This window comes from Callithrix jacchus, chromosome 20 (genome assembly GCF_049354715.1).
Source record: "Callithrix jacchus isolate 240 chromosome 20, calJac240_pri, whole genome shotgun sequence".
Taxonomy (NCBI): Eukaryota; Metazoa; Chordata; class Mammalia; order Primates; family Cebidae; genus Callithrix; species Callithrix jacchus.
The window spans coordinates 20,158,347-20,230,435 of NC_133521.1; positions in this window are offsets into that span (position 1 = coordinate 20,158,347).

A 72,089-nucleotide genomic window follows, 5' to 3' on the forward strand; every position below is an offset into this window, starting at 1 on the left:
ACATTATACAGATCAAATCACCTTTCTGAGAATTCTAGAAACCAATTAAGGGATTAGAGCACCCCAGAAGAGTACACAGGCAAGAAAAAACTCATCAAATTGGGTTTTAAAAATTTGTTACACTTACTCACAATAGCGCCTTCCCTTAGCTACCTGCTTCTTCATTAAGAGGGAAATAGAAGAGGAGAACCTACATCCAACATTTTGCCTTTCCAGGAGGCTTCCCAAGGGACTGGTGTCTGTCCTGTTTGATGTGGATAACAGAAACTGGTAAAATATTGATGCTGGCAGGACTACTGAGAAGTGAGGGTAGCAGCTTGTTCCAGCAGCAGAGACTACATTACTCTACAAAGACACTAAAGGGAGAAAAAGATTATGAACAACTAAAAACAATGGGGAAAACTCTTTAGCTGGGAAATTACAGCCCAAGCCAAAAGAAAACACAATCTCAGGTAACTTTTGAGAGAACCCCATCATCTCTACCGGGTCTGATCTGCGAAAGTTTTCCCATATATAAAATGAATAACGAAAAACTGGGAGAGGTGGCTGTTTTCTTGAAAGGCACAGATTTTAACAAAGGATATCGGGCATACAAAGAAACAGCCAAACGTGAGCTGCTTTTAGGACAAAAATAGATCTCTAGAAGCCAACCCTAAAGAATTTCAGATCTGTAAGTTACTTGACAAAGAATTAAACATAACTGCTTTAAATATGTTCAATGAGCTAAAAGTAAACACAGAAAACTAAATAAAATAAAATACGTGCATAAAAAACTGAGAATATCAACAGAGATAGAAACTGTAAAAAAGAAGCAAGCAGAAACTTTTGAATTGAAGCATAGAGTTACTGAATAGGAAAATTTACTAGAGGGGTTTAATAGCGGTCTTGAACAAACGGAGGAATGATTTACCAAACTTGAAGACAGATAATTTGAAATTATTGAGGCAGAGAATGAAAAACAAAAACAAATATTAAAAAAGAACAACAAAAAGTAAAGAAAATGAAATGAAAAAAAAAAAAAAGAAAAAGATAATCTAATGGGACACCAGCAAATGGACCAGTATATGCTCTATGTCAGCTTAAGAAATAAGAGGTACGCCAGGTGTGGTGGCTCACCTTGCAGTCCTAGCACTTTGGGAAGCCAAGGCAGGCAGATTGCTTTAGCCCAGGGGTTAGATACCAACCTGGGCAACATGGTGAAATCCCAACTGTACAAAAATACAAAGCTAGCCAGGTGTGGTGGTGCATGCCTGTAGTCCCAGGTACTTCGTGGGCTGAGGAAGGAGAATCGCTTGAACCCAGTAGGTTGAGGCTGCAGTGAACAGAGATCCTGCCACTGCACTCCAGCCTTGGCAACAGAGGGAAACACTGTCAAAAAAAAAAAAAAGTGAAGGTAAAATGTATACCAAAACATATCATAATCAAGCTGTCAAAAGTTGGTGACAAAAACTTAATGTTGAAAGTATCAAGAGGAAAGAAAAAAATGATTCATTACATATACAGGAGCTTGCATACAATTATGAGTAGATTTCTCAACAGAAATATTGCAGGCCGGATTGAAGTAGAATGATATATTCAAAGTGCTGAAAGAAAAAACAAAACAAAAATTGCAAAGAGGAAATATATATTTTACTAAACTGTCCTTCAAAATGATCAAGAAATTGAGGGTTTTCTAAATGAATAAAAACTAAGGAAGTTGATCACCACCAGTCCTGCCCTACAGGAACTACTAAAGGGGGTCCTTCAAGTTTAAATCAAAATTCGTGAGAGAGCAACACAAAAGCATGAACAAATGCATGACTCCCTAGTGAAAGTAAATATACAAATAAGTATAGAATCTTGTAGCATTTCAACATTGGTGTATACATAATTTTTAATTCTGGTATTAAAGGCAAGCATAGAAATAATAAATTAATATTAATGGATACACAATATGAGAAGATATAATTTGTAATATTAGCAAAATAGGAGGTGTGTAGATATAAACAAGTACACTTATTGTATGTGATTGGAATTAAATTGTTACCAGTTTATAATAGACTGCTATACCTGTGAAAGATACACACAAAAAAAGTATGAAAAGAATCAGGTCATGCTCCTACAAAATCTCAGTGTAATTCAAACAAAGCAGCAAGACAAAGAAAGAGGAAAAAACAGATTTAAATAGACTTTTAAAACCAAAAATGATAATAGTAAGTTCTTCTCTACCAGTAATTATAATGCCTTAAATTTAAATACAAAAATAGTTGGAGACTTCAACACCACACTCTCAACATCAAACAGATCATCTAGACAAAAGATCAACAATAAGAAAAACAACATTGAATTAAAAGTGTACCATAGCCCAAATAGGCATAACTGACATTTATAGAATATTTTTTTCAATAGCTGCAGAAAACACATTTATTTTTATTATCACATAGAAGATTCTCCACTACTAACCATATGTTAGAACACAAAGCAAGCTTCAACATTTTTTTTTTAAATTAAAATTATATCAGGTATCTTCTCAGGTCCCAATAGAAGAAATCTAGAGATTAACTGCAACAGGAACACATGAAAACATACACATACATTGAAATTAAACAACATGCTCCAGAATGACCAATGTATGAAAAAGTAAATTAAGAATGAAATTTTTTTTTAAAAGGAATGAGTCAGGGCAGAATTGGCCAAGTCGTTCAGTATTAAATAAGTGAAAGTGAAAATGATTGTTGCTACTTCACTTTCTACTTGCTAATAATAATAATAACAAAATTTCCGCAGGTGGGATCTTAATGACTTAAGATGTTTCATAGATAAATAAAATTAAAGTGCTAATTCAGGATTACACACGCATATACTTTTAAGGACACTTAAAACTTTCTAAAATTGTTCCTAACTACAATCACCATTATTTCTAAAGCAGAAGGAATCTTGACACCAGAAAAGTAGGAAGAGTATAATCTCAGGAAAAAAATACTTTTAATTGACTCATTTTTATTAGATATTTGTATATCCTTTACTCATAGGTCCAATTTTGAAACACTGGAAACTACCTATTTTGACATGCTTCTTTGGAGTCAAAGATGGTCAAATAACAAGCCAAGAAATTATGACTTTTTTTTTTTTTTTTTGAGACTGAGTTTCGCTCTTGTTTCCCAGGCTGGAGTACAATGGCATGATCTTGGCTCACTGCGACCTCAACCTCCTGGGTTCAAGTGATTCTCCTGTCTCAGCCTCCTGAGTAGGTAGGATTACAGGCATGCACCACTACACCTAGCTAATGTTTTATTTTTAGTAGAGATAGGGTTTCTCCATGTTGGTCAGGCTGGTCTCCAACTCCCGATCTCAGGTGATCCACCCGCATAGGCCTCCAAAGTGCTGGGATTACGGGTGTGAGCCACTGCGCCCGGTTGGCATTTTTTAAATAAAGTAAAATAATTATGTGAAAGCTCAGACAGGAGAATTTAAATTCCAAAGGTGGTTTTATTTCGCTGAATCAAAGTTACCTATAAATATTATTAATACACATTTATTGCACATATTTATCAATATGAAAATATGCATAGAATTCATTCCTTTCTTTATTCATTAATTTATTTATTCAAAAACACACACCAAAAAATACAGCACAAGAATTCTGTTAGGCACTGGTAGAAAATAGTAGAAGAGACTCTTCTATTTCATGTCTTCATGAAATATCATCTTCTAGGGAAGACAGCCATTGAAAACATAGTCTAAAGTGCCCTGGATAAAGTTTTGATCTGTACAGAGAATTTCTAATTTACAAGGATAGAGAGTTTAAATATGTTCTATTTTCCTCTGCAACAAACATGTGCTTTGTTTTAAGATTTGTGTTTTTTGTTAGGGTGTTGTTAGAGTATTGCCCATAATTTACATAACAATTTATAGTTTGTAATCCCCTCATTCATTAAATATTTATAGAATAATAATTGTGTAAAAGGGCTCTAGTCAGACACAGTGGGGGAAAGGGGCATTATAAGTCATGAGCATTACTATTTAGAAATTCTAGATGAATTGCAGGAAGCTGTAGAGAGAAAGAATGAACATCATTGAAAAGAGAAAAGGTGCAAGAACCAAATGTCAGTCAGTGACAGGTCTCAAGGAAATCAGATGAAAAAAATAAAGGGCTTCTGGCTAGAGGAAACAAAGGAAGAATCCTTCCTTGGAGATATGAGTAATCCCCTCTTCCTGGACATCTCTACTTGTTTCTCAGTTTGTCAAAAACAAGGGCGAAAATCTTAAACTTCTTTAAATGAGAAAACACTCATTTTGCTTCTTTAATCAGAAAATGTTAACTATAGGAGGAATGGGATCCATGTTGGATTGCTTATGCACAGTTTTAATTTGGCTATTCATTACTTACTCTAAACTCTTGTAATGACCCTGGAAGACGAATTATCAGTGCTCAGGTCTCTAATGTGGTCATCACACTGACTCTCATAGGTAACTCTGAAGAGTCTCTGTGTGGCTCACTTTTCAGTTCCTGTGACAATGAAAGACATTACTGGGTAGGACTTTAAACACTGTCAGAATCCAGAGACCCCATTATTGGCTGCAGTTGCAACTTTAGACAGCATTAGATTCTGAGAAGAAGAAGGTCAGCAAGAAAGAAACTGTTCTTAATTGGATGTGAAATCTCATGGAGGAAGAAAAAGATGGGAGAGTCATCAGAGTAAAAGAAAACATGATCATGGGAAAAAAAAAACCTAGAAAAGTTTAGAAAGAATCCCAGTTTAAGTATAATACAATAGCCAATATACATTCCATTCAAGCTAGGAAAAAAACCTGCATAACATAAGCAGGAAAGGTAGTTTACTAGTTCATGCTGTCAGAGATGTTCAAACAAGAGTGACTCCATCTTGAACTGTGGCTGGGTAAAATGAGGTGCCACTTACTGGGCTGCACTCCCAGGAGATTAGGCATTCTTAGTCATGGGATATTTATGGTTAAGGGAACAAGTTAATAATGCTTACTGAACAGACCCAGGACTTAACAGGCCCAGGAAATAATAGACCCAGAAAATGTCCTGGGTTATTTTCCAATGTCTTAAGGACAAAGCATTTTCTTAGTTTAAGAATAAGTTTCACTTTAAAGATAATAATATAGATTCTTGAAGAAGACAGTAGTTACAAAACAACAAGCTGTTGTAGTAGAGCACATCTCCCCTATGATTTTATTTTGCTTGGTTATGTATAAAAAGGCACTGGACCTAAAGTGGACATGTTCCTCCTCTTGCTTTTGGAAATGCCCTGCTCTTTTTATGGAGTAGCGATTCATTCATTTTTTAATTTTGTTAATAAACATGCTTCATTTTACTCTGTGGACTTGTTGCAAATTCTTTGTTGTGAGAGATCCAAGAACCCTCTCTCTGATTCTGTATTGATACCCCTTTCTGATAACAATGTAACTGATGCATGCAAAGGCTAATCTGCCTTCAATCATGGTTAAGCCAAATGGTTCACATCAATTTATCAGGGCTTTCTCCCACTCTCTCTCTTTTCTTCACTCTCTCTCTCTTTCCTTCTCTGTCTCCCACTTCCACTCCTCCCTCATAGATCTATCTATCTATCTATCTATCTATCTATCTATCTATCTATCTATCATCTATCTATCTATCTATCATCGATGTCTATCTATCAGTCTAACACAGAACAAAGCAAAAACAAGCCAAAAAATAGAACAACGGCAAGAACCAAGGCTACCAAAACTCCCAAGGCTATATTTTACTGCTTTTACTTCTAGAGAAAAGACATCAGTTCTTTCTTAAATTTTTAGGTATTAAATTTCAGGGAAGGTTTTCTTGCCTATTTTTGATAACGTTAACACCAATAACTGTGTAGAGGTAAATCAATTACATTAATTAGTTTATGGAGTTTGATGGATTGGATTCCATCATTGAAAGGGAAAGCAGGAACATACTGATATCTCCACCAGAATCATTTTTAATAGGGAAGGATGCTTTTTTCAAAGAACGTTTGCTGGCCAGTAAAATCAGCATGCCATGCCTGGCCTCTTCTCTCTTTGGTGCTAGAAGCTAGTTATTTTTTACTTATTAGAGGGTCTATTTTCTTACTAGTGTTATAAAATAAGTGTGTATTTGTATTGAAGAAGTAGAGGCACATACAGTAAAAGGAGTCTCAGTCTACTACAGAGAAGAAGGATGGAAAAGAATGTGCATAAGCTGAGAATAATGTATCAAGCTTGTGATTTGTAGAGATTTGGCAAAGCTGTTCAAACCCCTACACATTTAACAGGTGTGAAAACTACTTTTACTTAGGTAACTCAGATATTTCTCTTTTTTCCTCTTGCATTCACTGACAAGGGCCTGAAACTTTCCTTTTTACCTTCTAATTGATTGTCTGCACTATATTTTCTGAAGACCTCCATGTCAACATTTAGGAAAGTGAAATGCCAGTGCTATTGCAAATTGGGGAATAAATGTGTAGCTTGGACATTTTTATAATATTCACATTAGACGAAAAACACATTCCAGGGTGTTTTTAATGGGTCTAATAGAGGCCCAGAGACTCAGGGGAGCATAAGGCTATAGGGCAAAAAATTTCAACCACCCGAGAAGAAAACTAATGGCCCATTAAAGCACACCCTGGAGTGCTTTGTCGTTGTCATTGGAATTAGAATATATGTCTTTGTTTAAAATAGAATGCTACTTTGATGACATTTTAACATGTTGCTTCCTTTTTCTCCATTGACAATCAGTACCTTAAAAAGTCAGGCAGAAATTAGACTACAACAGAAGCAAATTAAACCTTTGATTTCACAGAGAAACTAGAGGCATTATGACAATTAAATTAGTTTGCCAAGCTGTGAAGTTATTCTATAACCCAATTATTTTACCAAGGAATTGGGATAGTAGCTATTTGAATGGTGGGAGAAAAGAGAATGTTAATGCAACCCTAAGAAATATGATATCTGAAATAACTTCCTATCGATTGACCTCAGATTCTTAAATTATTATATATTCAGGTATCTCTGAAATCACTTTCTTTTCTTAGATGGGTTTTAGCATTTAAATTGATTCATAAAACTTGTGTGTAGTAACATGCATGTGGAGATTACAAAACTGCTAACATTTTTTAAAGAAAATTATGTTTAAGTTCATGAAACTTTTTTTTGCCTCCGTTATATAACTTGAAAAACAGTGTCTGTCCCTCTACATTTGGATAAGATACTACTAAATCAAATGAATTTTAGTAATACATTTGCATACGAGTATAGTAACACCTTTCATGAAAGCCTGCTGACAAGACCTAATCATCAACTTATATTTAATAAATGTTAATAGAAAACTCAGAGAACTCCCAGAACAGTAAAATTGGCTCCTGGAAAAGATACCTTAAAAACTAAGGTAGGCATAATGTTACTATCTGATCATCTTGCATGGTGAGTTCATATGTCATTACATCATTTTATGCTTAAATGTATGAAGAACATATTTTATAGTCTGTGATCAGTTAAATATATTGTCCGGAAGAGATGCCTCAAAATGCAGCAGGAAATAATAAATGTGATTAAGAATTAAATTCTAATACTATGTATATTTATTAGCCAATCTTAGTAGAAAGAACAGTGTGGTAAGGAGTTAGTGAGAGACTGCTTATGACACAGAATAATTTTCACATTTAAAAAATCAGTATGTACTGCTTCCACTCATTCTTAATGGGCAAGTTGTGTGTGTGTGTGTGTGCGTGTGTGTTTGTAGGTGTGTTTAAATAATTTAATTAAAAAGGGGGTAAAATTGTTACTTGTGGAAGCGATCCGAATTACCCCAAGTTACCATCAGCAAATCCATACAGGTCCACAGGAACTTCAGTCCTTGTCTCCTCAGAAAAAAGAATTCGTCCAAGGAGCATAAAGCAGAAAAGGAGACTGAGTAAAGTTGCCTTGCTGAGAAAATTAAGTTTATATTAGAGTGCTACTTCTTTGGGGCATCAAAAATTTACATATAACACTTACCCTTGGGAACTGAGCACACGCAGTGTGTTTAGGGAGTTATACACATGCCCATCAGAGACTTTCTTCTCTTTTCCAGTGAAGTGTGCCCCTGGAAGAACATACTTTGCCACTTTTGTCTCTTAACATGCATGCCCAGGAAGTTGCTTCTTTCTGGGCCTTTATTCAATTAACTTTTTTTTTTCCAGTCTGGTCTCAAACTCCTGACCTCAGGTGATCCACCGGCCTCAGCCTTCCAACATGCTAGGATTATAGGTGTGAGCCACCGTGCCCAGGCTCAATTAATATTTTTAATGTTAACGTATGTGGCCCATCAGGAGATTGCCTCTTTCTGGCTATTGAATTATCATTTTTAGAGAGGCAATGTGGTAATTGATGAACCATCACTAGACATTCCTAGTGGGTGATGGGGAGAGCCCTCTCCTGCCCTGCTTATTGCCTATCTACGCGTAACAAAATCACTGACTAATGAGAGGTCAGACTTACATATGTGTACATAGACCCAAGTTTCAATGATAGACTATTGAAATCTATTTGCTTTAGTCTAAACATACATAGTCCTGAGGAAAGTGGCCCTTTGAGCTATGTGTATTGAGCAGCTCAATAATCCATGTACTTATGCATGTATGTATGTAGCATAACCTTGTCCAAATGCATGTTCTCTTTAGTACAATACTCAACAAAGAGAGCTGCCCAGCAACCAATACATACACTAAAAAAAAATAAAATAAAGCAAAAAGATTATCCCCCTGCTTAGTGAAAATAGTTGAAATTTATTCTTGTTATATTATTTTCAAAGCGGCCTTCCCCAGGTTAGGATATGCTCCAAAGTTATAGATTTCCTGGAATATTTTGTTAAATCAAGTTCTTAATTTATTCATATACGGTGCTCTGGATGACGAAGAAAATTCAGTTTGTGCTGTAAATCCCAGATAGGGATAGGGTGGCTTACAAGGACATCAAAAGGTGAAAATGACAGAAGAAGAAATTAAAAAAAAATCCTGCAACTGTAGTTAATATAGAAACATCAGTGATTGACAGCTGCAAGTAGCCATTTCTGATCTTCGAACAGCACCAAATACTGCTAGAGCTGATCCTTTTAGGACAATTGCATTTTTTACTTCATATGTAATATATATGTTTAAAATATAAATATAATATGGTCTGAAACTCAAATAAAGATGAATGACCATTAAAAAAAAAGAATGTTGGAGAGTAGTACAGAAGAACGTTTTCAATTTGTGAACTTAATTACATTTAGATTTCTAATTAGACTTGCTAACTGCATTGGTAGCTAGCTTTTTAAATAAATTTGAATTTTACTTTACCTTAACATAGGAGAAGAAACTGAAATAAAGAACCATTTACTCATATTTGAGATGCCCGTGAGTCTTAATTTTTTTCTTAGACAATAATCTGCAGTTTACACAAATAAATTAGTTAGAAAGGAGAATTTGGTGAGCTTGTAACACAGATATATTACTAAAATAAATATAGCTCATGTAGCTCTAAGTTGACAATTAATCTTTTAGTAGTTACACGTAATGGAATTTCTTTGGTACAAAAGTGGAGACTAAACCCATTCATTATTTCTATTTATTTTAAGTGACTTACAAGAATGCAATTAAATGTAGGCTCTCAAATGCATTCTATTAATTGGTGATTTGACATTATTAACCATCCTTTAATGCAAAAGGAGAAATTCGTTGTTTTCTAATACACATTTTCTAAATTTTTTTAACATAAAGAACAGCATAATAAATTGTTTTCTTTGTTAATAAATGTTGTTAACGTCCTTCTACTCTTTATATTAGTGTCCATGTAGAAAATAGATGAAAGAATGATAGCAGCGTGATAGGAGGAATTGATACAGTCAAGTCTAAACCGATACTCCAGAATCTGTTTCCGTGTTCATCATGGTAACAGGTAGGGATTGGAAACAGGCTATAAATCAGTTGCTCTTAGGTGGCTGATGAGTGGAGCTAACTCATGAAACCAATTGGAGGAGTTATTCAGGCTTGATGAAATGGGAAAACCGTGATATTTGGAATCCAAAGATTCTGGTGCTGTTTTTGGGCCTATCATCTATAAACCATGAAGAGAAACAGAACATGCCACCCCAAAATATGTCATTTGAGCCTAAGGATTATTTTGAGCTGAAGGCAATGTGAAAAAATAATAATAATAAAAGAGAGACTTAAAGTACTCTCTATCCTTTCTTTATCTACCTAAAAGCAGGGCATAATTTTCTTTCTGAATGTGTTTTCCTGTCTCATGTCAGAAAAGGAAGAATAGCTTTTATCAGCAGCCATAGGAACAGTGCTGAGATGAGACTGTATAAACATCTTTACAGAGTAACTCTATCTTTTTATACTTTCCTCCATATAATTATTACAATCCAATAGTGTACCACCATGAGAGGCCAAAACTTTTTTCCCTTGGTCTTTTCTTACAACTTTTTGCCCTTTGCTAGAATGGTATATAAGCCCCCAGGTTTGAATGTTTCTTTGGGTCTTCGTTTCTTCTCCATAATCTCCTCTGTGCATGTTAAAAAAAAAACAACCCACTAATATTTATATGCCTTTTGATATAGTTTTAATATATGTCTCCTCAAGTCTCATGTGGAAATACAGTCCCCAGTGTTGTAGATGAGTCTTGGTGTGAGGTGACTGTGTCATGGAGGCAGATCTCTCATGGCTTGGTGGTATCTTCATGATAGTGAGTTCTAGAGAGATCTGCTTATTTAAAAGTGTGTGGTACCTCATCTTCTTTCCTTGCTCCTGCCCTTGCCATATGATACTCCAGCATCTGCTTCGCCCGCCCTCATGAGAAAAGCTCTGTGAGGCCTCCCTAGAAGCTGAGCGGATGCCAGCACCATGCTTGTACAGCCTGTGAAACCATGAGACAATTAAAATTTTTTTTATGTGTTATTCAGTGTCAGCTGCTACATTCTACCAACGCAATAACAGCCCAACACATCCTGTCTTCTACTGATTGGTCATTTGTCAGATTAGCTTGCATGTCCTATCACCTGACACTAAGAGGGTTAAAAAAAAAAGTGTTTGGTTTGTTTTTTTTTTTCTTCCATATACCACATTATCCAGGTCCCTGTGAAGAACACGATCTCGTTCTTTTCATGACTGCTGGTGACATGGGCAGTTTGGTTCTCTTTTGGCACTACTTTCAGAATGCAGCAAGTTGCTCTATAATATGTGAATTTGCATAGCTTCAGAAATTTGCCTTAAAATACACCAAATCTAGATCTCCAGGAAGATAGAAAATGCATCAATTTCTTAAAAAAAAAAAGACAATACCCATAACTAATTGCCCGTGATTCCATAGATCATTGGATTACATTAATCCATGTACTGTGTTTCAGTATGATTAGAAATCAGTCTTCACTTTTCTAAATTCTTTTTTTTTTTAATTATACTTTAAGTTCTGGGGTACATGAGTAGAACGTGTAGGTTTGTTACATAGGTTAAAAAAATTGTAAAACTGGCCAGTCGTGGTGCCTCGTGCCAGTAATCTCAGCAGTCTGGGAGGCCAGGGCGGGTGGATCAACTGAGGTCAGGAGTTTGAGACAAGCCTGACCAATATGGTGAAATCCTGTCTTTATCAAAAGTATAAAAGTTAGCCTGGGGTGATGTCGTGCGCCTCTAATCTCAGCTGCTCTGGAAGCTGAGACAGGAGAATTGCTTGAATCTGGGAGATGGAAGTTGCAGTGAGCCAATATGGTACTACTGCACGCCAGTCTGGTTGACAAAGTAAGACTTCCTCCCCCAAAAATTATAGAACTCCTTCACCTTGTTGAAAATCCTGAAACTTTGGACCTTTTGATCATACCTTGCTATTCTCTTCTCCCCATCTACTCAACCCTCAGCTTCTGGCAACAACCATTCTATTCTCTGTTTCTTTGCATTCAACTTTCTGAAATTCTACATATAAGTGAGATAATGTGATAGATATTTGTCTTTCTGTCTCTTGTTTATTTCACTGAACAAAACATCCTCCTAGTTCATCATGTCGTTAAAAAGGGCATTATTTTTTTCTTTTTAGAGGCTGAATAATATGCCATTGTACATACATGCCACATGATGTTTATTTATTCTTTAGTTGATGGAATTTAGATTGTTTTCATATCTAGCTATCGTGAATAATTGCAACATTATTCGCAATAGGGAGAATGCAAATATTTCTCCATTATAGCGATTTTATTTCTTTGTACATGTACCAAGTGGAAGTGTTGAATTGTATGATAGTCCAATTTTTAATTTTTTGGGTGAACCTCTGGACTGTTTTCCAAATGCTTGTATCAACTTACTTTCCCCCTAAAGTCTACATGGTTCCCTTTTCTTCACATTTTTGCCAACACTTATTATCTTGCATCTTTTTGACAATAGGCATGTAATCAGCTGTGAGGCAATATTTTATTGTGGTTTTGATTTGCAATTTCCTGATGATTAGTGATGTTGAGCATATTAATATACGTGTATTGGCCATTTGTATGCCTTCTTTTGAAAAATAGTTGTTCAAATTCTTTGCTTAATTTTAAAATTAAACTTAAAATTGAAAAGTAATAAAATTAATTAATCAACATTTCTAAAATACCAGTTCCCCTTTCCCCCCGAAAGAAAGGAAATAACAAAATCCCAGACTCCACCAAAGTCTATTTTCTTGCTATTAAGTTTTTTATATATTTTGGATATTAATGCCTTACCAGAAATATGGCTTACAAATATTTTCTCTCATTTTCTAGGTTGTCTCTTCACCCTGTTGCAGGATTCCTATGCTGTGCTAAAGCCTTTCATTTTGATGCAATCCCATTTGTCTATTTCTGCTTTTTGTTGCCTGTGCTATTGGGGTTACATCCAAAAGTCACTGCTCAGATTAATGTCCAGAATCTTTTTCTCTCTGTTTTCTCTTAGTAGTTTTACAGTCTCTTATCTTACATTTAAGTGGTTAGTCCATTTTGGGTTTATTTTGGTACATCATGTGAGATAAGAGTCTAATTCTATTCTTTTGCATTTGGATATTCAGTTTTCCATCATCATTTTTTGAAGAGACTGTTCTTTCTTCATTGTGTGTCTTTGTCTAAGATCGAGTAAGTGTGAAATGTATGGATTTATTTCTGAGTTATTTATGTTGTGTTACTGATAAACATGCTTTTTTAAAAATCCAATACTATGCTTTTTGATTACTATAGCTTTGTAGTACATTTTTAATTTAGGCAGTGTGATGTATCTAGCTTACGTTTTTTTGTTGAAGAGTCATTTGTCTATGGGGGGTTCTTTTATGATTCTATATACGTTTTAGAATTACTTTATTTCTGTGAAAAATATCATTGAAATTTGCTAGTAATCGTGTCAAATCTAGATTGCTTTGGCTATTATGGATACTTCAGCAATATAAATTCATCCAATTTATGCATGTGGTATATCTTTTGGTTTACTTTAGTTTTCTTTAATTTCTTCATCAATGTTTTGTAGTTCCCACTGTAAAAATATTTAACCTACTTGGATAAATTTATTTCTAAATATTTTTAATGCTATCATAACTGTGATTGTTTTTCTGATTTTTCTTGAATGGTTAGTACTGATTTGTTTATGTTCATTTTCTATCATGCAACTTTTCTAAATTTGTTTGTTCTTTACATTTTTTAAAATGGAGTCAAGGGTATTTTTTATTTTTTATTTTATAATTGATATTTTGCTAATCTTAATTAATTAACTTATTTACCTTATTACTTTTTAAACTTTTAAGTTCAAGGGTACATGTGCAGGTTTGTAATATAGGTAAACTTGTGTCTTGGGTGTTTGTTGTACAGATGATTTTATCACCCAGGTATTAAATCTAATACCTATTAGTTCTTTTTTTTTAATCTGCCTCCTCCTCCTCCTCTTCACCCTTTGACAGGCCCTAGTGTGTGTTGTTCTCCTCTATGTGTTTGTATGTTCTTTTAATTTATCAGTATTTTTTTTTTCATCTGTTCCTGTGTTAGTTCTCTAAGAATAATGACCTCCGGCTCTATCCATGTTCCTGCAAAGGACATGATCTGCCTCTCTCTCTCTTTTTTTTGAAGGCTGCATAGTATTTTATGGTGTACCACATTCTCTTTATCCAGTCTGTTGTTCATGGATGGACATTTAGGTTGATTCCATGTCTTTGCTGTTGTGAATAGTGCTGCAGTGAACATACATGTGTATGGCTGTGTCTTTATAATAATAATTTATACTCCTTTGAGTATATACCCAAAGAGAATATAAAGCCATGGGAATGCAGGGTTAAATGTTAGCTCTATTTTAAGTTATTTGAGAAATCTACTAACTGCTTTCCACGGTTGTGAAACTGATTTACATTTTTACCAAATGTTTATAAGAGTTCCCTTTTTCTCAAATGCCTCAACAGCCTTTTGTTGTTCATGACATTTTAAAATTAAAGTCATTCTGACTAATGTCAAATGGTATCTCATTTTGTTTCATTCTTTTAAAAAAATTATTTGTTTTTTAAAAACAAAGTCTCACTCTCTTGCCCAGGGTAAGTACAGTGGTGAGATGATGACTCACTACAGCCTTGACCTCCTGGACTCATTCAGTCCTCTTGCCTCAACCTTCCAAGTAGCTGGGACCACATGCATGTACCATCACACCTGATTTTTTTTTCCTTTGGAGGCAGAGTTGTGCTCTTGTCCCCCAGGCTGGAATACAATGGAGCAATCTTGGCTCACTGCAATCTCTGCCTCCCAGGTTTTAACATCACCTGTGTTGTTTCTAATTGTTTTATTTTGATCTTCTCTTATTTTTATTTATTAATTTATCCAGCAGTCTATGAATCTTGCTTATCCTTTCAAAAAACAAACTTTTACTTTCATTGATCCTTCATATGGATTTTTGAATTTTGATTTTATCAAGTTTTGTTATAATTATAGTCACTTATTTTATTCTGCTAGCTTTGGGGTTACTTTGTTCTTATTTTTCTAGTTTCCTGAGGTGCATTAGATTACTAATTTGAGATCTTTCTGAATTCTTGAGGTAGGCATTCAGCGCTATAAACTTTTCCTCTTAGTACTGTTATCTCTGTATCCTAAAGGTTTTGCTATGTTGTGCCTCTACTTGTATTGTTTCAAATAATTAGTTTCTTTCTTAATTCTATTGATTACTCAAAATCATTCCGGAGAAAGTTATTTAATTTCAATTTAATTGTGTTGTTTTGAGAAATCTTGGCCTTGATTTCTGTCTTTTTTTATTCCACCATAGTGAAAGAATATGGTTGATACAATTTCAGTTTTTTAAAAATTTGTTGAGACTTGCTTCATGGCTGAGAATTTCGTTGATCTTGGAGTATCTTCCATGTGCAGACTAGAAAAATGTGTATCTTTTGGTTGATGGATAAGGTATCCTGTAGTTATCTATTATATCTGGGAAATGAAGGAGTAGATAAACATCTTAAAAAGAAATCAAGAATTCTAGAATTGAAAATTTACTTAAGAAATTGCCAACTATATTTGAAAGCTTTATTAATAGATTTGAGCAAGCAGAAGAAATAATTTTAGATTCTGAAGACTGGTCTTTTGTATTAGGACAGACATAAATAAAGAAGAAATATTTTTTTCAAATAATAAACAATTTTTTTGGAAATATGAAATTACACAAGGCAACCAAACCTACAAATTATCATCATTTCTAAAAATGGAGTAAAAGTAAAGAACTTTAAATCATATTGGAAGAAAAAATATAAAAAAACATTTTTCTAATCTTGCTAGAGAGGTAGACGTCCAGATACAAGAAATCCAGAAGACACCTGTAAGATACAATATAAAATGAACATCACCAAAGCATATAGCCACCAGACTGTCAAAAGTAAATGCTAAAGAAAAGATCTTTTTTTTTTTGAAGATTAGAAAATTTTAATATATTCACTGTTAGTTCAGAACAGTATGGAGAGAAGAAAACCCCGAAACACTATGATTAATACTGAATCTGTTGAGACTTCAAGTCAGTGAAAGCATCTCAATTTAATGGAAATTTGCTGAAAGTATTTGATGTGATTAGTTGTATCAAACCACAGCCAAGTTACAATCATTATTACTATAAATAGTGACAATCAAGAAATCACATCAACATATTCCAAATAAAATAAGATGGTTATACCAATTTAAGAATAAATTGTTTCAACTTATATTCTTGGTAAACAATCCAAAAGGACCTGTATGTATTGATATATCACTTTGATTAAAGAATAAAATAAATATTTTAAAAATTTGATGCATATATTGAGATATAATAATTTATGTTACAGTAACAGTTGCAAAATATTTTAATATCATTATTTCTTCATAATTTCCGATGGTACATCTGGAAACTGAATGAGACAAGGAATGATGCAGCATTACGTGGAGATATTTTGCATATGTTTAAGACATTTGTATCCCTGGACCAAGTCTTCCAAGAGCTATTTGCATCCCTGGTCCAAGTTTTCCAATGCCCAGCAATCTTGACAACCCAAATCATACCCTACATTCCAGAATGCTCCCTGGGGTCCCTACAGTTTCTTTGTGAACCATTTGTGTGTTCAATATTTAAAAGCAGAGGTTTGGTTTCTAAAAGTCAGGCTTTGGATGTCTTAGCTTCAGGAGAGTTGGCCAAGGATTTATATTTTCTTGTAGGTCTACAAAGCCTCATCCTTCAAGGAATATACAGTTCTGCAATATTATTAATCCCCTCAATTTATAAATCCAAAGAGACAGTGACTTGCTTAAGATCACAAAGAAAGTAAGTAGACATACCAGGATTCAAATCTAGTCTAACTCCTGAATTCTTTACTATGGCCACATTCCTGTGGGAGGAATAATTCCATTGTTTCCAACTCCCAGAGGCATAGATACACAGAGTCGGTATAGGGTCGTGTTCATACTGAGGAAAAAAAGTCTTAAAGGAAGCTAAAGTAAAAAGATCAGATTGCATGCAAAGGAAATTTATTTGCCAATAGCAGACCTCTCAGCGGAAATTTTATTAGCCAGGAAGGATTGAGGGCTAATTTTCAACTTTCTTAAAGTAAAAATTCCAACCAAGAATTTAATATCTCACCATTCTAAGCTTTATAAGTGAAGGACGAATAAATTTTTTCCAGACAAGCAAGCTAAGGGAATTTGTTACCACTAGACCATACTTACAAGAGATCCCTAAGGGAGTTCTAAACATGGAAACACAAGAACAATATCTGCTACCACAAAAAATGCTAGTACATACTTCACAGACCCTACAATGCAGCCACACAGTAGAAACTACAAAGCAACCTTTGACAACTTCATGATAGAATCAAACCCTTCTTATCAACATTAATCTTTAATACAAGTGATCTAAATGTCCCACCTAAAAGGTACACAGTTTTAAGTTTTATATATGTGTAAAAGAAGAGCCATCCATTTGTTGTTTTCAATAGACTTATCTCACACATAATAACACTCATGGGCTCGAAGAGTTGGAGAAAGATTTGTCACACAAACGGAAACAAAAAATGCTCAGGTCACTATTCCTTTATCAGATAAAATAGATTTTAAACCAACAAAAGTAAAAAAAAAAGAATGACAAAGAATGGCGTTACATAATAATAAATTGTTTAATTCAATAGGAAAACGTAATTATGTAAATATATATGCACTCAACATTGGAGTACCCAGATTTATTAAAAAAACTACTTCTAGATCTAATGAAGTACTTAACCACATAGTAATAGCGGGGGACTTTAACACTGCACTGAGAGTGAAGCAGGAGGGCCACAAACAATCCTCTCAAACACCAAACAGGGAAGGAAGTGGTAATTTTATTTGGCTGGGAGCCTCAGAGGCATAGATGCCTCAATAACCAAGCTCCTCACCTAGAAAATCCTGTCCTCTTAAAGGTTCACAATCTTAGAGAGTACATGTGTGAGGGTCATGGTCGATGAGGAAAGCAAGAGGTACGTGACTTAGGTGGGGAGTCTAATCGTGATTAAGCAAGAACAGCACCTTCTGGGGAAAATTTCTCCATATCATATCCACGATCTATAGAGAGGATTGTGGTTAGCAGTAGGGAATTTAGTTTTATTTGTTTTGTGGCTCTTGTGAATGGAATTGCATTTTTGATTTGACCCTCAGCTTGGACATTCTTGGTATTTTACTAGGTATAGAGTTATACTGTCTGTGAAGAGAGATAGTTTTACTTTCTCTCTTCTTATTTGGTTGCTTTTTATTTCTTTCTCTTGCCTGATTGCTCTTGCTAGGACTTACAGTACTGTGTGGCATAGAAGGGTTGAGAGTGCAAATCCCTTTCTTGTTTTGGTTTTCAAAGGGAATGTTTCCAACTGTTGCTCCTTCGGTATGATGTTGGCTATGGGTTTGTCATAGATGTCTCTTATTATTTTGAGGTATGTACCTTTGATGCTTCATTTTTGAGGATTTTTAACATGAAACATTATTGAATTTTATCAAAAGCCTTTCTGCATCCACTGAGACAATCATGGATTTGATTTGTCATTATTTTATTGAGGATTTTTGCTTCTATGTTCATCAGGAAGATTGGCCTGAAGTTTTGTTTTGTTTTGTTTTTCTCAGCCACACAGGGTTCTATGTAGTCTCGGTCTAGTCACTAGGTAGAGATATTTTTTGCTGGATACTCTATAATATTCTTTGACATCATTCTCTTATGATTTTCCTGAAGTCTAAACATTTAAAAATAAAAATCTCCCTAAGCTAAATGAGTACACCCATATCAGGGGTTTTAGGATTTGGTTAGCTTAGGGAGATTTTTGTTTTTAAATTTTTAAAAACAAAAAGTCTCAAATGTTTTCATTTTGATTACTTCCCAGATACCTGCATTGGCTAAATTCTGCTTCACACATTCTGCTTAAAAACTCTGAGCACACTGCATTTTTTTGCTTCTGTATTCACTAATTCCTTTCCATTTTTGTCCTTTTCTCTTTATTTTCTACTTGGTATTTTTCAGGATTCAACTAAAATATCATCTCTTCTAGGAAAAATTTCATAATATTTTCCCCCTAAGCTGGTGAGGTTTATTCACCCTGGTTCTGAGTAAATTTTACTGCTATTTTTTAAAAAATTTTATTTGGTATTATTACAATGTTGTCTGTTCATGCAAGAGATCCACTAAAGAAAAAAATAAAACTCTGTTTTCCTTCATATCACTTTACTTCTGACATCAAAGTGTGGTAGGTTCCCACACTAACCAATTCTCCAAATTTCAATGAACACCAACTGGGTGTTCTACAATTTACCTAAATCCCGTCACTAAATGTTGAGTCAGTGCAGAACACACAGGTTAATGGCCGAGTCCCGTAAGACTGCTCCCCACTCGAAACTTCAGATGTCAGTCACGAGTCCCAGGTTGTCAACTATACTTTTGACAAATTGCTACCGATTGGCAATTCTCATAATTCCTCTTCCTCAGGTTCTGTAACTTGCTGTAATGGCTCATATATCTCAGTGAAACATTTTTCTGTCTTATAATAAAGGATATTACAAAGCATACAGAGACATAGCCAGTAAAGAGGCACATAAATTAAGGTACAGAAGAATCCCAAGCATAACAGTTTCTGTCCCTATGAAACTGGGTTGTACATTCTCCTCGTACATGGATGTGTTAACCAAGCTGGAAGATCTCTGGATCACATAGCAGTTTAGAATTTTTATGGAGGTTTCATCTAAGCACCATAAATTGTAACTCAATATCCAGCCTCCTTTCCTTTCTGAAAATGGCTGGGCGGGGGATGAAGCTGAAAGTTCCAATCTGAGCATGACTTGGATCTTCTGGTAACCAGCTCCCATCCTGGAGCTATCCAGGAACCCACCAAGAGTTGCCTTACTAGAACAAGACATCCTCCTTATTACCCAATAAATTCTAAGGAATATAAGACCTCTGTGTCAGGAACTGGGGCAGAGACCAAATATATATTTATTATTCCACATTCACCTAGCAATCTTAAAGCTCCATGAGAGCAGAGCCCATGTCTTAATTACTGAGCAGATGTTATAAAAGATATTAATGTTGTAAAAAATATATGTCTGTTGAAGAGTAGGATTCATAAACCAGTCATCCTTCCTCAATAATGCTACATTTTCATGCTACAAAGAGGCTAATAGCCTTTACTCAAAACTTTTCCCAATAAATAGTAATAGGATCACAGGTACTTCTGAAGAAGCAGATACATTCTGTAGCCATAAACTGCTTATCATATAGCAAATTTAATTATACATAAAATGCATAAGCAATAACTACTGCCTAATGAGGGAAAGCATTTCTAAATAGTGTCTTCATAAACTCCTACAAATTGATTGAATTCACTATTGATTATCCTTTGGAAATTCTGTCTTCAAGTTATGTAGGAGTCAGAGGTAATACATCCTGAGAATATAATTAGGATTAATGCAGAGAGAAAGACATGACTAACAGACCATCACCTCATAGTTGCAGCTGGAGGCCGTTATTCTGAGTGAATTAATGCAGGAACAGAAAACCAAATGCTGCATATTCTTTCTTATAAGTGGGAGCTAAACATTGAGTGCTGATACAGACATAAATATGAAAACAATGGACACTGGGGGCTGCTAGAAGAAGGAGAGGGAAGAGGCAAAGTTTGAAAAATTAACTATTGAGTAGTCAGGACCTGAGTGTTAGAATGAATTGTATGCAAACCTCAGCATCGTACAATATATCCACAAGCAAGCCTGCATATACACATTCTGAATCTAAAATTAAAATACAAATTATAAACACAGAAACACACATTTTAAAAATGTTTAATTGGGCATCAGACCATTAGGATTCAAGGTGACAGTAAAAACCTTAAAGAACTGAATACAGGCTGGTTGTGGGGGTTCACACCTGTAATCCCAGCACTTTCAGAGGCTAAGGTGGGTGGATCCTGAGGTCAGGAGATTGAGATCATCCTGGTCAACATGGTGAAATCTTGTCTCTACTAAAAATACAAAAATAGCCGGGCGTGGTGGGATGTACCTGTAATCCCAGCTACTCAGGAAGCTGAGGCAGGAGAATCACTTGAACCCAGGAAGCAGAGGTTGCAGTGAGTTGAGATTGCGCCATTGCATTCCAGCCTAGTGACAGAGCAAGACTACGTCTCAAAAAAAAAAAAAGGAACGGAATACATTTGTGCTTTATCTCCATAATTGCCTAGAATTCCAAATAAATGTTATCCCAAGAAAAAAAATAAATGAGTAACTTCTTAAATGGGGAAGTTTTACGTATTCCAAATGTAGCATGTAAAAATGAAACACATAGGCGTTTTGGGCTATGGGTTTTGATGAATAATACTGTTACAAATAAAAGCATGTGTAATACATTTAAGAAATTTAAAGCATTGCATGTAATTTGTACTGTGTTTTGACTAGCTAATTCAAAGAAAGTTATTGCTTTATAAAACTACACTGGGATGCTTTTAGAGTCCTAAACCGTTGCCTTGAAATACTGATTTTACTGTGCCTAACTTTTTTCATATACATGATTACATGACATTTGACTGCAAATATAGAAAACATGTTCTAAGCAGCTACATATATCTCTTTTAGAATAAATTTGATAAATATCTTTTCAAAAAAGCATCATTTATTGGTACCAAACATGAAAAATTTATCCTTGTCATATATTCAGTGTTATTTCTCTCTCCCTCTTTCTCTCTCTCTCTCTCTACACACACACACACACACACACACACACACACACACACACACGCATTCGCTCCTCATCAAAAATTCATGAAATAATTTTTTCTATCCTGTTTTTATGAAGAAAGGAAAAGAAACAAACTCAAATTGGTTAATACTGGAGAAAAAGGGATTCAGGTTCAGGACTTTCTCTCAGTCACTTTCTTCTTCACTTTAACTTATTATCTGATCTTGTAAGAATTGTAAACGGATAAGGTAGCATGCTCTCTTTACCTGACATTCTCTCCCTTTCCTTCTTACCATCAGTCCATGATATGTTGTTTCTGCATACATGACCTAGTTTTTTATTTGGAGAACATATCCCAATGTAAGGTGTTTTATCTTTTCTGTAACAATTTATGAAATATGTCTTAGTAATATGTTGCTGACTCTGGTCCTAATTCTCTGATACTTAAATTTTCACTATCTATCAATAATTAATAACCACCCAAAAAGGAAAATACCTGGCCCGTATGGTTGTGCTAATACTTATACATGTTACCAAACACTTGAGAAAGAAATAATGTCAGTTCTCTATCATTCTTCCAGAAAACAGAAGCAGAGGGGATACTTACTAACTCATTTCATGTAGCCAAAATTACCCTAATATCAAAACCAGATAAAGAAAATATAAGAAAGAAAAATTACAGACCAATATCTCTCATGAACATAAAACAAATCTCCTCATATTGACAAATCAAATCTACATATTTATAGAGTTATAATTATATACCACAATCAAATGGAATTTATTTCACATATGTAAGACTAGTTAGAATTGAAAAGTCAATCAATGTAATCCACCACATTTACAGGCTAAAGAAGAAAACCATATGTTTGTATTAATTGATACAGAAGACACATTTTGCAAAATATAACCTCCACCCATGATAAAACTTTCAGCAAACAAGGAATAGAAAAGAATTTATTCAACTGATGAGAACGTTGATGAAACTCTACGGTTAATATACTCAATGATGAGAAACTGGATATTTCTGCCTAAGATTGGAAAGTAAGAAAACACTACTAAATAGTCCAGTAAGAAAATAAAAGTTATGTAAACAAAATGAAGAAGTAAAACTCTCTCCTTGGGAAAATGTGTAGAACACACCGATGGGTCTAACACAACAACAACAAAATCCTGAAACTAATGAGTGAAGCTAGTAAGAGCACAAGATATAAGGTCAATATACAACAGACAATTCTTCTTTTGCATGGCATGAATTATAATTTCATTATACTTGGAAATTTAAATTAAAATAATAATATTATTTAAAATTACACCACAAAATTGAAATAAGTATAAATATAACAAAATGTAAACAATATCAACGATTTGGAAACTACAAACCTCTGAAGAAATAAATAAAACAAGAGCGAAATAGACAGATATTCTGTGTTCCAGGATCGGATGCCTAGATATTTTTAAGACATCATTTGATCCCAGCTCTGTTTATAGAATCCATGCAATCTTAAGTAAAATCCTGAAAAGTAAATTTGCAGATATTGAAAAAGGGACTCTAACATTTATATGAAAAGGCAAACAACCAATCGCCAACACAATACTGAAGGAGAACAAAATTAGCATACAAACCCAATTTCAAGAGGGATTATAAAATAATAGAAATCAAGGCACTATGGTAATAGGCAAAATAAGAGAAAAACAGATTAATGGAACAGAACAGAGAGCTGAGAAATAGACCCACACTTATATAGTCAACTTATCTTTGACAAAGCAGCAAAAGCAATATAGTAGAGAAAGGATAGCTGTGATGGTAATATTAGGTGTCAACTTGACTGGATTGAGGGATGCCTAGATTGCAGTGCAGATGGCGGGTAAAGTATTGTTTCTGGGTAATAGAGTCTGTTAGAGTATTTCCAGAGGACTTTAACATTTGAGTCAGTGTACTCGGGGAGGCTGACCCACCCAGTGTGGGTGGGCACCATCCAACTGGCTGCCATCACAGTTGGAACAAAGCAAGGATGAGAAAGCCTGTAAGTTTCCTTCCTGAGTCTTTCGTAGCTCTCACTCTTCCTATGTCTGAACCTTGCTTCTTCTTCTGCCCTTGGATATCAGACTTCAAGTTCTTCAGGCTTTGTACTCGGGGACTTGCACCAACAACCTCCCGGGAGCTCTCAGGCCTTTGGCCTCAGACTGAGGGCTGCACTGTCGGCTTCCCTGGTTTTGAGCCTTTCAACTTGGACTGAGCCACTACTAACTTCTCACTTTGACCAGCCTGCATTTGGCCTACTGTAGGAATTCAACTTGCAATACTGCGAGCCAGTTCTTCCTAATAAAATTCCTTTTATTTTTACATATAACCTAATGGTTCTGTCCCTCTGGAGAACTATGACTAATAAAAGACTTTTCAACAAATTGTGTTGGAAAAACTGCATGTCTAAATGCCAAAAATTATATCTAGACACAATTACACTTTTCAGTGAAATTAGCATAAAATGAATCATATACTTAAATAGATGAAGTAATGACACTTCTAGAAGACAGACATGACCACCGGTTTGCTGATGTTTTTGGATGCGATACCAAAAGTACAATTCGTGAAAGGAAAAAAAAAAAAGGGATAAGTTGCACTTTATTAAAATTAGAAACTTCTGTGTCATGAAAGACATTTTAAGACAATGAAAGACACTTTAAAGACGGTAACACTTGTATCAAAAATATAAAGAACTCTTAAAACTCAACAACAGGAAAACAACACATTTTTAAAATAAGCAAAGGATCTGAACAGATATTTCAGCAAAAAAGATATGCAAGTGGCAAACTAGTATGGGAAAAGATGTTCAACATAATTTGTCACCAGGGAATTTTAAGACAAACCAACAATGAAACAGAATTACATAACAATTCAGATGCCTAGAATTTAAAACATGACTTTATCAATTAATTGCTGGTGAGGGTGGGAGGCAAGAGGAACTCTCGTTTACTGTTGCTGGATACAGCCCCTTGGAAGGTAGCTGTGAGTTTCTTACAACATTACATAATCTAATAACAGTCTAGAAATCACACTCCTAGTTATTCATTCAACTAGTTAAAAAATTTTTGTTCCCACAAACATCTGCACACAAATGATTGGAATATCTTTATTCATTATTGCCAACACTTGGAGGTAGCTAAGATATTTTTCAATAGGTGAATGGTCAATAAGCAAACTTTGGAGCACTTTTATAATGGAATATTATTGAGTAATAAAGATGTAAGCTTTCAAGTCACAAAACGGCGTGGATTAATCTAAAATGCATATTGCCATGTGAAAAAAAAGACAGTAAGTAAAAGCTACATGCTAGATAATTTCTATTATATGACTTTCTGGAAGAGGAATAATTTAAGAAAGAGCCAAAAGATCACTGGGTTCTAATGGTTCATTGGGAGGAAGGAAAGGTTAAGAAGGTAAAGTACTGTGGATATTTTAGGATAGTGCAATTATTCTGTATTATACTTAATTTATGCATACATGACACAATGCATCTCTCATAACCCATTGAACTTTACAACACTAAGAGTGAAATTTAACATATGCATTTTTTTTAAAAAAATACAAGGAGTTGAAAACTAGAAAGCACAATGTGACAAAAGAATCTAACTGCATTTCAAATGTATAAAACAACCTCATTGAGGGCATTGGGAAAAAATGGTGCTTATCTGAATACTTTTGGAAATGAATGGAATCTCTAAAACTAAAGATAAAGTAAACTTAAACATTGTAACCTACTTTATAAAAATTATTTCCCTATAGGGATGTGGGCAACAATTCTGATATTGCTATGCTTAGGTACTAAAGCTAAATAATTAAACAAACAGATGGTAGATGGTAAGAACCATGTTTTTCACTGTTATAGTAGAAATTTACAGGAAAAGAAGGAAGGAAATAATTGAATGATCTATGTAGTATGAATTAAAGTTGGAGACATCAATAAAAACTCATTTTTAGCTGAATGTAGGAACACGCATATATTGAAAGATTTATAGATAATTGGATACATGAATTAATATGCACATATACATCTCATTTTTTCTCTCAGCAGGGAGGGGCTAAAATGAACTACACCCCAGTAACAATGAGCACATTTAGGGCCTAGATTCTACTAACTCTGGTCTCTCCAAGAAAAGGAGTCATAGCTCCTTGGAGAAATGACTGACTCTTGAATTGTGGCAGGGAATATGCAAGATAAAGCATCTTTTGTTGCCAGGAAATAAGGATGTGCTAAAAACCAACCAACCAACAACACTCAATGTTGGGAGTACACCACTTGGACACAGGCACCAATTGAAAGCAGTCACTATCTGGGCAACAAAATAATTTGGGTAACAAAATAAAGAAGTATTATAATAAAAAGCCTAAAATCAATATTCATGAGCCCATACTGATGTAAACAAATGACTGAATAAACAAATGCGGGAAAAGAGAAAAATATCCCCTGCAGAGAATTGCAATGCAGAGGAATAGTGCATGTAGTTACTCTACCCTCAAGGAAAGAAAGTATACTTCCTAGGTGTGAGCTGCGGAGAGTGCCTTTCTTTCAAAAAGTACAGCACAGAAAGGGGTAAGAGTGAATAACTTTACAATGAAAAACCCTGACAAACACTGTCTCAGCCAGATGATCGAGTTCAACATCAACAGTGATAAGTCACATTGCTAGTATGAACCCTTGATATGAAGGGATGAAAATAGCAATTTATCTCTGTGGTCTTTCCCCTGCAAAGGAAATCCATAACCCCAATCTAATGAGAAAAGCATCCAGCAAATCCCAATAGAGTGACGTTCCACAAAATACTTGGCCAGTGCTACGTCAAAAATATCAAGGTTATCACAAATAAGAAAAATCTAAGAAACTCTCACAGCCAGAGAAGCCTAAGGACACATGACAATTAATGGGTTGTTATATCCTAAATAGGATTTAGAAACAGCAAAAGGATATTAAGTAAAAACAAAGGAAATTTGAATAAGATATTAACTACAGTTAATACTAAAGAATCAATATTTGTTCATTAACTGTAATAAATACACCATAATATTCTAAGATTTTCATAATACAGAGAATGAGGTATGAGGTTGAGGGAAACTGTATCTGTACTTATCTGTGCAATTTTTCCGTAAATGTAAACTTCTACCAATTACATTTTGTTAAAAAAATTCTAGTATTCAACACTTGCTAGTGAAGTCAGAATGTCTCTATTTCAGATCACAAGAGAGTATCTGACTGAAACAGATATTGCAATATCATAGTGCAATCTGATTTCAATCAAAGTTATAGGTCTGTGGATACATAAGCATGTATATCATATAAATATGCAAATCCTGATTTGTAGGACCTGAGGCTCATGCACTTTAAGGGATTACCTTTAAAAGATGAATGTAAAGCTGTAAATACAAAATTAAAATTGTACATACATTAGGGTCCATTGAGTGCTAGTAAGGCCTATGCATCTGAGAGGTCCTGAAGCTTCATCTTTACTAGCATAATGGTAAATATGCCTCTATAAATGAAGCTACTCTGATAGGAATTTGTACAAAGGTCTGTGGGTGAGATGCACATTACATTTAGAGAAAATGATTGGTATTCATTTGTTTTTGATAGAGATCTCCCATTCAAAGATTCTTCCATTCACTGGAACATTTTTTTGGTATCTCTCTTCATACACTTTTTTGTATTCTTTTTATAAAATGGTTAGCGATCAGGTGTGACCACAAGGAAAGAGTCTCAGGAAAACAAAGTTTATGAAACTCACTGGTCCTAGAGAGGTGAGGCACTTCACACCAAGAAAGGTGATACAGTTTGGATGTTCATCCACTTCTACTCTGTTGTTGAAATGTGATCCACGATCTTGGAGGTAGGAACTGGTGGGAGGTTTTTGGGTCATTGGGGTCAATCCCTCCTGAATGGCTGTGTGCCCTTCTCTCACTCTATTACTTACCACAAGATCTGATTGTTTAAAGGAGTCTGGCATTTCTCTTGCTCCCTCTCTCTTGTCAGGTGATATGTCTACTCTTCCTTTGCCTTCTACCATGAGTGAAAGCTTCCTGAAGCCTCACCAGAAGCTAAGCAGATGCTGGTGTCAGGCTTGTATAGCCTGCAGATATGTGAGCCAAATAAACCTTTTTTCTTTGTAAATTATCTAGTCTCAGATATTGCTTTATAGTAATGCAAAACAGACTAACACAGAGGGCATCAAGGAAAAGATAACAGGATGATTCCAAGGCAGAAGACACCAGAGGGGAAGGTTCAAGTAACTGCCCTTATTTGGGTTTTTGTGGAAAAGGCAGTGAGGATAGAATGAACAGGATAGTATTGGCTAGTGTGAATAATTTTGGCAGATTTCAAGCTTTAAGGGTAATCTCTAGTTGTGGCCATGGGATAATTAAGACAGGAATATTGCCTCCTGGAGTATAGGAGACAAATAGATCAGTGCCCCTGCATTGGTTAATTTGCACATCAAAGATACACTCCCAGCTGGACCTGTCGCTATCCCTAAGAACTGATTAGGCACAGGAATGGAAGCTTCTCCTCATTCAGAAATGTATTTTAAGATGTTAAAAAATAATGTACAGAGAATTAAGAAAACTAATTACAGTACACAGACGCATGGTGCATACACCCAGACATAACCACACACACCTAGACTTGACTAATTTTTTTTTCATTACAAGTTTCTTTGGATTACTACTGAGTGCCCAGTTCCTGGTATTTAGCATATATTCAGTACCTTTCACCCAAGCTGGTACAAAGAGTTGTACCAGGTTGAATCCATGAAAATATAGAACTCAGAGCATGGTGGAGAGGTTGGCTTTTTATGAAATTTTTGATAGAGATCTTCCATTTAAAGAAACAGAAGGGAGGGCAACAAATTCCAGTACAGAGCCTGGTGGTTGTTTATGGGGTACAAGTAGGAGGACATTTCTCTTTGTTTCTATTTTATTAGTGGATTATGACTTAATTGGTTAGCTGAGAGTTAAGATAAGAAGATTGGTGTAGGAGTTTTCAGGAGGAGAGATGGAAATATGTGAAGCAGTTAAAGAGAGTGGGATGAGAAAAAATTATAAAAATGTATAGTTGGATTGCTGAGGGATATTGCATTTGTTTGGCGTTCATAATCACAAAATTAAAGAAAGACTCTCACACTTGTGCTTCTCTGCAAGGAGGATCACTGCTTAGTGCAGTCATGAGGTGTTTTGTAGGTAGGGATATTTACCAGACGAGCATCATAGAAAGAAAGCAAGACTAAGGGGTTAACATGTTTGTGAAGGAGTAGATATAACAGATCTTTTTTTTTTTTTTTTTAAATGTGTGCATTCAACTTACAGAGTTAAACTGATGTGTGTTTGCAGCAGTTTGTAAACCCTTTCTATAAAGAATCTAAAAACGGATATTTCCAGCCAAATCCCAGCATATAAGAAATAGCAGTAAGACTGCGTCTAAAACACAAATCAAACGTATCTTTCAAACTGCTCTGCTGTGTGTTCGTTCAACTAAGAGAGACAGATCTTACTGAACTACTAGGACTTCTACTCACTCTCCAGTTTTTCTGGACCTCTTAGTTTTGATATTGCTATTTATTTCTCCTTGCAATAATTACTTATTTGAAAAAGTCATGCTTAAATGCTCAGGTTAAACGTCACAATTTCTTTGTTTGCTTCCCTGTAGTCCGACAGGCATTCGTGTACCCTTCCTCATAACATTTACAATAACAATTCATGGTGATTATCACATTGTATATACATTATTTATATGACCTTTCTAATATTTCTTTTTTTCTTTTGAGATGAAGTTTTGCTCTTCTTGCCCAGGTTAGAGTGCAATGGCACGATCTCGGCTCACTGCAACCTCTGCCTCCTGGGTTCAAATGATTCTCCTGCCTTGGCCTCCCGAGTAGCTGGGATTACAGGCATGTACCACCATGCTTCGTTAATTTTGTATTTTTAGTAGCGATGGGGTTTCTCCTTGTTGGACAGGCTGGTCTCAAACTCCCAACCTCAGGTGATCTGCTGACCTCGGCCTCCCAAAGTGCTGGCATTATAAGTGTGAGCCATAGCACCTGGCGATATTTCTTACACATAGTCAATATTAATTACAATTATATCCTCACTATCAGTATTTCTGAATATTAGTTCCAACACGTCCTGAGAATACCAAAATCCATGAATGTTCAAGTCCCTTATATAACAAGGCATTGTGTTTGCATAAAACCCTTGTATACCTCTTGTAAACTGTAAATCATTTTTATATTACTTATAATACCTAAAACAATGTAAATATTTGTTACACTCTATGTTTAGAGAATATGATAAGAAAAAAGTGTATACACGTTCAGTACAGATGCAAACATTCATTATTTTAAAAAAATTTTGATTCACTATTGGTTGAATCTGTGGATATGGAAACCCACAGATACAGAGAGCCAACTATATATTGATATTGTTGTTATAATTATAAAACTATTGTCATTCACTATGAAGAAGACACTTTTTCTTTATATATTTCTTTTTCATTTATACCCTCTTTATTAGAATGAAATTCTGTTTGCACTAATACTTTTTGTCTTGTTCACCAAAATAATGCCTGCCTCCTCTAGTAGCAGTCACTCAATTCATTCTAAACTAAATGGTTAATATATGAGTGTGTGAATGAGTATCCGCAGGGAATGAATGCCTTTCCTACCATTTGTGAATTACTGAAGCTTAGCATAGTTTCTGTTATTTTGAAGGCTTATAATATATGCTTGCTTAATAAGAAAATAAACTTGTTAATCCTATACTGTACATAAAACTTGACATTGTTGATATGTATTGACTTGCTCAGTGAGTTTTCCTAAGTGCACCCACAGTGAATTTCTTTGCTGGTAATCCATTCAATGTAATAATATAGGTTTAACTCTCATGATGTTGTATATTGTTGTTTTTGAAAGAGTAGTAAGGAATTCTCAATAATTGTTCATTCTCAAGCACTATGCTTTGAGGTGTTTAGGGATTAAATATGAGGACCCACAATATCAAATGCAGTATTTCTTTTTAGAAAGACTCTTTCTAGGTTGGCTGAAAACACCTGGTGAGGGGAATTGTAACTTTTTCTCAAATCTTCTTTCAGAGTAATCTAAGTACAATTCAAATTTCAGTTGTCATTTTAGTCATTATCTTTAGGAGGTAGGCACACTTGAAAGGCTGTATGCAGAATAAGAATACACAAATAGGAAAGACTGCAGAGAGTGCAGCAGTACTCACAAACTAAATATCTCTAATGAATGAGCAACTTTTTTTATCTCTGTGAAGGCTGCATAAATGATACTTCAGATTTGATATATAATCTTTCCATTAGGTACCTTATCCGCACTTAGAGTGGATAGGGTACCTCACTGGGAAAACCTGCAATGGGAATGACCTTTATGTTACCTAGCATTGATCTCATGGATAATTGTCTTAATTATTATAGAAAGTGCATTTCTACTGTTGGCCATAACTACTCCTGTAGACATGAAAATGCCTTTATTGTTAATCTCCAACGTTGTGAGTACCTCACAAGCAGTGCAGAAAAGCTCTAAAAGCATGATAAGAATTCTTGACAGTGAGCATTTAATGGTGATGTGTACTTAATGAGGAAGTAAAACTCTCCTGCAAATTGGATTCTGGTGTCTTTAATCAATCAGTGGAGACCACAACACTTGTATCTTGAAATCCGGGAAGAAACATGTTTTCCAGACAGATGGATGTTTTCAGCAAAGAGAGATAAAGAATTGAAGTGATGAAGATTCTGTGAAGCTTATGGTCAACCAAATATTTAAGATTCTATTTTGTACAGAGATTTAGAGATTCGTTTGTATGTTTTCAAACATATATAATTTATAAATTATTTCTCTCCTTATTTATTTTTATTTTTTCTGCCCCCCCTTGTTTTTTTCTCTCTCTCATCTCTGTAGTTGAGAGACCTGAATTTGAACCACTCCATAAATTAACAAGTGTGTGACCTTGAGATAGTTATTTAATCTTAATAAAATTTAGTTTTCATACTTTCAACAGCAAGATTTTCAAATAAACAAGGTTATCAACTTTCCCAAGTTCTTAAAATTCAGAAAAAGAGAAACCTAATCTTGGTCAGGTACTGAACACAGCAGTGGGTGTACAAAAATGAAGAAGATGTGGTCTTTTCCCTAAGGGGAGAAGTGGATGTGCAGAATGTCAAATATTGTGGGATGTGAGTGATTTCATTGTGCACAGAATAATAGCATATTTGGTTTGAATTTTGTCAGTGTACAAGCTCTTAACTTTTGTAAGTTTCATTTGGCATGTGAGAAAAATAGTTATACTTCACAGGGCCTTTAGGAAAATTAAACTAGTAAACATATAGGGAAGCATAAATCATTATAAAAATGCAGTGGATTACTGTGATGGAAACATAAATACACATGCAATTCCATGAAAAAACAAATAAGTGTTGCAGATTTCTGTAGTTTTCCCAGGAGACAGCCTACAACATGGAGATTAGCACTCAGGATATTTACTAAAGGAGTGTTTTGAAGATTAACAACTGTGGAAAGGAAGTGAAATGCCAAATCAGGTCAAAGCTGAGAGCTGCAGTGCATCCCCAACATCGACCAAACTCATAGAGAAGTCTGGAGCTGGGATGTTCCTTTAGAGTTGGGGTGAGGAGGTGCTTTTTATACCCACATTTAGATTAGCTGTTGATATGGTGTCCCCCACCCAAAATCTCATCTTGATTTGTAATTCCCATAATCTCCATAATCCCCATTTAAGGTGAAAACCAAGAGGAGCGTAATTGAATTATGGAGGCAGTTTCCCCCATGCTTTTCTCTTAATAGTGAGAGAGTTCTCATGAGATCTGATAGTTTTATATTGGGCTCTTCCCTCTTCGCTCTGCAACTTTCCTTTCTGTCACCTAGTAAAGAAAGTGCCTTGCTTCCTCTTCACCTTCCACCATAATTGTAAGTTTCCTGAGGACTCTCCAGCCATGCTGAACTGTTGTCAATTGGATCTCTTTCCTTTATACATTACCCAGTCTCAGGCAGTTTTTTATAGCAGTATGAAATGGACACTTACATTCTTTTAATGCAGGCTGCCTTTGAAAGGAGGCATAAACTTGGGCAAGAATTTTTCTTAAACTCAGTTGATCCTTCAGCGAGTGCCGACGACTGACAGACATCTTCACTTAGCACTCCTAGAAGCTGGGAAAATAATTTTAAATTCCAGACAGCAGATCAAGGTGATCCAGCATACAAGGGAGTGTTTGTTCTAATTAGAAAAAAGACGTTGTAAAAGGTTACACAGAAAGAGGGAATTGTTTAATTTTTACCTTAAGTTTAGACATGATAAATTCTATAACTTCTATTTATCCACACTCAGGAACATATATAGAATCAACTCCATAAAAAGCAGACATTTTATGTTTCATCTTCTGTTTCTTAATAAGGCAAAAGAGAGAGTTTACAGAAGAAACATTGCATTTGAGTACTTTTTCCCTCCTGAAGAGGTAATTTCAACTGATAGGATGATAGATTTTTACGATATATCTGTATTGCTTCTCTGACATCATTTAGACTTGCAAGTGTGAAGTGTTTTCTGAAGGAAATTGCTATTAGCTCATCGACATACCCAGAGGTCATTGATAAATACTGAATATAGCAATTTTTGGAAGAGTTAGCACAACAGTTTATGTTTTTATCCATGGGCAACTGCAGAAATTTGCTTTGGTATTGACTTAACTGCTTCCTGGTGTCTCATTTTTTTTCTTTCAAATGACCCTCTAACAGAGAATCGAAAATTCCTATCCACCTATGGTTTGCAGAAGATATGCTTCCAACAGTATTTTCTTTTTTTTTTTCCCCACCAGTTGTTAAATGAACTTTATTGAAATATTTTCCTTTGTGCCTCTTAACTAGCTGGGCATTCTACAGCACCACTTTTGATGTCATCTATGATGTCATGAGGCTGGCAGCCATCAACATTACAACCCACAGACTGGGCAATCCCCAGGATCTTTTTAATGGTTCCAGAGAGTTCTCTGGCTAAAGATCAGTGCCGCATCTGCCGAGTAATGTTGACAATCTAATCAAAAGTGATATTCCTGCTGTGTTTAATGCTTTTCTGTTTCTTTCTGTCTCTTGGTGGTTCCTTGAGGACTTTGAAGATCAGGGCAGAGGTAGAAGGCACCATCTCAATCTGGGTCTATCTGTTCTGAATGGTCAGTTTCAATGTAATCCTCAGGCTCTTCCAGTCACCCAGTGCATTGGCAATGTCATTACCAAACTTTTTTGGAGACAGACCCGGGGGGCCAATCTTGGGGGCCAGTGCAGAAGTGGCACCGACTTCACCCCCCGGTGTACCTCAGGTATAGGACTTTGATCTCGTTGGGGTCGAACTTGGGCAGCATGGTGGGAGGCCAAGGTGCAACTTTCTTCAGTTGTCCTGAAACTGGGTTCATTTGACACCAGCCGCCAAGAGCATTTTCTAACACATGTTTCTATTGCAGACTTGTCTTTACAAGCTGTTAGGTCACGTGAGCACTATGACATTGTGCTTTACAGGAAACTTAATTCCAAGGAAGGAATTCATTCAACCTGTCTCATCAATGGCAATTTATAGGATTTCACAGTATTTCTGTTTTTCACCTATTTTATTAGCACATATGTAATAACGTGAGTACTACTTCATTAACTTCAGCTTAACCAACGACCATTTTACTTGGCAATTAATGTACAGGAAGAAACAATTTCACTTAATTAAAAATCCTACACTTAACTACTGTTAGACCACATGGTTTCTAACTGACACTGGGATATCTTGTTTGAGTCACTAGAAATGTTTGCTCACATTAGAGGACCCAGAACTCAGACCTGATTAAGCAGAACAACAAAAACAACAACAAGATATTGAAGACACACTATCTAGGAAAAACCCAATGGATTCAACTCTTATTTTAGCACAAATTGACAATTTATTTAAAGGTAGGTATTAGCTGATCTAAATTGGAGTAAATAATGACAACTTAATTATATTCACAGATTGGTATTCTGTGGCTCCCTCCATTCTTGGGGATCCTAGCCTTTCTCTAGTTTATCTCAAGGCTGTAAGACTTATTATTCTAATATTAATAATATAGCTACTGTCTTTAGAGCACTAGTTTATAAAGCACACAGCTCAGTGGCTCACATTTTATAATCCTCACTAGTGCCCTATGTATTTGAAGACACAAAGATGAGAATACTGAGAGAAAGTAGTTTGTTAAACTTTCTAAAATCTTTTAGCATGGCATGCATTTTACAGTGAGATACACAAAAATGTGAGTCTCAGCTTTATACTTTCCTGCTGTACAGAGACCATTCCGTTTGGCTAACCTGTTTCTCATTTATTTTCTAATTATTCACAATGACTTAAAAAATACTGTCAGTGCTAAACATAGAAGCTATATCTCCAATGCAATTTGAAGGCACCCCTGCAGCTGAGACCCATCAGTGTTGTCACAACTGCTAATGCCTGGGGTCGTGAACACTGATGTTAGTAAGAATGCCACCATTTCATCCCTGTTAAGAACGCACTGGCTCTGTCCAGCAGTGATTTTACTTTTATTGCTCAGAATGATTAAAAATATGCTATTAGGTTTTTTTGCATATGGAACTGAGGGTGAGTTCTACTAGAGTACTCTTCACCAAGACAATCTGGAATAAAGTTACATCTAGAAGTGGAGGAATCTCAGAGGAATCAAGGCATTCTTTATTTGTCCTATAAATACAGTCCTGGATGGTGTGCTCCAACAGTCAGCTTAACGTCAGGTGCATCTCCTTAGGTCTTTAATAGTGTAGTTTGTTACCGTGGCCAGATATGAAGATGATACACTCACTGGTATCCAGCAAACTGAATTAATTAGCTAATATCCTCTTATCTTAAAAACCAAGACATCAAATCAGGGCAAAGCTAAAGAATCTGTAAATTTACTGCTGAGGATCTAATATGGTAGAAAGTTGTCTCTAGATCTGAAAAATATAAAATAAAATAGTTAGATTGGCTATCCCTTGCCAGTCTAAGGCCCCATGTACCAACTATGTATTTATAACTAAATTTTTTACTCTTCTAATGCCACTGTCTCCATCTTGACTACAAAGAAAATGGTCCCTCTATGATTATTGATCTTTTAAGTAATGCACTGTAGTGTGTGTGTGTGTGTGTGTGTGTGTGTGTGTGTGTGTGTGTGTTGGAGGAGACAGGAAAGGAAGATAATCTTGAAAAACAAATATGGACACTGAAGTTAGACAGACTCGATTCTCCACAATGTGAACTTTATATGATATAGATATCAATACATAGACAAAACCCTAAAATCCTGAATTCTTTCTCAGATAACTATATAACCAGCTCTATGATTTTGGGGAAACTATATCACTTTTTCAAGTATCATTTGTAATACTGAAATAAACAATCATGCCTAAATGAGAAAGTTATTGTGAAATCAGAGGGTTAAGCGAGATAAATATTTACCAGTAAGCATTTAAACTCACTCAATAAATAGTTACTGGGGATGTCTGTACTGCTTTTTAAGGGACAACTGACTAGACCCTTTCCTGACTGTTTATCCTTGTCCCCCAGTACCTTTGTGAAGCCTTTCTTTATGTTTAGATGTGCTGAACCACTCTATTCACATTAGCCAGGATATGGAATAAACTAAGTATATATCAACAGATGAATAAAAATGATATATATGTATGCAAAATGGCTATTATTCAGCTGTAAAAGAATGAAATTCTGTCATTCTCACCAACATGAATGAGCCTAGAGGATATTATATTAAATGAGGTAAGTCAGGCAAAGAAATATAAATATCACATGTTTTCACTCATATGTGAGAGCTAAATAAAATGAGTTCATATAAGCAGAAAGTAGAATTGTGATTATGGGAGATTGGGGAAGGTTGGGGATTGAGGAGGGTTGAAAGAGATTGGTTAATGGATAAACCATTACAGTTAGATAAGAAGAAGTATTTCTAGTGTTTTGTAGCACTTTTGGGTGAATATGGTTAACAATAATTGAGTGCAAATTTTCAAAAAGGTTGTGAATATTTACAAAAAGTTATACATATTTGAGGTGATGGACATGCTGATCACCCTAATGTGATGATTACACACTGTATGCATGTCTCAAAATATCATTCTGTGTTTAATTATGTACAATCCTTACATGGTAACTAAAAATAAGAGGAAAAAAATGTGGTAAACCAATCTTTAGCATTTTTTTTGTCCCAAAACCAGTATTAGATTACCAAACCAGCCAAGTAAACATGCTTAGTACATCAAAAAAGCAGGTGAGAGATATATCCAGAAAGTTGACAGAGGCCTATTAACCCATCATATTTTATTCATGATACTGCTGATTAAACTGCATAGCAACATCATCCGGAAAGCTGAGAATCCCCAAGAGAAAGTATGGAGTTCCACTCCAGGTCAGGAAAGAGATATAATCAGATAGAAAACCACTATCAGGATTCCTCTTTCACATTTTCTTGCCTTGTCTTATTAGAGGTATCCTAGCTGTAGAAAACTGACTATCCTAGGTGTGGGAGGGTTAATTAGTCATTGAAATATTCTCTGTTGTACTCATAACCTACAGGGGAAAAAAAGGGCAGAGAAAGAAAAATTACTTATAGGGAGCACAGATAAAACCATAATGCATTGACTTCAAAAGAATTATACTACAATCAGAGGTAACAGATAATTATAGTTCCATTAAGCTAATGAGTTAATTATTACATTAATTGGTAGGTTAATGGAACTCCAATACTGAATTTTAAAGTCTGCACTTAAATTTCCAAGAAATAACATATTACATTAAGAATTTTCTCCAGATAATGTATCTGTACAAAAATACAATTTGTTTTCTCCATGGAGAATTTCTGATTGAATTTTGACTCCCCTTTGATCAGTACGTTGGAAACACTTAAATAGGACAGCATAATATATGAAAACAATATGTAATAATTACACATAATTTTTAAAAAGTAAACATGGGATTTGAGCTATAACATCACATTTTAAACTTGATTTTTGTTTATCAAAACATAATTTAAGTAAAGATGTTATTTGTCTCTTTTTGATATTTGTTGCTTTTTGCATTTCTTTTGAGGACAAATCACATTCAGTTTAGCATGGGACAAGTCATTCCAACATGGCTTACATTTTTTTCTCCTCCTTCCAGCTGGTTTACAGAGAATGCAACCTTGTGTAAATAATTTCTGGGCTAACAGTATTGGAAGTACGATTAGTTAGAAAAATTATAGGCTCTCTAGTATCAGAGCAAAAATTTAATATTTCAATTTCATTTGAAATATTTCAATTTCATAATTTCCAGGAAGATATTTTCAGAATTGAGTTAAGTTGTAGGACAACAGCTACTTTTGCAAAATTGATTAGTGTAGGGAAATAACCCCCATACATTTGATGTTCTATGCCTTTTGTTAATAGAGATATTTTATTGCCTAATGTTGCCAAAAGTTTATATGTTGCAACCCTAATTCTAATGCAACAGTATTTTGACATAGAGCCTTTGGGATATAATTAGGTCATGAGGGCAGGACCCTCACCAATGGGATTACCAGTTTCCTAAGGAGAGAAAAAGAGAGATAGCTAGCTTTCTTTCTGGCATGTGAGAATAGAAGGAGAAGTTGGCTGTCTGCAAACAAGGAAGTGGGCCCTCACCAGACACTAGTTCCACCAGCACCTTGATCTTGAAGTTCTTGGACTTCACAGTCTCCAGCACTGTGAGAAATAGATGTATGATGCGTAATTTACCCAGTCTGTGATACTTTGTTATAGCAGCCTAAACTGACTAAGACAGAAATTGCTACTGAGCAATGGGGTGTTACTGCAACAAATACCTAAAAATGTGGAAGTGGCTTTAAGACTTGGAATGGGTAGAGACTGAAAGAGTTTTAATATAAATGATAGAGGAAGCTGAGACTGACTGTCATGAAGGGAATTTTAAAAGCAATTCTGGAAAGTGCTCAGAAAGGAAAGAGAGACCTGTAGGAAAAGCTTTTGTATTTGTAGATAATACAGAAATAGTAGTGCACAGAATGCTGGTAGAAATGTGAACAGTAAAGGCCATTCTGATTACAGTCCAGAAAGAAATGAGGAACATGCTATTAGACAATAAAGTAAAGGTGATCTTTATTATAATGTGGCAAATAATTTATCTGAATTGCATTTGTCTTCTAGTGTTGTGGAAGATAGAATGTGCCAGCAGAAAAATTGCATATTTACCTTAAGAACTTTCTAAGCAATGTGTTTTAGGAGCAGCTTGCTTCCTCCTGACTGATTAGGGTAAAATGCAAGGAGAGAGAAATTATTTAGAGTTGGAATTGTTAAGCAAACAAAACCAGAACTTAACAATTTAGACATTTCTCGGTCTGTCTGTGTTGCTAAAAGTCAGAAAATGTGTTCAGAAGAGAACGCTAAGTCTGTGACCAAGCAACAGTTTAATTAGAATTTAGTGTGGATGTGAACTGTGGACTTAAATTATCCACTATCCCAGCAGGAAAACTGCTAGTTTTGACTAAAGGGGAAGAAGACTGGAAGAAATCTAGGAAGGTTGTTGAAGTTGTTGTACTTCCTGGATTTATAGAGCAGGACCATAGAGCTATTCAACTGTGGACATGTTCTATTATGCAGAACAATGGAAGAATGACTTTGAAGACAATTCAGAAATTATCTGGGCTGCCTTCTGGGTTTCAATAGTGGGGAGGGTGAAATTGCCTTGCTTTCAGCAGGATAGATAACCTTTGCCTAAAGCCAGAAGGGTGGTGTTAACCAAAACTGTGGCTCAAGCCCTGACTGACAGAACATGAGAAGCAGGACTCCTACTAACCCGAGCTGTGGGTCTGGGGCCACTTCTCCAGTGAGTATGGAAGGTGGGATCAGAACTACCTTCTCCAGTAGTCCTGGATAACTGAAAATGAAGCCAAAGGGGACTATTCTTAAGCCTTACCATCTTGTGGAGTTTGCCCTTCTAGATTTGGGACTTGCTTGGTACCCACTACATCTTTTTTCTTTCTTATTTTTCCCTTTGGAAATGGAAACGTCTACCCTATGCCTATCCCACCATTGTAAGGAAGCATGCAGTTGTTTGGTTTTACAGTTGATATTGTGAAATACACAGTTCATCTTCAAGACTCTTTCCTGGCATACAACTTCTAAAATTCTTAGAAACTACAAAGTGATGTCCTGGAGGGTCATGTGCCCTGGGAGGGGATGGAAGTTTCACACCTCTTCTCCTATGTCTTGCCCTATGCATCTCTTTATCTGTATCCTTTGAAATATTCTTTACCATAAACTAGTAAATGTGTTTCCTTGAGTTCTGTGAACTCCTCCAGCAAATTAATGAAACTCAAAGGGGGGACTGTGAGAACTACTTGAAGCTGATCAGTCAGAATTTCTGGAGGCCCTGGTTTTTGGTGGGGATATTTTGGGTTCTGAGCCCCAAACCTGTGGGCTCTTACACTATCTGCAGGTAGACAGTGGCAGAATTGAATTGAAGAACACTCAGTCAATGTTTGCTACAGAATTGATTGCTCCCTTGGTGGTGGGGAGAACACTTCAGTCCCTATATATCATCACAGAATTCTTCTGCTGTGTTGACTGATGAATTGACTGAAAGAATAGAGAAGACAGGATTCCCTACAACCTCACCCTGCCACCCCAAACATAATGCATGGAAAGGAATCATGCGTTAGGATAAGTTGTACTTCTAGTCTCAATCATACCTGACTTAGATATCTAGAGGAGATTTTGCTCTTAGACTTTAGAGTTCATAGTGAGATAACCTAAGACTTTGGGGGCTTTTGGAATATAATAGATTTTGCATGTGAGAAGAATATGAATTTTGGGAGGCCGGGAGCAGAAGACAATGAATGAATTTTTTTTTCCTGAAATTCATATGTTGAAACACTGATCCCAATATAATGGCATTTGGAGGTGGGGCCTTTCAGAAATAAGAGTGGTGTTCTAATGAGTGGGATTATAAAAAGAGCTTCAAGAGCTAGCAAGCTTGGATCTACTGGCACCTTGACTTTAAACTGCTGATAAAACAATAATTGCTGACACTTTTCTAAGTTCTCTGATTCATTTTAGTGAATAATTGTAATTGAATATGGATTGCAGAAACCCCTGAAGTTGTAGCTATCCTGAGTAAGAGAACTTCAGAAGAAGTAGATTAAACATAAATCCCTAAGCTATGACCAAATTGAATGGATGTGTTTTTTTTACAGTTGATTTCAATGTTGTTCATAATTTTATACATTTTTTTGGCTCACAACTCAACAATTGTCCTTTTAATAATCATTCTAATTCAAGATTAAATATAACAACTGACTCTCCGTTTAAAGCATCTTGAAATGTTTCGCTGTCCTCTTATAATTCTTTTTTCCCAAAGATACCACAGTGCTTTAGAAATACCAATGATTTCTCAAAGCATGTCATGACTGGTGACTTTATTCTATGTTTTACAAAAGTAAAAATAGAGAAAAATCTGTAGTCACTCTAATAATGACACGTAAAGTGTGAAACAGCTGCCAGAAGACTCAAGAAAGGGTGTGGTTGAGATAGCATAAGCTCGGCAAAACAGAGAACAAAAGAGAGCATTTTATAACCCAAATTTTATAAATTACCCTTTCCACAAAATAGCATCATTGAAAAGACAAAAGTATCTGTTTATCTATTTTGTTGTATCCCAAAGATGCTGCTACATGGTATCTGAAATGAGATTGGCAAAGAAGGTAAATATTATTCTTGAGCAAAGAGAAGTCACATATATGAGACCATAAATATCTGAAGTCACAAGAAGCTATAGGGAAGTTTTGCATTTTCCCTTTTCTCTCTGAAGTTTCAATAATGTTGGTCTATCATCAAGTGAACTGACAGTAGACAGATTAACCAGAGGGCAAACAGCAAACACAATGTATTATGTGCATGGACACAGAAGCCACACACAAAGTGTAAGACTCAAAGAAGGGCCAGATGACTGAAGTTTTTATACCAAACAGGAAAGAAATAGAGGACTGGGGCTTCCTTGAAGGTGGTAATAAATTATGGGAGGATGAGGGGAGGAGAGACTTGGTGAGCAAAAGCTGTCTTGTCATGCAGATATAAAGTCTCCCAGGTAACAGCCCTCAGAATGTATAGATGACCACCTGTGGTCATCTCTGTCTGGGAAAGTGTCAGACTTTTATTCATAACTGGGAAGGTAGATGGGCCTCAGAGAAAATACATCCTTTCACCTGCTTTTGCTTTTACCTCTTTAGCTTACATCTGCTTCCTACAAAAGTAGAGACATGTAAATTTCCTTTACAAAAGGACAGGTTTTCAGAGCTACATTTACTGTTTCTCTAAATAACCAACTCAAATATGTCAAATAATTCCTTTCTGGTTGGTATATTTTGGCCTCCCACAATGGATGCCATAGTATACCATACACCATTTTGTACCATGTGGTTATAAAATGTTCTTTTAATAGTTGTTCCTATTCTAAGGATAGCTGGACCACTAAGTATTCAGATGCAGTATCAATTTTGGTATGTTTTGTTTTTGATCTCTGCTGCCATACTGAATTTCTTTCCAGACCGTTCTTCCATTTCTCAGTTTTGTCCAGGGAGAAGAAAAAAGTAAACGCTTTAGAGGTTACTTGAGACAATGTTTTATGTCAACTGGGCAATGTGAATTTTATACTGCTTTCAAGATCACTGTCCCTCCACATTCTCTGATATCTTTCTGAGTAGGATCACCAATTTCCTCAGCATTTAGGACACTCTGTGACTTCTCACACTGAGTAAATTCCTAATAATGAGCACCAAGAGGTTTTACAATCATGTGGGAAGTCAGACTCAGAGAAATATATTGGAAGGCAATTCTCCTTAAGCTACTCTGCAAGCAGCAGCAGTCAAGACATTTTTACTCTCATTTTTCAGCACCTGCAAGAAATGTAAGAAAGAGAAGTGGCCCAGAGAACGCTCACTGCCATAGGCACCAAGAGAAAGACACAAAGATAATAGTTTCTGTCACAGAGCAGAACAGTCTGTGATGGCTTTTCTGCAGGAGTTACACAAGTGAGGCTAACACACCCTGCATGAGTTCTGTCACTTGCCTCTGCGGCAGAGATGCAGAGAAACTCATGAATAGTTAGTTTCCAGCAACTGCCAAAGCTACCAAGCTCCACAGAAAGCAGTTAGGTAAGATGTCCTTGCCCATGCTGGGCTCATATCTCCAGGTGACTCTTTCAAGCACACATGGTCAACATCAATGAGACCACATTCATTCATTTGCTCTGGGCTGCTGCTGTTGTTTCTATCATTGATTTTTTAGTTGATTTTAACTTTTTCTCCTTGGCTATATTGTATGACTGTTAATAAATTTAAATGCATTCTTGGAGCAAAGCAGTTTATTTCTAATTGATCTTCTAAAAGTAAGAATAAACTCCAGTAATGGGAGTCCTAGAGATTTACTTATCTGGCCCACTTTGCCTGCTCTCTGCTCTTTTCCCATCTGAGCTCTCTTGGGTTTACCAGACTTCTGATCTCATATTCACCTCCTTTTTCAGGGTTTTAAGATTTTCATCGTATTTGGCATGTAGTCTTAAATTTTAAATAAAATTAAAATATGAAGCTTCTTGACTCATCTCCTAGAATGCTATTATTTACTTAGGTCTGTTAAGATTCTGGTTATATCAATGAACCAACACCCTGTGGGATTTTTTAGAAAGGGAAATCCTATGGCTACATCCTATACCTACTGAATCACCTAAGAAACTGGGGGGATGGGTCACAACAATACGTCCTGTAGCGAGCCCTCCAGGTGATATGGGTGAGAACCATTTGGTTAGTTTTATGTTTTTAGTATCTCAGCATTAGTCTTCCTCAGAGGGGCATAAGGACCAGACAGAATGCAGGCAGATGCATCTGAGTTGAAACAGGTGACAATGATCATAAAACAGAAGAATAAACATATGCAATTATCTTGAACTAAAAACTATATACTATGGCAAGCAGAAATTATTGCCTAAATCCAGCAAACTGATATTCATCTTAAGAGAGCATTTGCAATTAAACTTATTGCAATTGCACAAAAGTACAAGAAGAAATTAACTGCTTAATATGATTAGGAGTGATCTGTCACTGGAACTATTCAAGGAACTGTTAAGAATACTCACATATGCATTAGGGTATATGTGGAAACAGGTGTTGCAGAGGTGTCTTGTTGCAATTTTCAAGTTGAACATCATTGTTCACTTTGAACATCATTGAACACAAAGCAATTCAGTGGTTAAGAAATATAGGAGGTTGTTGTCTCACTAGAAGTAGTTTTAATTAATGAATTTCTGAGACTCTCCATGAATGTTTCATGATTTCTTAATTGTAAAAGAGGAGTTAGAAAGGGTCTGACACAATAAATAAGTCCACATTTCTAAAATACTCATTTATATTTGTACCCAGAATATTTCAGCATAGTCAAAAGAACCCAAAACATGAAGAATCTAAAAGAAACATTGTTCCAGAGGAAGCTCAAGGTGGCAGAGGACCACCTCAAGAGAAATGAATGCATGAAGAGGAAAGAGACTATGGGGAGGAAAGTGAGAGGATGAGTGCATTTAGCATGAAATCTATAACATCTGACCTTTTGCCAAGATTATAGCCCATCTCAGAGCTCCATATTTAATTGGATCACTTAACATCAGTGTATGGTATCTTAGAATGGCCTTGTTTATTTCTCACATCCAAGTTGGGGAGTTGATATCCCAAAGAGATGACGTAATGGCAGAAATTAAAATTCCATGTGAATATTCTCGAATTATAACTAAATAATTAGGCTATGTACCGATCCCTTTTCATCTGCCTTTATCAGTGTTGCCTTAGAGAGAAAGCAATGAATGTCCTCTCCAAAGTTAGCTTGAGAACCTCCACCTTCTTAGAGGTCCTCTTGTGACAGGTAGAGGTGGACTTCCAGCTCTAGAGTGGAGTGATCAAAGTGCAAGCCTTCCCACTGAATAACCGAGTGACAGTCAGCAAGTTCCTTCACCATCTTAGCCATGACATATTCATCTACAAAATGTGGTCCTGCCTTCTGTAAGAGTACATGAGGAAAAGTGCATCTACTTATTATGCGGCTGAGTAGGAGCCTCCCAAAAGGGAGTTCAAGTATGGATTTTATTTCTTTCCAGAGCCTGACCTGCAGCCTTACTGACTCAGAAACATTATCCTTCCAGTGAATCAGCATGGATGGATTTAGTATTTCTAACTCAAAAGAATACTCAGAAGAGATGAATATGTGGTACTGAATATCTGTGCTTTTAAATATACTGTATATAATTGTCTAGAAAATTAAATACTGCCATCCATAGGCAAACTTATTTGAAGAAACAAAATTATGACCAGAAGGGGATTTTTATTAGAAATCAGGGACAGGAGGAGGATATTATGCTTTCCTGTTTTAATGTTTCATGACAGCTGGATAAGAAAACACAGTTCAGCTGTTTCTGCATAAAAACTGCCTTGAAACAGGACTAAAATATTTGCATTGCATTGTGCAAGGTCCTATCTTTGACTGTATGCTGTGTACCGTGTTATCCTTATTAATTATTTACTCCCTTCCTAAGCAACTATCCTGATTGTTTCTATTTAATAAAGGATGTTATGTTAATTTAAAAAGTGAAATTTGAGATAAAGCAGATGTATTACAACTTGGCTCTGCTATCTGTAAGTTTATCACATTGAAAAAAAATAACAATTGGTATCTGAGTTTCATATTTGTAAAGTGTTTTTAATAAACATGCTTAACTCACTGATTATTTGTTTGGAATAAGAGAAATTGTGGTGTTTTCCGTTATGGTACTATTGTTGTTCCCACTTCATAGATTAGTAAACTCAGGTTTATAGAAGTTAAATGACAAATGACATAGCTGATACTACGACACTGCTAGGTACATGATTCAGGAATCAAACACAAATGTAGTGACCTAACAACTCACCTGCCTAACCACAATTCTATACGGCAAGCTAGCAGGCTACTGTATTCAGCCTGTTAAAGTGGAGAATGAGCTTGATGGCATAAACTCTCCTGAAATCCTCTCACCATTCATAGGAAGGGCTATAGTGAAGAAAATGTCCCCTATTTGGCATCTTCCTCAGTGCTAGACACCCACTTGTTTTTGTTGGTTCCTTGGGTTTTCGTGCTAAACTCCCTTGTTTTAACTACTTTTGTTCTGCCAGCAGATTGTGGCCATTATTAGGAAAAGCTCTTTCCTATTTTTAACAAGAGGAAACCATGTAATTGTTATGTTTATGTTAGATGTAAATTAACTCCATTTTGCTTAGATTAATGGTAGCATGAGTGTCTTCAACTTTCCCCCATAGCCCTCCCACTTTTCTTTACCTGAAACTCTCCCTGATCATCTCTACTCTCTAGCCACCCCACCCCCAGTGTGTTCCTTAAGTGGTCCCAATGCTATGCGTAAAAAGTGTGTGTATGACAAACAGCAACTGCAAAAATTCTGTGTGTGCAATTGCAATTCACATAAACCAATCCATCTGCAATCTGATCCAACTTATCTGGCTTTCTTCCTAGCTCTAGGTGTAATTTTGTTTCTGTGTTTGGCTTATTATTAGTCGGTTTTGTTTTGCTGGAAAGGATTACCTAAAACTGGGTAATTTGTGAGGAAAGATATTTATTTAACTCAGGGATCTGCAGGTTGTGCAAGAAGCGTAGCACTGGCATCTGCTTCTGGTGAGGGTGTCAGGGAGCTTCCAGTCACGGTTGAAAGGAGTTGACATCACAAGGCCAGAGGAAGGAACCAAGAGAGAGGAAGCAAAAGGGACGAAAAGTGCCCTGCTGTTTTTAACAAATCAGATCTCATGGGAACTAGTAACTTGAGAAGTCACTCGTTACCATGACAGCACCAAGATGTTCATCAGAGATCTGCCCCCATGACCCAAACACTTCCCATCAGGCCCCACCTCCAACACTGGGAATCAAATTTCTACAAGAGATCTGGAGAAAATTGATGTCCAGACTTTATGAACTTGCTTTCTTTTTTGCCTTTGACCCCACTTGTGGAGAAGCCTCTTCAATTCCGATAATTTTCTGCTGGGTACTAATAAAGGTTTGTGAATTAAATGCAGTGTCTGCCATGTCATCAGTTCACTGATCAAATACATTTCTGGTAACATCACTATCAAATCTCTTGGTCCATTATGAATATTGTTTAATTGCTATCTTCAAAAAGGCTTTATGAAGACAACAAACCTAAAATAAGTTCAAGCATACGGGTATCACCTCAAAAACTATCTAAAATTCAACACCTCATTGACTACTTCCTTCCCCAGAAATCCCTCTTTTTCTCATATTTTTGTTGAAGCTGCAAATCTGTTTCCTATTATCAAACATACATTTATTCATGTATTCATCAATTTCTGATCACCAATTATCCATTGATGCCAGATGACACAAAAATTAGAATATTGGTAACTTTAGTTACCTTTGCTTCCTTTTCCTTTACAACTCTGAAATCTAATTAGATGGAAGCATCAAGTGTACATGCTTTGTCTTGATTTTTGTTTGCTTCTTTTTTTTCATTTTAACTTGAATTATTGCCCAAGTTCGGGACTCTAATTTTTTACTTTATGGATATTTCAGTAGCTTCCACTTATTTTCCATAAACTTCTGGCACAGACAGAAAGACAGAGACAGAAAGAATATCTTATATAAACTCATTTCTTCTGTCCTTGAAAACACCCCGTAGTTATCATCAAGTATAGAATAAAATTCTACTATTAGTAATAGTAGAATACATTACTAGTAGTAATGTAATACTGTTAATTCCAAAGAACCCACCCGTCTAACTTTATGTTTTTCTACTTTGTAAATTACTAGCTTTTAAGTCTTTTCATTCTTAGGTTTTCTTGAGCCAAGAATACCTTTTCTTAAATCCACATTAAAACCCCATTTTTAATTTTTTTCTAATATTTGATTTTCAAAAGTTTTATACTTACTCTCCAACCTGACCAACATGACGAAACCTTGTCTGTACTAAAGATACAAATTAGCTGGGCACAGTGGGGCACACCTGTAATTCCCGCTACTTGGAAGGCTGAGGCAGGAGAATCGCTTGAACCTGGGAGGCAGAGGTTGCAGTGAGCCGAGATCACGCCATTGTACTCCAGCATACCTGGGCAACAAGAGTGAAACTCCATCTCAAAAAAAGAATGGTTGAAAAGACTTTACTAGAGAAGCTTTAATTCTCTGTCCCCCTCAAAACACATACACACCCACTTACATGTACAAACATACTCTAGATACAATAGATTTATTTATGTCATAAAAGTAGGGAATTATATCATGTTACTTCAAAACGAGGTAGACAGTTGTCTACGTAGTTTTCTTTTCAGCTGCTGCAATGGTTGATAGCTCTTATTTACACTGAAAGCTTACTGTATTTTATGTACCTTGCCATATATATTAACATTTCTCCCCCACCAGAACTTACCTTAGCAAATGCACTTGGAAATGTAGATAAAATAACACCCATAGGAAGCTACTTTCAGTGGATAAATATCCCAGTCCCTGATCTTTTAGTTAATGTTTCGGGTGCACATTTTATACAGAGAATTTCAGATAATTCCTAGAGAAAAAGATACCCAGATATCTACATTAAACAGTTCCACTAAAGCTCCACCATTTGTAGGAGGAATCTGCTTCCCTGTCTCACTCTCTGTGCTCCAATTCTTCTTTCTGGAATCACCTTCAACATAAATTACGTATGTACAAGCTGTTTGTCTCCAGCTCTCACTTTAGGAGAATCAAATCTAATACTATAACAAACAAATCTAATATTGATTCAGTACTATTATTAATATTCCCTTTATAGTCAGATTCATTTAATTGTCCGAGAATGTTTTTCTCCCCAATCCAGAATTCAATTAAAAATCACACATTCTATTTGGTTGTATTTTAAGTTAAAACACCTCTCCTCCATCTTTTTTTCTTTTTGTGATGTCATTAACAATTTGAAATAGTCTAAGCCAGTTTTCTCATAGAATGCCTCATAATCCACATTTGTCTGATTTTTTTCCCTGTGATTACTTTCAGGTTAAATGTTTTGTCAGGTGATGTATAATTCCCATTGAGTTGGGTCAGAAAACACCTTTCTGGTTTGTGAAGACTCAGTTCTGTCTGACCTCTGTATTAGAAAGCACTTTTTTCCTGGCTCATTCTACAGAGTTGCCATACTCTTTGTGAACTGTGAAATTTTATAGCATATGTTCTGTTTCACACAAACAGCTTTCCATGTATACTTGAGCACTTCACCAAAATTGATAAGCTTGGAGAAGTTCATGATTACATCTTGGTCACCTTTACTGTCTCTCATATGACTTTCAAAATGATCATTGTTTTCAACTGAGTTAATGAAAATATAAATAACTCAATATTAGTTTTAGAAGAAAACTTGAGTTGTTAAAACTAAAGTTTAGTTGTTAAAAAATTTCAGCTCCTCTTCCCAGAATATTGTCATGGTGATTTTTTTTGCTTAATAATCTCTAAGAATAAATAGATTAGCTTCAGCATAGGTAGAGTCATCTAATCACAAGAAAATTAATAAAATCTGCTTATTCACACCCTCATACACAAATGCATGTATGCCCACAGATGCATATTTGTATATGTATTTATTTTTTCTTTTTCTTTTTTCTTTTTTTTTTTTTTGAGACGGAGTTTCGTTCTTGTTACCCAGGCTGGGGTGCAATGGTGCAATCTCGGCTCACTGCAATCTCTGCCTCCTGGGTTCAGGCAATTCTCCTGCCTCAGCCTCCTGAGTAGCTGGGATTACAGGCATGCGCCACCATGCCCAGCTAATTTTTTGTATTTTTAGTAGAGATGGGGTTTCACCATGTTGACCAGGATGGTCTCGATCTCTTGACCTCATGAACAACCTGCCTCGGCCTCCCAAAGTGCTGGGATTACAGGCGTGAGCCACCGCGCCAGGCCCTGTATTTCCTTTTTATATATACTTTAAGTTCTGTTATACATGTGCAGAATGTGCAGGTTTGTTACATAGGTATACACTTGCCATGGTGGTTTGCTGTGCCCATCAACCCATCATCTACATCAGGTATTTCTCCTAATGTTATCCCTCTCCTAGCCCCCCGCCCCCTGACAAGCCATGGTGTGTGATGTTCTCTCCTCCCTGTGTCCATATGTTCTCGCTGTCCGACTATTTATGTGTAAGAACATGCAGCCTTTGGTTTTCTGTTTCTGTGTCAGTTTGCTGAGAATGATCATTTCTAGCTTCATCCATTTCACTGCAAAGCACATGAACTCATTTTTTAATGGTGCATAGTATTCCATGATGTGTATATATATATATACTATATTTTCTTTATCCAGTCTATCATTGATGGGTATTTGGTTTGATTCCAAGTCTTTGCTGTATATGTATTTCCAGGAACTTTTGATGCTTCCTGGGAAAAAAGTAGTCTTTTCTTTAAAATTATGAAAAATGGTCTGTTATTTCAGTAATTGAACACTAAAATTTTTGGACATTTTCATCTTTAGAAATATAGTCTATTCATAATCAGTCATTTGTTAAATTTGGAAACTGTTCATTTTCTTGGTAAGTTTTTCACCTTCAGAATGCACAAACAATGCAAGCTATTACACCATGAATTTTAAAACACATCCTGCGAGAATTGAACTTGAAATCCATCTGGTGAAGAAAATAAACTTACTCTTTCTCCCAGTTTTTGCAATGATAGGGTATCTGATGGGTCTCCCACTCTTTGCTCACCTGCACAGCCATTATGTGCTAACCAAATACTACCTGAATTGGGTATAGGGTTTTTTCTTTTTCTTTTTTTATCTTTTCCAGGTCTACAACAGCACCACAAAACCTGCCACTCAAAATGTTTCTACAAGGAGTTATCTATTTCAAGTTGTAAAAGAGATTGAATAGAGGGGGAAAAAAGAAACTTCTCTTAACAGAAGTATTACTTTCTATTATAATACTGTCCTGTCAAACATTTTGTCCCGTGGAGACTTGAACTTTGAAAGGAATGCCATGCTTCCATTTTTTTCAAAACTCTAATCACTCTAATAATCCAGCAAAACAAATTTTCATGTTTGTTGGTAATTTATGACATTAGCCATGTTGATGTCATATTTTTTCAGTCCAGCCCAATAGAATTAGGGAAATACCAGACCTACCAGCCCTTGCAGATTAGCTATAACCAATATCTAAACTCTGTATCACTCCTTAATTGTATTTTCCTGTTTCTATTTCAGCTAGCTGTCATCCGATTTCTGTCTTTTTCTTCCATATGCCATTTACAGTATGGGCTTTTGACATCTTAATTTATTATCTGCATCTTATCCCCTCATGTCTTCACTCTTGTTTCCTCATCAAAGACTTAGGCTTCATCTATCTGGTTATCACTGAAGGGACCTTCACACTACGGAATCCACTGGATACATCATTGTTTCTTTTTTTTCCTTCTAATCTGCCTTGGAGTCGGTGAAAATTTTCCTGATATTAGTATACCTTAAGAATATCTCTATTTACAACACGTTGAGTATCTGTAATATTTTCAAGTATTGTGCAATATTTCCAGGATACAGGATACAGAAATAATCAAGACTTAGTTCTTTAAAGTCAGATAATCTATTGGTCTCCACTGTTTCAGAAACAACTGTCTGAGATATGTAACTTGGATTTTCATTACTGGGTAGGCTGATTAAAAGATTAAGCAACTGGTTCAAGATCATGTGTCCAATAAATGGCTGTTCAGCGTAGCCAGTGGCTACATCCTAGAGCCAACCTCCCAAACCAATCCCCAGACAACAACAAGTCAAGGAGCATATTTATATCACACAATGATTATCAGTAAAGATTGACTAGTTGTGTCATATTTCATTTCATTTTTGTCTGGTTCCTGGAATCTGTTAATATCAAAATGTACAATTAGTAATATGACAATGTTAGAACTTTGGTGAGAATGGCTAGATTTACTCTAAATGGTATACATTTCTGTTATATGGCTATAACCTTGTTGAATGAACACTGAATGTTAGTTGGGAAGCATTTGTATATTCCCCTTAATAATATTTCTTTTTAAAGTAAATCATAAATCTATTTGCAGATACTTTGAAAATATTGTCGGTAAAATGTGAGTTTGCCATGAAAATGTTGTAAGCACATTCTAGAATCATTTCTTTGGGAAAACCTTTGTTACATAAGTACTTAAATATGCCTGTAAATGGCAGATCATCTTTTTACTTTAAAGGCAGCGATGTCTCCCTTTGGTCATTTACACACTCCTTCATCCATTAATCATTACATTCTTCATTTCTTTATCATTTTAGTTTTTTAAGTGCTTACTATTACCAGGCTGTCGTCTTATTGAAAACTTATGGCATCAGTAGATAGTCTTAGACCTTTCGTCCTTCCACATCTGAGAAGGAAATATAAGTTTTGTTATTGCCATTGTTTTTAATCTGAATTTACATTTTCCCTTTGGCCCTTTTCCTCACAACTTGGAGGGCTGAAGTAGGAAGTAGCAAACTTGAACCTTAGAAAACAGAGAAATAAATGCTAAAGAAATTTGAATTGCATTTCAATATAGTCTATTGGGAAACTACTAATATTTTCAGTCATTACCATGTCTTTCTCAAATCTCTAGAGAATTATCTACTGAGTATTATGCCTTTTCAGAGGGACAATAAGTTTTACTCTGTAGTTAATGGTAACATCAGGCAAGGTGAAGTGTTGACAGAAACAAAGAATAACCTAATAAAAACAAGGCAATTGTGTTAGGTTGAAAATGGCTTCCCCAAAAGATAGCCATGTCCTAGTGCCTGGAAACTGTGGTTGTTATGTTTTAAATAGAGTCTTTGAAAGTGTAATTAAGTTAAAGAACTTTAAGTGAAAAGATTATCCTAGATTACAGAGTGAGCCTTAACCTTAATCACAAATATTGTTATAAAAATGAGGCAGGATATTTGATATATGTACAGAGGAGACAGAGTAGACAGAGAATGGAAGCTGCTGACCTTGAAGATAAGGCTAAAGGCAACCAAAGAAATGTTCGCTGCTACCAGAACCCTAACGAGGCAAGGAATGGATTTTCCCCAGAGCCTTCAGGTGGAAAGTGCATAGTGGGCCCTGCCACACCTTGCTATTGGTCCAGTGATGTTAATTTCATACTTCTGGCATCCATAACTGCAAGAGAAAAATGTGTGTTATTTTAAATCACAAGGTTGTGGTATTTTGTTAGAGCAGCCTCAGAAAATTAATACAGTAATATGACCTACCCTGTGGTAGATAAGTTACCTTTGAACAAGAACACTGAGAAAACACAGTGAGTTAATTGGTGATTGGCTAGAGGTTGTGTGACTTTGATAGTTGACAAATTCATGGGCATTGTTTTCTTTAACTTTAAAATGGTGGTGATGTAGTACTTTTTCCTTTTTTTCAGTCATGAGGGAGAACCAAATTTATATTCTCATCTTAGAAACTAGAAAACTCCAAATATACATATTTAACAACATAGTGTATTAATAGAAAACTTGAAGTATAGTAAAGCCAACACATTAGTAAACAATTCTCACTGAAAAGATAATTTATTACATTTCCCAAGACGAGGAGCTGTGCTTCATTATTGTTTTTTAATTTTTACTTTAAGTTCTGGGATGCATGTGCAGGATGTGCATGTTTGTTACGTAGGGATACATGTGCCATGGTGGTTTGCTGCACCAATCAACTGGCCATCTAGGTATTAAGTCCCACATACATTAGGTATTTGTCCTAATGCTCTCCCTCCTTTGCCCCACACCCACGGGCAGGCCCAGGTGTGTCATGTTTCCCTCCCCATGTCTATGTGTTCTCGTTCAACTCCCATTTATGAGTGAGAACATGTGGCATCCGGTTTTTGGTTTCTGCTTTAGTTTGATGAGAATGATGGTTTCCAGCTTCAAAAATCAAGAATTACAATCGTAGTCACTGATAAAACAGACTTTAAACCAACGAAGGCAAAAAAAGACAAAGAAGGGCATTACATAATGGTAAAGGGATCAGTGCAACAAGAAGGGCTATTCTAAATATACATGCATGCATTACAGGAGGACCCAGGTTCATAAAACAAATACTTAGAGACCTACAAAGAGACTTAGACTTCCACACAATGGGAGACTTTAACACACCACTGGCAATATTAGATAGATCAATGAGACAGAAAATTAACAAGGATATTCAAGAACTTGAACTCAGCTCTGGACCAAGCAGACCGAATAGACATCTACAGAACTCTCCACCGCAAATCAGCAGTATATACATTCTTCTCAGCGCCACATAGCACGTATTCTAAAATCAATCGCGTAATCGGAAGTAAAACACTCCTCAAAAAAATGCAAAAAACAAACAAACAAACACAGAAATGATAACAGTTTCTCACACCACAGTGCAATCAAATTAGAATTCAGGATTAAGAAATTTACTCAAAACTGCACAACTACATGGAAACTGAACAGCCTGCTCCTGAATGACTACTGAGTAAATAATGAAATTAAACGCTTCACTATTTTAGAAGGAAGTACAAGGGGAAGCAATGGGGTCTGTTCAGGGACAGAGGGAGAGGGAGGAACTGTAGGCAAGAGTATTTTTGTGGTTTCTACAGGGAGGCATGAGCCAGGTGAGGTAAGCAGGTTTAGAATTAGCCAGTTTTAATAATTCCAGTGGGGTTTCTCAGGCACAGGGATTGTCCCTAGTTTTCTGGTACCTGGCCCTGGGTGATTAGGGCAGGTGGATAATACCAGAGAGTGAAAGCTGGATCTAGAAGGTAATTGGAGTGTGGTCTATGGGTTGGTTAGCTTGTATTTGAGAAGTTTATCCCCTAGGAAGAGAATCCTCTCAAGTGAGTGACAAGGGATGCAGGAGGTTAAGGCAAGGTGACTCAGGTATGTGCTATCAGGGTGTTGAAAACAAGGCATGTCCAGCATATGCATGTAGGGCAAATGTTAAAGGATCAGATTAGCAAAAGCCAGAAACATAGTTAATATAACATGGAACAAAGATTTTTAGACACTGTATAACACATAGCACAGGACAATTATTGCTCAGAGAAGGGAAACAAAAGTGATAAGCCCTACAGTTTCCCCAGCTTAAGTCCAAAGGAGAGTTTAGGTCAAAGGACAGGGGTGGTAAACCTGGTCAAAGTTAAAAGACTTCATTGAGTTGAGGATGCAGAGGTGAGTGCTGTGGGAGGACAAAATATAGACTAGGAGGACCCTGCCCAGAGTGAGAACACATGAGACCCATGTGAAGGGAGCCAAGGAGATTTTGGCTGAGTATTCATCTTTGCATGCTTGTGAGTAAACCCTGAACTATACTCAAGTAGGTTTTTATGCTGCCTACAAAGTGGCACAATAATGCCTGAGGGAAAACTGTTTTGCATTCAGATATGTCTTATGAAACCTGAAGAAACCATTAAAATAAACAAAATAGTTACAGCTAAAAAGCCACTAGCAGAGATAAAACTGAATTTAAGAGATTCTGTTTGCATTGATTCAAAGAAGGAAGAGAAATAGTCTCTTACTTTCCTTCTTTCTTTGGGAAGCTAAAAAAGAAAGATAATAAATGTAAAAACAAAGATTGTAGTGAGAGAGTACACTTAAAATTGACAGTTGAGAATATTAAAGACAATGCACAAATAAAAGGCAAACGTAATTTTTTTAATACAAGCAAGAACAAACCATATAATGTGTATATAAACATCTGCTTTAAGCGATCCTTAACTGATAGATTAAAATTAAAAAAAAGTTATACTCTGCAAACACAAAGGAGAAAGCTGGATGGCTGTGTGATGTCTGACAAAGTAGATTTAAAAACTAAGAATATTAGCAGGAATAGAGAAGAATATTTTAAAATGATAAAATAAAAAGTTATTCATCAAAAGAACAGGACAAAACTAAGTATGTGTGAACCTAATAGCCTCAAAGTGTAGGAAACAGAATGTGAGAACTGACCATAAAAATGGACAAATCCACAACTTTAAGTGTAGATTTCCACACTCCTCTCTTAACAATTAATAAAATAAATAGAAAATTAGGAAATCAAAAATTATTCTCAAATTTTCTTAAAAGACATTGGAAATAAAATATACTGGAGTCATCAAGGAAGTTAAGAGGCAACTCCCTTTTTAAACTCCTAATTTCTTAAAAGACACAAACTACCCAAACTCATGCAAGAAGAAATAAGTAACTTGAGTAGCCTTATATCTGTTAAATAAATTAAATTTCTGCTTACACATTTCTTTCACAAATAAAATGCGTGGTTCATGTGGTTTTATTGATAAATTCTACTATACATATAAGCCCTGAATAATACTGATTCTACACAAATTCTTCCAGAACATGGAAGAGGAACAAACAATTCTCCAGTCCTTTTATGACACCAGCTTCACTCTGACGCCGATATTAGGCAAAGCCAGTTCAAACAAACATCAGACCAATGTCTCACATGAATATCAAACAAAAATTCTTTAATAAGATATAAGCAAACTAAATCTAACAAAATATAAAGATAATAGACCAAGTCAATTCTATTATAGGAAGAAAAATGGGTTAATATTTAAAATTAATGTAATTCTAATTCACCATATTCATATGATTAAAAATATGATTATTTTAATGGATTAAAAAGGATTTGACAAAGTTCAAAATAATAAAAGGAGCATTCTTCAAAAGGTATTAAAGGTGTCCATGAAAAATCAAAAGTTAATGTCATCTTAATGGTGGAAGGCTTCATTGTTTCCAACTATGATCACAAACATGGTGGGTGTCCCTTTATACCAATTGCGTTGAATTTCTTTTTTTTTTTTTTTTAAGAAAGAAAAAAATGAGTGAAGGAGAGGAAGAAAGAGGAAGAAAAAGAGGGAGAGAGAATGGGAACGTAGGTTTATTCTAAAAATGGGTATTAATAATGGCTGATCAATATTTTGTGTATTTAAGGTGAAGAATGTATATTTTGTGTATTTAAAATGGAGAGCTCTGTCAATATTTATTGAGTTTACTTGTTTCGGATCTGAGTTCAAGTCCTGGATATCCATATTAATTTTCTGTCTCGTTGAGTCTAAATCTCTTTATGGGTCTTATGTATCTGGGTGTTAGGATCGTTAGCTCTTATTGTTGCATTGAGCCTATTACCGCTATATCTTTGTTGCTTTGAAATCTATTTTATCAGATGTGAGAATTGCAACTCCTGCTTTTTGTTTATTTGTTTATTTTTGCTCTCCATTTGGTTGGTAAATCTTTCTCCATCCCTTTGTTTTAAGTCTTCGTGTATCTTTGGATGTGAAATGGGTCTGGATGTAGCATATCGTTAGGTTTTGATTGTATCTTTTGTACGGGGGATTTAGTTGACTTAAATTTAGGGTTACTGCCATTTATGTTAACTGGCTATTTTATTCATTTGTTGATGTAAATTCTTCTTTATGTTGATGCTCTTTACTTTTTGGTATATTTTTAGAAAGGCTCATACTGGTTGTTCCTTTCTATATATAGTGCTTCTTTCAGAAGCTCTTGTAAAGCTGGCCTGGTGGTAATAAAATCTCTGAGTACTTGCTTGTTCATAAAAGATTTTATTTTTCCTTCAATTGTGAAGCTTAGTTTGGCAGGATATGAAGTTCTGGGCTGAAAGTTCTGTTCTTTAAAGATGTTGAATATCAGCCCCCACTCTCTTATGGCTTGTAGGGTTTCTGCTGAGAGATCTGCTTTAAGTATAATAGGCTTCCATTTGTGGGTAACCTGGCCTTTCTTCCTGGCTGCCCTTAGTATTTTCTCCTTCATTTCAACCCTGGTGAATCTAATGATTATGTGCCTTGGGGTTGCTCTTCTTGAGGAATATCTTTGTGGTGTTCTCTGTATTACCTGGGGTTGAATATTGTCCTGCTTTGCTAAGTTGGGAAAGTTTTCCTGAATAATATTCTGAAGACTATTTTTCAGCTTGGATTCATTCTCTTCGTTGTATTCTGGTACGCCTATCAAACGTAAATTAGGTCTTTTCACATAGTCCCATATTTCTTGGAGACTTTGGTCATTCCTTTTTATCCTTTTTTCTCTATTCTTGTCTTCTTGTTTTATTTCATTAAGTAGGTCTACCACCTCTGATATCCTTTCTTCTGCTTGATTAATTCGGCTTGATCAATTTCTTAAAAAGTACAAAATTAATCTTCTGCTTGATTAATTTCTTAAAAAGTACAAAATTTTAAAAAAGGTATTAATATTGAAAATCATTTTTTATTTACAAATAACGTTTATATCCAAAATCCTGAGTAATCTAAAAATTGTACTAGAATTTATGATTTAGCAAAGTTGCACAGAAAGTTTGAAAAGTCAATTCTATTTCATTATACTAGCAATGAACAAATAGAAAATAAAATTAAAACAGTACTATTTATAATGGCTTGAGATTTATAAAATATTAAATGAAAATTTACCAAAAAATAAAGAGAGTTTACAAGTTAAAGCTGATTAAAAGATGGATTCTTATATTTCAGGATTTTTACTATCTGGTATCATGGCATGCATATAGGATAAGTCATTTACTATTTGCATTAATATACACCTGCAACATGATGTAATGGGATAGAGTTCACACCGTTATAGTTAATTTACTTTCAACAAAGACACAGAGGCAATTAAATGGGAAATAATAATTGTTTCAACAATGGTGCTATGACATTTGGATCTCTATATGCAGAAGAATTGAACCACAATGCTTACTTCTTTCATATAAAAATTATCTCAAAACTGATCATAAACCTAATTGTTACTTTGAAAACTATGAAACTTTAAAAAAGAAACCATAGGATAATATACAAGTGTTCTTGAATTAGGAAAAACATTTTAAAATGAGAAAAAGAAAGCATGAATAATACAAACTAATATATTAAATTTCACCAAAATTAAAAATTAGTTATTCAGAAAATGCAGGAGGAAATATGATAAAGACTATGTATCCAGAATTTGTAAGAACTCTTACAACTTAATAATGGCAAAACATCTGACTTTTTCTAATGGCAAAGATTTAGAGACATTTTGTAATCCCAGCACTTTGGGAGGCCGAGGCGGGTGGATCACGAGGTCAGCAGATGGGGACCATCCTGGTCAACATGGTGAAACCCCGTCTCTACTAAAAATACAAAAAATTAGCTGGGCTCGGTGGTGCGTGCCTGTAATCCCAGCTACTCGGGAGGCTGAGGCAGGAGAATTGCCTGAACCCAGGAGGCGGAGGTTGCGGTGAGCCGATATTGCGCCATTGCACTCCAGCCTGGGTAACAAGAGCGAAACTCCCTCTCAAAAAAAAAAAAAAAAGGATATATCAAATAGCAAACAAACCAATTAAAAACAGAAAAGTATTATTTGTTATTTGTGAAATGGAAACAAAGAATAAAATAAGATAGTAATATATATCCAATAGAAGACCTAAAATTAGACTAATAGAATTTTGGCAAAACTGTAGAGTAAGTGAACATATGCTCCATACATTGATGATGGGAATTAAAAACTACAACAACTTTGGAATACAATTTTTTAATTGTAAAGCTAAATATTCACATAACTATAACCAGCAATTTCATACCTAGGTGGTTACCCAAGAGAAGTAAATGTGTATGAAAATTTGTATTCAAATATTCATAGCAGCCTTCTTTATAATAACTAAAACCTGGATTAGCTGTAAATTTGTATCAGCTGGTAAATACATAAAACTATTGTGGTATATCTCTACAAAAAATTCTACTGAGAGATAAACACCAAGGAACGAGTAACATGTTCAACTATATGGAGAAATCTCAAGGGTACCACACTAAGTGAAAGAATCCAGACACAAATAATGTATACCATATGAATCAATTTTTATGAAATTCTAAAGAGGCTAAAACTATAATGATATAAAGAATATTAGTATTTGTCAGCCCAGGGGATGGTGAGAGGAACTGACTACAAAGAGATAGTATGGAACATTTTGAAATGATGGAAATAATTTTTATATCTTGGTTTTCATGGTGCTTTTGCCACTACATACATTTATTAAAACTCTTCTAATTCTATACTTTAAATTAGTGAAATTTGTTATATGTATAAATATCACCACAATAAAGTAAATTAAAACAAAATGTGTGCTCTAACTCAGTAAGATGATATGAGAGAAAAATGGACTATGTATATGACAAAGCATCTTTTTTTTTTTACATGAACTTGCTTTGTTAGGTAAAGACACAGCTGAGATTCAAAGAGACCCTGTTCCCTGACGCCTGTTGCAAAGCACTTTGCTCTTGCTCGTGTGGAAAGGAATATGATTCAGGCAAATATTCTCCACTGTGAGAGATTGCTTTCCAGGAGAAAGAAATCAATGTTCAATGTAAGCAACACAAATGCTTCAGACATTTGTTGATTTGAGGTTACTTGGCCAAATATTAATCTTCATTTTCATTAAAGATTTGATGTTTGGCATTGGCATTGCCAATAAATTAATAGATTAAATTATGTGGAAGAAATCACAAAGTATTGATCGCCATTCCAAGGCTGAGATGGAAATTACTTATACTGAGATCTGAAAGACTGTACCGAAGTCATTGACTTTAGAGGGAGTGGCATGAACATAGAAATAATAGTCCTATTAAATGTGCAAACAGTTTACCATAGGGAATTAGAAAACAACAGTCCAAACTTGTATTTCAGGAGAATGTGCTAAGATTTAATGAGGATATTTTCCTAATATAACTAAAGGAACATGAAATAAAATAAGTTGTATTTTATTTCAGACCCTTTTATCTCCTGAATTGAATCCTCTTAGAAATTCCAGAACATAAGCCAATTAACTTCCTGTGAATAAAAAAAAAAAAAAAAGAAAAGAAAAGAAAAAAAAGAAAGCCAAAACTCCTCATTTGTTATTGATGAATATAATCTACATTCTGGGCAACCTCTCTGAGCAAGCACCGTTTTATCAAAAGCAATCCTAAGAGGATATATTGGAAAATGATTTCTCCTCATTTGCACTCATTTTAAAGGTGACTCCATCACCATTGTCTGAAAGACAGTTGACCCTCAGTAACAAATGATCACTGTTAAATGAATCCCAGAGGTTTGCCACTAATGAAGAACAAAGGGGTAAGAACGCAAGTGATGGCTCAAGATCTATTTTTCATTGCGGAATAATGTTTTGCTTCACTGATCTATTACTAAACAACAGCTGCTGGGCTAGAGGCCGAGTGCACCCCAGGAGTGACAAACACCTCTGTTAGTGGCTGGGAATCTGGGCTTACCTCGGGCCTTGGGCAAAGTCATGGACTGAAGAAGAAAAACGGGTAGGGTGTGACTTCAAATCTGCTGCAGAAGTGTTGACTGATGCTTTTCACATCAGCATGACAGTCTGCAGCAGACCAACAACCTCCTGGATATTCATTGTTATCACCGAAGATGTAGCTCATCTATTTTAAAGGAAAGGGTCATTTTGAAAGATAGCATATTTAACAAACATTTTCTGCTTTGTCCACAGCAGTGGTGTTAAAAATTGCCTTGTTTTTATTTTTGGTAAGACATTCAGATTGAAAATCTCTTCTCCCTTTTTTGCCTATGCCTGCATGCCCTGCCCTGTTTCTGCATTCTAATCCTCCCCTGTTCCCTCACTACCATCAAATGCCTGCTACAAAGTATATTTTGTTTCATCTCTGTTTTTCTAATTAACAAGAATCTCTGTTTCCATTTCCAGATGTTAGAGAGTGACCTTCACATCAGTTTTCTGTGTGTAATTATTGCAAACAGCTAGAATGTTTTTTTAAAGATTTTTCAAAGCAAATTTATTAAGAATCATAGGAAAAATTAGCACTTTTTTTTCAAGAGGCAATAAAACAATAATTTTGGAGAGAGAAAAAAGTGCATGAGGAAAAAAAACTGTTTGCAGTGTATATTTTTATGATTGAAATGAACATCACCATAGTTTTCATTTATCAATTGCATTTTTAAGATTTATTACCAATTCCAGGAAAAGAATCATGTGTCATTTAATGGCTTTTAGAATACTGCTTTAAAAATTTTTGGTGAGGAGATATGCTATCAGTTCAGTTATAGAAAAAAATTTTAAATTGAAATTGGTGTCCAATAGCTTTTTTTCCCAAGATGATAAACTAACCTTAAGTTTAATTACCAGGGATTGTTAACGACAGAGAAAATACTCTCATCCTTGTTTCTTCTTCTCTTTCTCATAATTATGAAATCTATGATTTTTGCAACATGAACAAATACAGAAATTTTATATCTATACTACAGGTCCATGTATTCTTGATAACAAGTGCAATTACCTTACATTAAAAAACTCTCCTATTAGAAATATTAATTTGCTTTATAAACGCAAACCCTCCATTTACCCACTCATCCATCTACTTCCCTTGTTTTATTTATGCATCTACCCACCCATCCATCCATCTATCCATTCACCCGTCTCCCATCACCTATCCACGCATCCATCCATCCACCATACATACATACATACATACATTCTTCATTTGTTTAGGCGGCTAATAAGTCAGGAAGCACTTATATCAGGGGCAGAATTAGGCACTAGAGATGTGAAGGTGGAAGGTGGTATTCATGCTTTACAATTGGGCTTTAAAAGAAAGACCTGCAAATATTATAACCACTGCATACCAGGTAATTAATTGAAATGATCCTATTGTGCACTATAAACACAGAATAACCTCGATCATTTTGATGACATCAAGGAAAGATTTCAAGTAGAAGTAGCATTTCAACTGAGTATTAAAATCTCTATTTTTTTTAGTTCTGCAAGAAGGAGAAAGTAATTTTAGGAAGAGAAAAAAATATTAAAAGTGTGTGTGTGGGTAGACAGGTAGATTTCAGTATGTTTAATTACCTAGAAATGGATCAGCATTGCCAAGTACTGATGTTTGAGATGAGTCCTACAAGAAGGTGAGGATGGGTAAATAGCTAGGGAGCAGAACATGAAAAAATCAGTAGGACTGATTTTGAAGCCTAAATACTTTCAGCTGGGAGCCACTGAAGAATTCAAGATAAAACAGGTGACGTGATCACTCTCCAAATATATAAAAGCTGCCACTGAGATCTTTCTATAATAAACTTGTAAAATATCCTAAATACAAAAACTAAATTATTGAATATAATCTATATTCTATATCTACATGCTATATGTAGCACATATTGTGTGTAGACACATACACACACACAGTTATATGACCAGAAGTTAGGCTGATATTCATATGGAATACAGTATTTTCCTGATTTTACTTACTTTCTTCTTAGATGATTTAGATGAGTAACAACTAAGAGTAAATTTCATATATTCTTCATACAAATAAAACATTTTAATCTAAGCGTATTAGTCTTACGTTTGTTTAGCCCCATTTGTAAAAGTATGAAGTAAGAAAATATTAGCACTTGCTTCCAAATGACTTATTTTTTTTCTCCCACTTATTCTCAAGCTTTCTGGCTGTTTCCTCTACCCCAAATACAGTTATATATTACATGATGAAAATATATTATGACAAATGTGTTGTTAGGCAATTTTGTCATTGTGCAAACATCATAGAGTGTACTTAACACAGAGAGGGTATAGCCTACTGAACACCTAGGCTATCTGGTAGTCTATTGCTCCTAGGCTATAAACCTATAAAGCATGCTACTGTACTAAATACTGTAAGTAATTGTAACACAATGGTATCTGTGTATTTAATCATAGGAAAGGTGCAGTAAAAATAGGAAGTAAAAGATAAAAAATGATCGACTTGCTTAGGGAACTGACCATGAACAGAGCTTACAAGACTGGAAATCGCTCTAGGTGAGGCATTAAGTAAATGGTGAGTAAATCTGAAGACCTAGGACATTTATGGCACACTAATGTAGGCATTATAAACACTATACACTTTTGGCTACACAACATTCATTTAAAAATATATATATATATTTTATATTTTATTGCATTTTAGGTTTTGGGGTACATGTGAAGAACATGCAGGATTGTTGCATAGGTACATACATGGCAATGTGGTTTGCTGCCTTCCTCCCCATCACCTATATCTGGCATTTCTCCCCATGTTATCCCTCCCCAACTCCCCACCCCCCACTGTCCCTCCCCTAGATCCCCCCCACATTTATTTCTTCAATAATAAATTAACCTTAACTATTGGAACATTTTTACTTTATAAACTTTGCTTTAACTTTTTTGACTCCTTTGTAATGACACGCTTGAAACACAAACATATTGTACAACTGTACAAAAATATTTTCTTTATATCCTTATTCTAAAAGCTTTCTTCTATTTTTTTAACTTTTCAAAGTTTTTCTGAAAAACTAAGACACACATGAGCCTAGGTCTACACAGGATCATGATTATCCATATCACTGTCTTCCACCTTCACATGGCGTCCCACTAGAAGGTCTTCAGGGACAATATCATGCATGGAGGTGTCATCTCCTATGATAACATTGCCTTCTTCTGGAATGCCTCCTGAAAGACCTGCCTAAAGCTGTGTTCCAGTTAACCTTTTTTCATAAGTAGAAAGAATACACACTAAAATAATGATAGAACATCATTAGTATAGTAAATATACAAATGAGTGACATAGAAATTTATTATCATTCCCAAGTGTTATGTACGATACATAACTTCATGTGCTTGACGTTTTTTTTTTTTTTTTTTTGAGATGCAGTTTTGCTCGTTACCCAGGCTGGAGTGCAATGGCGCAATCTCAGCTCACCGCAATCTCCACCTCCTGGGTTCAGGCAATTCTCCTGCCTCAGCCTCCTGAGTAGCTGGGATGACAGGCATGCCCCACCATGCCCAGCTAATTTTTTGTACTTTTAGTAGAGACAGGGTTTCACCATGTTGACCAGGATGGTCTCAATCTCTTGACCTCGTGATCCACCTGCCTTGGCCTCCCAAAGTGCTGGGATTACAGGCATGAGCCACTGCACCTGGCCCATGTGCTGGACTTTTATATGACTGGCAATGCAGTAGGTTTGCTTACACCAGCATCAACAGTAACATGTGAACAATGCATTGTGCTATGACAGGAAGGCCACAACATCGCTAGGCCGTAGACATTTTTTAGCTCCATTAGACTTTTAAGGGACCACCATCATATAAGCAGTCTTTTGCTGCCCCTAATGTTATTTAATATGGTATATGAGTGAACTTTTGCCTTTCTGTCATTGCAAGTCCATTTTGGTACTCCCCATCCTTCCAAAGTAGCATTTCCTAAATGGAAGAAGGGACCTTGAGTGGTAGCAACACATTTAAAATAAACAGATAAGTCTGGGAAGCAAGATTTGCTAACATTCAGGCTTTGTACATTTCCAGATAAAGGAAATAATACATGCAAAACCACCAGCATAATGTTTCATAGAGTTTCTTATAAAGGAATTAATGTATGTAAAGTAGTTCAGATGTTTCTTGGGCAGATAACACACGGTGATGATGATTTATACCTCTGTGTCTAGGAGAGTGAAATGCCAGTGTAGACCAAGAATGAGATAAAAGAAACAAAACAAAACAAAACCACCATCCTGGAAGGTGCATTTCATCAGCTACTCAATCTGCCTGTGCTGTTGTGACTTTATTTTTCTTTCTGTTCAATAGTATAATTTTAAAAGCCTCAGTATGAGCAATGTGGTCCAAGAAAAGGAAATATGGTGATTTCAAGGCTAGCTGACACATTTGTTCTCATAGATATATATAATACACACAATTGTAGGTAGTAGCCTAGTAAAGGCAGTCATGCATGTTGGCAGCTGTTTGAGTTCACAGATATAGCACCAACATGCTGCTTGTTTTATTACATAGATCATCTGAATGTACCAACATGAAGTTCTAGCATATAGGTCTTAGATTCTCTCACAGTAAGACTCCAGGAATGGCTGAACATAAAGGAATCAAATTCTGTCTATGATCTTCTCTCTCTCTCTCTCTCTCTCTCTCTCTCTCTCTCTCTCTCTCTCTCACACACACACACACACACACACACACACACACACACACAAATACAAGTGAGCATGCAAGAATAGGACTCTAATAAGAGCTATTAAGAATCTCAGTTACCAAAGTCAGACAAGAGAGTTTAGGGCATGATACCCGGATCAAGAGACATTATAAATTAAAATTGTATGGGAGATGGAGAAAGAAACAGAACAGATGCTATGACTTTGGAATCACACAAGCAGATTCATTGAGGCAAAGTATCCCAGTTCTGCCAATGGACACATTGGTATAGTGATCTTAGTTTTCATATATTCTATTGGGTAAGAAAAAGACTACTGCTGAATGTCCTATTCTGATCAGATTTGACTTAAGAATTGGTTTCTATATGTATGTGTCTTCGTGAGAAGGAATGTTTCCTAGCAAACCCACTGTAGATTTATGATGAAAACGTTAGAAAACTATATCAGAACTGAAATATTATAAGGAGAAATATAAAGAAAATCTCAGGTACTGTTTATATTTTTCTTTGAAATGACTCAAATTTATATTGCCTAATTAATTTCGAAATTCTAAATGAATTAAACATCAATTGAAATGAAAAAACAATTTTGGAAAATTTGATTGAACTACCCAGTCAGTTCAAACAAGAAGGCAAAATCTGTCTGCATGAAGTCAACATTCTAGAAGACACACATTCTCGTTCACAGTTTTCCCCTTACAAAACACTAACTTTACAGTTCCACTACCCAGTTTACAGTGTAGACACGTGATAAGGGGACAGGCTTTAGTCCTAAAGGTAATTTATTTTTGGATTATCTTGAGTTAACTTATTTCTTTAGAATGAATTTTGCACAGCAGCTAGTTAATTAATGAGCCTAAAGACACGGGTGTGAAGCAGTTGGCCTTACAGCAGTCCCTGTTTAATAGAAAATACATTTAGAATATTCAGTGTGCCTGATTAGTTGCCTCAGTCAGAAAATCCTGTTTCAAACCACATGTGGTGAGGTTTAAATAATTTTTTCCTGCCCTTGGGGGTTTGATATTCTTAATGACTAATTGTTTTCTGAAAAAGAAAAGAAAGTGTAATGTTTTCCAGTAGGAAGCATAATTTATGTGACAATTACAAATCTAATTTGGAGACCTAAAGTAAAAGTAAGCTTTTCCTTAAATTCATATTGTTAATAATAACGATGGGGCCTTGCTATGCATGTAATGCTATAGAAAAGTATAAAGATGTGCCTCCCAAGCTTTGCCCTCAAATATTTGCCATTTCTTTGGGAAGATGTGCCCAAGAAAGATGCATTTATACACACTGCAAAATAGAATATTATATATTTTTACTAAATAGGGGAGTATTTATTTTGGGGTGTGGATGGTGGATGGGAACCATGTCTGGAGGGGTCCTTGAAGAACTCAGTGAACACAGGATACTCTTTCATCAGTGAAATTATAATAAATAAATGCCCCTTTATTATTTTTGTGGAACCAGAACTCTACTTGCTGAAAAAATGACTCTATATAATTATTCCAAGATTAAACCATAGCTGTAGATTCTCAAATGTGGGTTGGCAAGGGTGACTGTTTTATTAAAACGGAATTCTATTTTCAGAGGCTAACTGAGTGCTGAATATGCAGGACTGTAGATGGCCACTAAGGCTTTTTCTTGTTTGACAGCCTTTTTTATTCATAGCAGTAATAGTTTGGTCTAATATGACATGTGACTGCTTTCTTATGAATTGTCCCTTTAGCAAATTGTATAAGGATAGCATTGTCTTGTCTCTACCTATTTCTCCAGCTCAAACTCTATAACATTCATCTCTGCAGGATAAGATCTAAGATGATTTGTAAAGTCTCAGCCAAAGAATAGAGAAAGAAGATGCAGAGAGCTCACTCCAGAAACTTATAATGGCAAATCCAAAGATAGGCTTCCATTCAAAGCAGCTGAGCATGGACCGGAATAAAGCAAGTTCAAACAAAAAGGGGGAATTCTAGGTTTAATCAAACGGATTTTGGGGAAATAAATAGAAAACTTATGATTGGAAGGCATGCAAGTGTTCAAGGATCTCCCCCACCACACCAGAGGCTACATCACAATGACAAGCCTTATTTCAGATCCAAACTGCTGGCTGTAGCCTTACCTGTCTGTGCATTAGGAGAGGATACAACTGTGGATGGTAACAGGAATTTTAGCTTGGAGATGTAGAAAAACAAAAGTCATTGACATAGATGTCTTAAATCCTAGAGGGTTATAAGTGCTTAAGGTGAGATCACAGCAAAAAAAGAATAGAGACTAAAACTAAGAGGTCCAAAGACATGATAGTTTTGTGTACTGTACTGGGAATCTTGCCGTTTAAAACACATGATCTGTGCACTGTCTCTAAGATATTCACTATATTTTGTGTCGACACAGAGGATGAGTTCTGTTCCTCATTTTGATACAGACTAACTTGTGCTGCTCAGCACAAATAGTAACAACCGAGGAAAATAACAACCAAAATATCAAACTTTTAGGACAATACACGTTTAGTCAATCCTTTAAATACTATACCCTTTATTCTTTCTCAATAAGATAGCATTGCAGAAGCGTAGAAAAAACTATTATGAAAAGAAATAGTTTATTTATAACATTGCTTTAATAATTATATGTTATTAGAATGTTTGTATGTTATTAAAATGACTCTAAGCAATGATAAGAATTGATGCCTGAATTCTAAATAATTACAAGTACTGTGAATCTCAACCCATACAGAACTTGAATTACTCTTGATCAACAATGGACTTTCAGTAGATTGGACCTGTGTCTTAACTATGGGATAAAATATTTCTGGTTGAAGGAAATTTTTGCGCAATAAGCTTCTACCTATCCGCTATCATCATTCCTTTCTTTGCAGTTGTATTTGCTTTCATTTACTCCTTGCAATCTAGGTACCCTATTCCTTTCTCTTTCCTTGAGGTTCTGACTTGAGTCCAAACCTCTTGACTACAATTTGAGATTCTAGTCAGCTAGTCTATTAACTAAACTATGGTCTTTGAAACAAAGATAAATCTCAGAACCATATTACTGCCAAACACCTAAATGAAAGAATTGACCTTGCTCAGATCTTTCATCCTAGATTGATTGAACACAGAGATAGGAACATAAGAAGGGAGAATTCTGCACCAGGTTAATGTCAAATATACTCTTAAAATTTGGGAAATCAATACAATTGCCCAAATAGTACTCTAGCCCAGCCCACTGATCACTTCTTTTTAACACATGCTCTGCTTCACAGTAGAGTTTACATGAGTCAATAGGCAGAGATAATTAGGGAAATTTGAGTTGCAAATTTTAAGAAACTCAGAAAGAGACAGAAATTTTCTTAAGCAAGATAGAGTTCAGTGGGGTGAGATTTCATTATTGAAGTAAAACGAGAGTAATCTCTAGGAAAATGGGAATTTTCAAGAAAAGGATCATAACTTTAAGCATATGTTTCCAAAGAATGAAAATTTATCAAGTCAGATAAATTGCTGGAATGCCTGTTTCACCTTTTAAAGCTTTATCTGAAAATAGCAGTAGTTCCCTTACAACTGTGGGTATTCTCCTGTCATAAATCCCAACACAGAGGATGACATTTATTATAAACTGAATGGCCTATACATTAAAGTCAGAGAATAAAAGAAAATGGAATGTTTTTCATATTGTTTCTCATCTCATGAAATTAAAAATACTCTTGCATCTTCTATTTGGCAAAAAGCAAATGCTTTGCCATTTTGAAATTATAATAGCTATTTCAGTTAAGGAGACTCATCAATATCAAGTTAAGGCTCAAAAAACGTAAACAGTAAATTCAGACCCTAAAATTTCATATTTTAAGGAGACTATAACATAGACTATTTAGAAACTTTACATACAGTGTGACTTGCTCAAAATCTGAATTTCGCAAAATGTTTCTTCTTTCATGTACAATTACACAGAAAGTGTTATTTTAATGGGGTTGAAGACCTAATGTGGATAATCATACCTACACTTTATTTGTCACTGTGTTAATTTCGTTATGTACAAGATATCATTTGAATGTAAAATAACTCTATGAGGTCTTGTTATTTTCCACATTATAGATGAGGAAACTGGAAAAAGTGGTCAACATCTACAGACTTCAGTGTTCCACAGCAAAGAGGTCGTGCAGTTGAAATACAAACTCAGGATTACAGGCTGATCTTGCAGGTACTGTAGCTTTGTTGAAGCACAAAGCAAATGGAGATGCTTTGGTTCTTAATAAAATATGCACAGAGGTCCATGTAATCAAGCACTTATTTGATTAACAAAAATGCCCCTGCTACTTGAATTCATTGTTAGAAAGTTTGATCACTCAAGGCTGTGTTTGAGCACCCAGGCTACATTCTGAAGTGAAAAATATTATGATTATTAAATAATAATGTGATTATTAAATAATAATGTGATTATTAATTTCAATCAGGAAATTATTCATTCAACTGCAAGGAAAATACATTCATATCTTCTCAAACACTATTAGGGACTTTGATGCAATAGCAATGTTTTAGGGCATGCAGCATAGATCATATATATGAAAAATATCAAGATTTGAATTCACCAAGCTACTTTATGTGTAGAATGTATAGAGATCTGGATAAAGAAATGTTTTTGTGGTCACAATTGTGCTACTTGAAGGGAACGGGGCTGGGGGATATAAAACTAGGTAAACAACATAGTTCTTAAAGGATTGCTTTGATGAATCTGTTCATTTTTATTTTTGTTTTCAGTTTTGGACATACTTCAAATTACACTGACTCTTGGAATTCACTAATAGCCTTAGGAGATCAACTAATTTCTTATATTAATTTGTTCTTTAATAACTATGAGTTTGAGTTGAGCATGCAAATACACTCTGCCTCAATTTCCCCAACAAAATCATGTTGATAGAAAGCTGAACAATTACTCGGGATTTGATAAGGATTAAATAAAATTTTACAAAGAGAATGCATCTTTTCCTTTATTTAACTTAACTTGCCTGTCTGAAGCAGTATCTGAATATAGAGAATATAAAAAAAACTTTTTTACAGGTCATCTCTACTTGAAACTCCCCAAGGTCACAGACAGAAAGGACCAGAACAGATTCTATTAATTCAATTTAGGAGATGGAGGAAATGAGGCATGGGAAAGTTTAGTTATCTGCTCTCATTTTTCTACTTTACATAGTTTTATAAGATGCAAATACCAAATAATGCACCTTGCAGTCAAGCACTTAAAAGATTCTGCTCTTCAGAACCCCAGTTTGAGGTGATATTAAAAGGGCCAAATAAGTTTGAAAAACTCCAGTTTATACATAATTAAACTCTAATGGGGGGGGTCCTAAAAATGATACGCTAGATTGAATTGCTTTTTATTTTTCTTAGCTAGAGGAGTTGGCAAGGATTCACAGATAGGCACAAACAGAAAATAACCTTGAAATATACTTCCTGTTTTGCTGCTTTTGCAAATAAAAAGTTGAATGACCTTTCTTAAATATTTAAGCATAAGTTTAGTTGACTTCAGTTACTTGAGATTAACATGCCAAAATCTAATTTTTTTTTTTTTTTTTTTTTGAGACGGAGTTTCGCTCTTGTTACCCAGGCTGGAGTGCAATGGCGCAATCTCGGCTCACCGCAACCTCCGCCCCCTGGGTTCAGGCAATTCTCCTGCCTCAGCCTCCTGAGTAGCTGGGATTACAGGCACGCGCCACCATGCCCAGCTAATTTTTTGTAATTTTTAGTAGAGACGGGGTTTCACCATGTTGACCAGGATGGTCTCGATCTCTTGACCTCGTGATCCACCCGCCTCGGCCTCCCAAAGTGCTGGGATTACAGGCTTGAGCCACCGCGCCCGGCCCCAAAAAATCTAATTTTTTAAGATAATAAACAGCAAAATTAAAGTATATCTCTAACCTTACAGAGCTTGGTCATCAGGGAGCAAGACATGTGCATGTATGTGTATATGATGGTGGGGAGGGAATGTTTTGGGTCTGTAAGATACCTGATTCCAAGATGGAGTGGTGGTACCAACATTGACTGACACAGGAAGTAGTAGTTTGACATGAGAACTTAATGTGCTTAGTGCAAAGAACTATGCTTTTAGATTTCAGCCTTTTGCACATGAAGCCCTTTTAAGTGATGTTGACATCTATCTTAATTACCACTGAAAGGGCTCTACTATGGTTGCCAAAGAAGCATTCAGCTTCTGCCTCCTCCCTTCACAAGCTATTCAGAAATAACTTTATAGGTATGGTCAGATCTTCAGTTCTTAGCAGACTGTAATTTACACTGGAATCTGACCATTGCCACTTGACCTAATAGCTCCATCTGTTCCAACA